This window comes from Mytilus edulis, chromosome 9, assembly GCF_963676685.1.
Source record: "Mytilus edulis chromosome 9, xbMytEdul2.2, whole genome shotgun sequence".
NCBI classification, from domain to species: Eukaryota; Metazoa; Mollusca; class Bivalvia; order Mytilida; family Mytilidae; genus Mytilus; species Mytilus edulis.
In genome coordinates, this window is record NC_092352.1 from 31,349,440 (window position 1) to 31,415,735 (window position 66,296).

The window sequence follows — 66,296 nt, forward strand, 5'->3', positions numbered from 1 at the left end:
TATTTGTATTATAATTTAAGAAAATTTGTTTTATAGTCTCTCATAACTCTTTATAGAGTGGCTCTTGTTGTTAATTTGTGTTTTAAAAAGCTGTATATTTTATATGTAACAAGTGGTGAGACTTTAATAAAGTATTTGTCTTGTCTTGTCTTTCTTTCGTTGTGATATCGTATTAAAATAGAATTGCCTTTTCGAAAACAAAAGTTGTCATGTCGGAGCCTGTCAAAGCTGACCATACGTAATCATGATGAATTAAGATGTGATAAGATTGCCAATGAGATAAGTCTGATTCCATCAATTATAGTCTATCACATGAGATAACTCTGATTCCATCAATTATAGTCTATCACGTGAGATAACTCTGATTCCATCAATTATAGACTATCACGTGAGATAACTCTGATTCCATCAATTATAGTATATCACGTGAGATAACTCTGATTCCATCAATTATAGTCTATCACGTGAGATAACTCTGACTCCATCAATTATAGTCTATCACAAACACGAAGACTGATTCAATTTTATTCAAATACGAATCTTTTAAACTGTTTATTCAAACTGCATAATTCAATAACGGTCCTACTAAAAAGCGCCCGGAAGCGCCCGGGAAAAGAAAAAGCGCCCGGGGAAAGGAAAAAGCGCCCGGGGAAGGAAAATTAGCGCCCGGAAGAATAAAATAATAATATTTTATAACCATAAAGTTTTTCATTAAAAAGAAGAAATAATCATTGCTTGTTTTGTCCTTAATATGAATGTGGATATGATGCCTGAAGTCTAATATTTTTGCAACTGCATGGTGAACACTTATTTATGCAGATGCTGATATACATTTATTATATCTTTTTTTTTTTAAACTTAAACTGTTTCAATGGCTATATATATGCTTATCAGGGTTTTAATGCTTATTTTTAGATTTAAACCAAAATCCTGGCTTTTACGGTACATGTATAATACTGCTTTATTTGCTGATGTATTATGTGTAACTCTTATAATTTTGATAAAATTAATATTGATCTGTGAAATTTAAGTCGGTTTTTTTTTACATTTTTCATTTTGATATCGTTTTGAAAAACATGCCTTTGATGTCAATTTTCCGCATAAACTGTGATTAATTATAATCAGTCTTTCGAAATAGTATTCATAAATTATATTATTGTTAAAATTGAAACATTCATACTTGTTTTATTACAAATGTCTATTATCTGAATTTGAAAATTACTTGTCTGAAATTAAAAAAATTAATGTGCATAACTTATCTTATCAACACAAAGTTGTCTCATGCTAATAAAATATCTATATATTTCCCCCGGGCGCTATTTTTTCTATTTTTTCTTACCCGGGCGCTTTTTCTTTTCCCCGGGCGCTTTTTCTTCACCCGGGCGCTCCCGGGCGCATTTTAGTAGGACCCTTCAATAATGAATATTTGAGTATAAAATATACAGGGTACTAAAACGGCATATCCACTTAGGTTTTTTATTGACACGATTAATGGGTAAATATAAGGCATGGTTGTATGCATATCAACTTCAAGTAGAAAAATAGTACAGCATATTAAATATCATCAGGTTTGTCAAGGTTCAAATACTCCGCTTCCTTCCTGTTTAAAGAATCAGATCGAGAAATAAAAAGTAAGTGCTAATTTAATATTATTTCCGATCATTTAAATTACAGATGTATAAATTATAGTTTATAATGCATATCTTATCTTAAGATACATGATAACAGCATACTTTAATTTTGATACATACACGAATTACATTTGACATTAAAATTTAGATGAAATTACGCTTTTTGCATTCCTCTGTTTACGAAAGTCAATGGTCTTGAACCGTATACATATTAGGTTATTTTGTGTTCTCCAGTGTAATTCAAAATGCACATGAAATTAGCAAATTTTGGTTACTTTTTGTTTAACCATTATAACCTGTTCGTGGATTTTCACTTAATTGCATGTAGAAAATTGATATCTTTACACTTTTGTTGTATTTAAAAATGAAGTGTAGAACATGTTTGATTTTTACAGGTCACTACTTGTACTATACACAAATAAGTGTTATTTTTAACCTATTATACTATATAACAGAATTTGACTTTTAAGATTTTAAGCAGTGTTTATATTTATTTTCCTTCATGAAAATAACAGTAATTTACATTAGTAAATATAAAAAAAGAAGATGTGGTATGATTGCCAATGAGACAATTCTTCACAAGATACCAAAATGACACAGATTTTTTTTGTTATATATGTAGATGCCCAAAGTTCAAATGACTTAAAAATAAAAATAACGAGTATGGCAAAACTATTGAAGTTTATGCTTAATTTACTAAAACGTCACTTCTCTTGTTGGTGTGGTCTCTGTGGCCGTATTGTCTAAGTAGTTACTACTGTAACCACAAGCCAATCAATACTGAGGTTGTGAGTTCGAAGCCCGCTCATGCAATTGCACCCCACTATAATCTTAATTGACTAGGGTTGTCAATTTTCCTATCGAAGGTCGGGGGTTTTCTCCGGGCACTTCGGCTTCCTCCAACATTATTAACTTGCCACCACGAAATATCATAAAAGCGGTACTTAAAAGTAAAAAAAATAACAACATATAATGTTCTTGAATTGGGACAAGTACTGAAACAAATGCCAGGGTTAAACTAGTTTTGTGTTATACGAAACTGGATCAAAGCATGCATGTCGACTACTTTTAAACAGAAGTAGAAATATTTATATTAACAGTTTATGATAAACAAATTGTTTGTTGTAAAAATAAAATAGTATATAGACTCTTACAACTGTTTAAAATGGCTCGCATTTTATGTCTTTATGGTACTATTTATGGTTGAGTTATGGATCTTTTTAGTGACATTGGAAGTACTAGTATATATAATTATAGATTTGAATGATTTGGAAGAAATGTCAAATGAATAATTTCTTTATTCTCGGGAAAGAAATAACACGAATGGTCTTTTACCTTTTGCTACTTATATTTTTCTGGGAGAAAATTAAAAAGGAAAGAAAATCTTTTAAGTATATTTCTTGTAGCTTTTATGTATGTTAAACATGCTACATTTAAAGCAAGAGCGAGCAAGGACTAGTCGACTCGGTAAAAATACTGCGTCTGGATAGGACGACATATACAAATTAGGAAACTGGTGTGATTGCCACAAAACTATCCACCAAATTTAAATGAAGTGGATGTAGGCAACAATAGGCAATCATACGGCCTCCAACAATGAGAAAACACCATATTGTATAGTCGGCTATACAAGGATACGACATGCAAAATAGAAATAATTCAATTGAGAAAGCTAACGGTCTTATTTATGACAAAACAATTTACGAAAAACAAAATATAAAAGACATGAACCAACGACAACCACTTAACTACAGACTATATTCTTCGGACAGACACTTAACGAATGCGGCGGGGCGAAACATGTTTGTGAGTGCTCAAACCAACAACATAAGAACGAACTACAAAAATCAATTGAAAAGGGATCAACTCATTAGATCGATACAAAGCAGGAAAGCATATAAAAAAGCACAGTCAGGAGGACGTGGTAGGGTATGTATTTACCCATAGCAACAAAAAAGACACAAAGTACAGCTAAACTTGTAAACCAAATCTGTATCAATGGAAGAACTTAGTACAGGTTTAAGCAATTCTTGATAACACTTGTTTATATGGACTGTTTTTCTGTTAAACAATTCGTTTCAGACAGTTTGTTTTACAAAGATGTGACATAAATACGATACAATACAAAATATAACGCATAATTTTTTCTCAAAATGGAGCTGAAAGTTTAATTCATCCAAGTCGAAGGTTCTGGTTACAGGTAAAAAGAAAGACTCAGATAAAAAATGGTACCTGGGGAACGATCTCATTGAATAAGTAAATGAATACAAATATTTAGGCGTATATTTTTCAAGATCTCTTAAATCTACATACCATATAGAACAGTACCTGAAAGAAAATTTTCAACGGAAAATAAATCATGCAATTCGTATTTTAGGTGAACATGGGGATTTTAACCGTATAAACTTTGGACATTCTCTGTGGATGTCGGCTATTCGACCATCACTGACGTATGAATGTTCAGTATGGTTCCCGTCATCCCAGAAATGTAAAGAATTACCAGAAAGTTTTCAATATAAAGTGGGGAAAATAATCTTAAACACAAAAATGAATATTCCTAAATGTGCGCTCCTAGCTGAATTTGGGTGGGAGTCAATAAACAGATTTATGGATAGACAAAGAATTGCATACTACGCTAGATTAAAAAACTTGCCCAATAATCGGCTGTCTGAAATTATCCTAGATGAAATTGTACCTGTAAAATGTAATGAATGGAAATTTTTGGAAATATTGAAACTATTTTACAGACTGCGGGTCTTGACCATTATGCAAATGGAAACATAAACGTTAACATCTGTTTTTCAGAGTTGCCACCCTTATCATAAATACAGATCATGATAGGTGATCTGGGCTACTTGTATTCAGTCAGGATTCTACTTCGTCAAAATAATCTCCCCATTACGCCAGTTCATTTTCACAATCGTAGAAATGGAAGCCATTGTAGGGATGACGCGCTGCCAATTTTGCTCTTGGAAACCGATAAATTTATCCACATTGCACCATTACGATCCTTATATGTCAGTTGTATTTTAAAAGACGTATCAACTAGCTAATGAGCATCAGTTAATGATCTTGTCTGCATTGATTCAACTTAAAACTATTGTCTGATCGGTTGTCAGGTGGAATTTTCGAAAATTCATAAACATTTAAAAAAAATTCTAATTAAATATTTCGTGGAAGGGCAGACTAGATTTTTTACTAGTTGAAGACTATAAACCCTAGTTATCACACACAAAAAAATTATAATTTTTCGAAGATATGTATTTTCATCATCCAACTTGAAGACTGTCGTCAAGTACTTTCAGAAAAAAATTAGCTATTCGAACACACCTTCTCTGTTTTCGTGATTCATTAGATCTGTAGGTATTTCACTTGACCCATATATTTCATAAGTACTGTGAGTTTTTTTTATGTTATAAAGTCAACCTGTAGCTGTGATATATAAAAATGATAGAATCTGAAGCGAGACGATGTATGAAATATTCTTTCTATGTACAATATCAAGACAAAATATTCAACGCAAACACGCCCTAACATAAAAAGGTGCACTCGATTTTCTCTTTTCGATACAATTGTTACCCATTTTTTGGAATTTTTTCTTGAGTCACATAATGGAAGGGCAGACACGGAAACTACTGAACTTATAGATTAATATGTTTTCCGTCCGTGGTAAAACAATTTTAAATCAGAGGTTATGCATTTTCTACATCCAACTTGATAGATACCCATGTCGTCGACTTGATATCTAATTGTTCTGCTTAAGGTTTATGTACCCTTCTGTAGCCATTTTTGTACGAACTTTTCAAACTTCAATTGTATCAAAACTACAGATATTATGAATAATAGAGATAGGCCATTTTGTACATATTCCAAGGGGAAACTTGATGCAAAGCATTATTTTTTACTGTTCCATTGCATTTAATAGAAAAAGAGGACTTTGTGGCAAATAAATCAAGATTTTTATAGAAAATCCACAGCCTTTATCTTTGTACTTTCATATTTGGCAATTTGATGACTGATAGATATAGGATTATTGCATGCAGTGCTAGCATTGATTTTCTTAAAACAAGTTTATAAATGTAGTTATTGGTTAAGACAAGTATAAATATGGCCAAAATCAAGTACACCTTTGAGGGTGCGCTCGACTTTAGTGACTCAGCACGAGGTGTTTTGGAATTTACAGGTTACTTAGAACTTTTTGTAAAAAATAAACACTAGCACATCATAGAAAATCAAGTGAGTAATTTATGTTTCAAATGTTATAACAAAAATCTCTGTATTAAAGGCTGTGGATTTTCTATAAAAATCTTGATTTATTTGCCACAGAGTCCTCTTTTTCTATCAAATGCAATGAAACAGTAAAAAATAATGCTTTGCATCAAGTTTCCCCTTGGAATATGTACAAAATGGCCTATCTCTATTATTCATAATATCTGTAGTTTTGATACAATTGAAGTTTGAAAAGTTCGTACAAAAATGGCTACAGAAGGGTACATAAACCTTAACTGTGTACTAAATAAATTGAAAACTTATGCAAATGGTGTTTTTAAAATAAAACACTTCGTAATTGAGAAGAAAATTGTAATTTTGTTTGTTTCTATTAACTTTAAAAAAAAAATTGTCACTATAGTAAACATTACAGTAAGCATTTATCGCCTTCTCTAACAAAGAGCTCCGATTCTTTTGTTCTATTTCAACCGGGTTTCAGACTGTATTCTTCAGACTAAGGTAATAGTTTAGATAAGATCGTTAAAAAATACCTTGTAGACGTAGTGAATGAACGTTCTTTTCAAATTGATAAGATTTCCAATGTATAATATCTTGAACTGTGTGTGAACGTTTTTAGTTTTAAGTTTTAAGTTTTATTTTTTTAAGTCTTTTATGGATGAAAGATTTCAAAGTATTTATGCATATGAAATTGTCACTGTAATGTACTTTTACGATTTATTATGATATTATAGCGTTAATGTATTTATAAGACTTATAAAGCATTTTGCAAGTATCTAATACCATTTTTACTTCAATCATATAATGTTGTTTGTAAATACTATGATGTGCATTTTTGATGACGCAGGTGTCAGTACCCCGCTGTCGCTTGCCCCCGTTGTAAAGGGGTAGTTTCACAATAATATATAACATTAATATGTTAAGATTTTCGGCGAGCCTCCGTCGGGTATTTCTCTTCCTTAATAAAAACACATATATTTTTAAAATGTGTATCGACAGCCTATCAATATCAAGAAAGAAAATTCTTCTGAAATTATATATATATATATGATATACAAATTGTAACAGGCTGTTATAAATTTAAGTTTAAATCTTTGGCATTCACTACTTACATAAAACACACACTGCTCGATTATTGTTTGCTAAACGTCTAGTGGCAAACATTTCATGCATATTCAGAATATGATAAATTCAATATTAAAAGCAAACTACTGCCATTCACGTCGATTTTGTGCTACGAAGGCATTTTATTACATGTTAACTTTCTCTGTATTTTTAAAAAAAATAATCATGGTCTTTTGATTTTTTAATTTGATATTCATTTTTTAGATCAAGATGTCTGCATTCAGGAGCGTAATTCTACTACCATTTACAGCGGGTAGAGTTATTGGTCGACGCGGTACAAAATCTCAACATGATGGAAGCCTATCAGCTGTTGTTATACTAACAGTCAGTTTTGCTCTTACCTCAGCTAATATAGTAGTGACAGTCTATGAACCAACAGAACCAAAAGGATCATTCGATATGACTTATATCTTGTTGGTGTTATTACAAAGTTTGGGTCTTATTTCTTGTATTTGTCTACCAATCTTACTCAAAACCAATATCATCATTTCAGAAAAACAGGAAGTTAAACCAGCACTTAAAATAAGACTATTTTTTCTGTGTATCTTTGCTTTTGGTGGATTATTTCACATATCGACACATCTAGCATGCAACATTTCTGGATTTATGATAAGTTACGATCAATTTTTCAAGTCAGAAATTATCATTAACATTCTAAGTATTTTATATTATCCCGTTCAGACAGTGGTTGTAGTAGTATTGGTTCAATATAAACTTAAACCGTCAGTTCTTGTTCATTACTTGCTTATTTTCCAAATAGGAACATACATTTCCTTTTGGAATTATTACTTGCTTCAAGGTCTGCGAGGACCTTCAAAGAAAGGAGTAATCAACCATGAAGTTTGTGGAAACAACACAGATCTCATTGAATTGTTCGATTCGACAGAACCATTTCTTGCACCTATTGTTATAGCATTTACTTTGATGGTGGTTTTATTACTGGCTTCAACGTGGCCTGAAACTACTCTTCTACAGGCGTTCCCGATTAGCCAATTACCGGTAGACATCACCGAAGAAACCGAACTTATAGCAGAAAGATCACCCGAAAATATGCCAACAGGATACCGGTCGGTTTCTAAAAAATCTAGTTTTGCATTTCTGTGTGGAATTTTCATCAATATTCCATTGTTGATTTTTACATGTCTTTATGACGCACATTCAAGTGACCATGTAAAATTAGCGTTTTATGTAATTGCACTTACTTCCAAAATCGTTCTGTTTGTGGCTATTTCAAGAGGATACTTCTTAATTCCAAAAGATTGCAAAGTTTTGCTTAGCCGCGTCAAAATTATCACTCTTGCAAACTGTCTTCTAATTTTTGGATTATGGGGAATGGTTTTCTTCGAAAGTCTAAATTTTATCAGCGTTTATGGCGAAGGCTGGACGAATGTTAAACTTGTATTTTTATTGCAAAACATATTAGCGTCATCTACAGCTCTTCAGTTAACTATATTTCTACTACAAATGAAGCATTACGAAAAACGAAGACGTCCTCTGACTTGGTCATCAATAGAAATGAACTGCATGTTTCTTGTGGGATTTTTACTGATATACTGGATCATTGATTCTTTTATTGCATCTCATGACCTTATATCGACTACAGGTACTGCATACGAGAATTCAGTTTTATCTGTTATGGGACGTATTGTTTTCCCGTTTGTTTTATTTTTCAGATTTCAGTGTATTTTGCAGCTCTATGAGATTTATAAGATTTTTGGAACCTGATAACATTATTTTATTCACTAGCGAAAACTAACAAGATGATATCTGTATTATAAGAATATTGTATTTGATAATGTTTATAATATGGAAATTTCCACCACGCTTTGGATACTTGTATTTTAGAAACGTTTTTCTGTAGGCGTTTGGGATGATCAACCGGAATGCAGATATATGCATTCGTATAGACTACTAATATTATAAATACGTCATTTTTGAAACAAAGTTCTGTCGTAGAGAGTACTGAGTCTTATTATAATTCTTAGTCTGAATGGACAGATGAAGCATTCGAAGTAATATTTTTCTTGGTTTTGAAAAAAAAACCAAATTACATGATATTTTGTTAAAAGTGAATGTATGTAGTTCTTTTTTCAATAAATGTATTAAAACAGCCAATTTTTTCTGTAACCATCCAAGATAAAGATATATAGAATAAAGGACTTTTTGTTTTTGATACTGACTTTATCACAGTAAAATATCAGGTGAGCCCGAAGGGCGAGCCTGATATTTTCTGTGATAAAGTCAGTATCAAAAACAAAAAGTCCTTTATTCTGTTTATCGGTAATTCAAAAAAAATAAAAAATACTACAATAATAGAGAAAATAACAAACGAACTTCTTTTTCGCGTCGAATCACGGCGAATCACACTTGACGTCACAGGCTGCATTACGTCATTTGAAATTTTGTCACAGTGCAGTAAACATGGCGTTCTCTTGCACAAAGTATTGAAAAGGAATTATTGCATGTGTTTCATTTATATTCTGCTTTGGACATCACTCTAACAATTGCAAATATAATGGTAGCATACCGGTAAGTCAGATTTCTTTATTTTTCACAAAGCATCATCATAGACAGAGGGGGGATAGGAGGGTCCTGATCCCGAAATCCCGGGTTTAAAAACACGAAATCACGAGGTCCCGAATTTAAATCACAGGAGTTTGAAATCCTATCAATATGGGTTAAAAACATACCAAAGTCGACTATCACAGTAGAGCTTGTCTTCGATTAAGGTCCTACCCCCCCCCCCCCCCTCCGAGCATAGTAAGTCAGAACATTCTCTACGAGAAGCTCTATTGATAGTCGACCTTATTATTTACAGAATTTATTGATAGAACTTCCGATTCCTGTGGTTACCCCCTTTTTAAAATTTATCCTAGATCCGCATATGAATAAGTTCACTTTTTTGTTCTTTGTTCTATGAATATCTGTCTTTAAATTGACAATGAAACCACATCTTTTAAAATTGTATATGATGGTCCCACATTCCCACAAAAATGTCGAAAATGCGTAAATTTTATTTTTTTTCTAGCTTCTCTAATGCGATAGCGGTACCTTTTTGGTCACTATTTATGTGTTGCGTTTAGATATGAATTGTAACACTTTATAGTGACTGAACAGGTAAAACAAATTCTTCTCAAGAAATAGAAAAAGAAAACTACTTGAAACAGCACCAGGTATTGTATGAATAAAAACTCGAGATTGGAACACCGTCCATGGACGATGTGTTAGTTGTACTTCATATATCAGTTATAGATCATCATAACGCATATTATTTTTTTTAAGTCTGTCGGCTTTTTCATGCATTTTCTGTTCACATTTTCACAACAAAAAAGGCTAAACTAACTTTGTGAAAGTTATAATCAATGTCAAGACTCAAGTGTTTCATTCGCCAAAATTCTCGTGCGTTTCTGCAATAAAAATCACGCGCAATTTTGTGAATGAAAGGGGAAAGTAGATCCCTACGCGTTGCATTCGCGCATGTCATTTGCGTACTAACCCAATAATTTTTATATCACGGCCAGTCCACTGATACTGACATTATCAGCGAGTACACATCAAAGGAAAAATGTACAAATTACCGATAAATTCGATTATTGGATCACTCAGTGAGCGGCAGCTATAAAACCAGGTTCAATACACCCTTTTCTACATAAGAAAATGCCTGTAAAACTTAGGAATATGACAGTTGTTATCCATTCATTTTATGTGTTTAAGCTTTAGATTTTGCAATTTGATTAACGACTTTTCCTTTTTGAATTTTCCTCGGAGTTCAGTATTTTTGTGATTCGACTTTTTTCATTTACATGTCATTTTCACAAAATCGTTTCTATTTCCTGTTTGTTACCGTTTTAGTAACATGCATATATGGTTTTGTAACGATCTAATTAAATGGGTAAACCCCTTTCAATAGATATTTATAATGTGTTCTTATGTTGTACTGTTACACTAATGTCATACGTAAGAATACATGTTTGTTGCCAAGAAAAAAAACTTTTTAATCTGCGACTTTCTGTATATAGCTGTCCAAAGTCAGGAATCTTTCGATTGTTTCTGTATGTTATATTTTTTTTTTCGTTTATTGTTTAGTACATAAAGGTTAGTTTGGTCTTTCGAGTTGTTTTAGACTTGTCTATTCGGGCCTTTAAACTACATTAATATCGAAATCCTACCAAACCTCTTTACCTTTTAATACTTTAGGATACATTGTCGTATAGACTGGCAGTCCATCATGTTTCGATGTATTCAGGTGTACTATATAGATAATTTAATCCGGAAACATAAGCCCTCGTGAATCTTTTATGAAATGCACACATTGATTATGATATGTATTTGCTTTAAGTATTATCAGTGTATTTGTGATTTCAAAAAGTAATCATTGATAATCGCAAAAGGGAAAAAGACATTCTGTTTAAAACATGTGAAAATATGTACTTTACTATTAGAAGAATAGAAGATACCAGGGGACGTTTACACTAATAAATCGAAAGTAAACTGACAAAGCAATGGCTAAGAAAGAAAAAGACAATCAATAAGTTCTCAAAACACAACAGAGAAAACTAAATACTAAGCAACACAAAACCCACCAAAAACTGGGGATAATCTTGGAGGGTAAGCATGTCCTGCTCAACATGTGGTATCCGTCGTGTTAGTACAAACCCGGTAAATCAGCAGGTCACATTCGTGAAAATGGACAGGATTGTAGTAACGACAGTAGGAACATATTCGCTATCATTTGTGAAACGGATATTCCATAACGGTCAACCCAACTCGTAATGGCGTCCGTAAAAATTTACGGAGGGATGATTTCAATTTCACCGTTTGGAACACTAAGTTTAATATAGCTTCCTTGTGAGCAGCACCCCCATATCAAGGAAATTTATGATTAGAAACACAAGCCCGGTAATATCGTATCAATTGGGATGTTATATATACTGATAAGTTCACAATTGTAAAGCTGAAGTATTGTTTTCAACCGATCCTCATTGTCAATTTCTAAATGTAAGTCAAGAAATGAGGCAGACTTCACTGTATCTGTTGTATCCATTAATTCAAGTTCGATCGTATAGATGAGTTCAACATAGTCAACACATTTTAAATTATGAAGTGAGAGAACATCATCTATATAGCAGAAAGTAAAGCAAAGGATACTGCTAACTTCTCTTCTCTCAACATAAGAAGTTCCAGTATGTAATCAGCCTCATAAGAATAAAAGAACAAGTTGGTTCTCATGGGAATGCCGATTGTTTGTTGGAAAACAAGTCCTCCAAACGTATCAAATAGATTTGCAATCAAGAAATCAAGCATCTTCATAATGTCAGTTTCAGAGATTGTTTTGTTCGAATCAAAGTTATATTTTACAAAGTAAGATTAATTATCTTTAAAATAATTATAATTTCGATACATATTCATGAAAATGAAATAATTAAAGCACACTTATCCAAGAAGTGAAAAATATCAAAGAAATAACCGCAATAATATTGGTCGGAATGGAATTTGCAAATTGATGGAAGAAATAGCCCATTCGGTTTTGTCTTCTGTCAGTTTGTCGTTCCAGAGTTATGTTTCGGTCATCGTCAGATTTAATGCCACTTTTCAAACATCGCGCACTAACTCGCATATGTTATTTTGATCGACCTTAAACTATACTATTGTTTGGATTGGCAAAATTAAAGCTCCATTTAAATTTTGAAATTTATCTGGTTAGTCATTCCAGAGTTATTGGACTTTAAACGTAAACTTTATGTCAACTAAGATGTATAAATACTTTTTCAGTCCTCTTATATGTTTTCGCGGTCTTTTATATACAATTGCAAATAAATATGTGGGGAGTATATAGCCACAGCCACACCGTATCAGTTGTCAACATAATGAGATTTTATTCGATTGTCATACAAGTGAGAGGTTTAGCTAGCTATAAAACCATGGTTAAACCACCTTTTGTACAGAAGAAAATGCATGTAACAAGTCAAGAATATGACAGTATTTATCCAGTCGTTTTATAAAGGTGTTTAAGCTTTTGATTTTTCCATTTGCTTAGGGACTACCAGTTTAGTATTTTCCTCGGAGGTCGATATTTTTGTTATTTTACTTTTTACTAATTGATGATCATGTACGTGAATCTAATGTAGCGTCGATTTCGTTCTTCCAAATGGCGCTGTTAAAACATATTGTGTGTAAAGAGCATCATTTAAGGGCATACGATACAGTTACAGGGGAGGTAATGACTTTGCTAACGGAAAATGTTATTTTCGCGACGTCAAACTATGACTTATCGGGAAATGATGCAGTTTTCGACTGATTTTTATCATTCAAACTTATTTTACTTTAAAACGTGTTTATGAACCCCTCTGTTTTAAAATGCCACTTGGTTTGATAACGTAAGAAGATTATGTGCGTCAATTTTCATGAAAACGTAAATAGTGCAATTTTTTTAAATTTGATAAATATATAACAAAAAATGATGTTTTTTTCTACATTCATGAACATTAGTTACATGTAAATTTGAGTTATTTGAAAAAACAAAATGCACAAATTTAAAGGACATTTATATAAAACAGAATTTACAAATAATTTTCCAAAAACAGTTTGTGTTTATCTTTTAAGACAAAAAAGTTGTGTACTTCTGTCGAAAGGAAAAATGCGTCCACAAAACCGAATTTTGAGCAAATATATAAAATTTCGACCTTATTTTACTCAAAAAGTAGCACATAAAGGTATATTTTTTATTACATATTTGATTTAATCAGGCAAAAAATAGCCTTTATGCAATTGTCAGCAAAATTTAAGTATGGGATCAAAACTACATCGTATGCCCTTAATATGTTAATAAAGTATATAAGCTGTGAATACGAACAAGAGTAACGAATTAACCGAGACATATACACCATACGATGAAGCACAGGATTCAAAGTAAACTGTATTATCAGGCCACATAGCATATATTTTTATTTAAGTCAGTCAATTAGTATCTAGACGTATAACACAAACATATATGACTCGCAATTACATGAAACATTTGTTTCCTTACAATAAAATTAACGGTACCAATTTTCTTGCACCAGATGCGCATTTCGACAATACATGTCTTTTCAGTGATGCTCGTGGCCAAAATATTTGCAATCCAAAGCTTATATAAAAGATGAAGACTGCGACATAATATTTGAGTTGTTGTTTATGTTTGAACAAAAGCTTGGTGTGTCCAGAGAATAATTGAAGCAAATCCAAAGTCGATTAAAAACTGACAGCTTCATTTTAAAATACGAAAAACCATCAAAAGACAACAAAGAAAACTAAAGATTTAAAAACACGAACACCGGTAGGGTAAGCTGGTCATGATCGACATATGGAGCACGCCGTGATACTCGTGTAAGTACAAGTTCGGCGTAGTGATATTCGAGGACGGGATTGTGGTAAAGATACTTGTAATTGGTACACATCAATCGTCATTTGTGACACAGCTGTCATAACGGTCAACCAACTTGTGACGGTGTACATTTGTAACTAACATTTTCGGAGGGATGACTACAGCTATGCTACTTTGAACCCTTGAATTAATAGCTTTATTAGAAGCAGCAAACTTCTATAAAAGAAATCGCTATAGGAAATGAAACTAATAATTAAAATATCATATCAATGGTGAAATACATATTATCATGTAGACGCTGCTGGTATGTTATCACATGCACTAACCAATGAAAAAAAGGTAAATATTGGGAAGCTGATATAATGTTTGACGTAAAATTTTGTTCTCAATCGCCTTTCATTGTTAATTTCTAGATGTAAGTAAAAAAAGAGACATATTTTATCTGTTGTATTCTTTTATTTCAAGTTCGATGGGATAGATGCGTTGACTATTATACTCCGCAAACTTTAAATTATATTATATAAAAGCAGAATGTGAATTTACGATGATGGTAGCTCCTTATGATGTTTGACGCATATGAATCTACGAGTAAGTCGACAAGAAGAGGAGTACAGTTAGTTCCCATGGGAATGTCGATCATTTGTTGAAAATAATGTATTTCAAACGTAACAAATGTGTTGTTAATCAAGAAATCAAGCATAATGGAAATGACAGTTCTTTTTTTATTTTAATAAGAGTGATTTTTTACACTGTAAAATTAAGGCCAAGTTTTGAATTGGTAATATTTGTGTAAAAGGAAGAAAATTATTATACTATTGCAAAGGAAGATACTTAAAATGGATGAAACATAATAGATCTTTACATCTTTTGATCTGCTTCATGCTGTCCCTAGAGTAGATTAGTCCGAATTTGATTTCTGATACAATTGATGTTAATAAGTAAGAAAGAGTGTTCGATGTGCATATATCACATAAAACAAATTGTTAACAATTAAACAATTGAATCTTCAAAATCTTAAGACTCATTCTTTTACCCGTGTACTGTGGGACTTACACATCTATTACCGCATTTATTTGAAATGGGATTTATGAAATAAAAATACCTACATGTACCAAATAAATGGATGAAATCTATCTTAAACCAAACCCGAACATTAAAGGGGATCTGACAGTATGCCATTTCTTGAAATAAAAAAACCCAATAAAAATAAAGTAACTTTAAATAGTTTTTTGTATAAAAAATTAGTATATCGAAGATAGAAGCATTAACTAGTCCAAATACACATGAATGTAGATTAAGACAAGGGAAGAAATAGCTCCCCTTTTCATGGGAAGAGTTTTGTTATCAATAGACACAAGGATTCCTTTTTGCATGTTATATATAAGGATAATCCTGATCACATACAAACCGAGCATTCCTTTTTTATAACATATTTAAGCGGAAGTCAAACTTACGACAGCGGTGCAGGCTACATTAATTTAAATCAGACCCCCCCTTATGCATTCTATAATTATAAATACAAAAAAAGCTTTGTAAATGTCTCGTAAAAATCATCATGGGTTTATTCAAATGAAATGACCTGTCTTCTTTTTTTTCCAGGTCAATCAAAAAATTGAAACAAGCACTTCCAATAACTCCAAATAAACGAGCGGCTGTACTTTCTGCATACGTTGACTGTAATCGAATTTTAAAATCACCAGGAGTTAAAAAATTTCATGATTCGTTTGAAGAAAGCGTAGAAAAAATGGCGATTCGTAATATACAAGATGTAATTACGTCGGTAAAACACAAGAGAAATGGAGAAGCTAAAGCTGCATTAAATATTCTACCTTCGTCTGTTAGCGGTGAAAATATATCCGATAGAAAGAGAGCAACGAAAAGTTTGGCAAATATATTAGGCGTACATTATAGTAGAACTTTAAAGAAAGGGGAAAAAATAGAACCAAAGTCTTGCATTCAGAACACTCGTCATTTCTTTACACGACTCGGAAAACCAGATCCGATGCCCTGACAGAACGAACCAAAAGAATTGTTCATGATTTCTGGCTTCAATCAAATGTCAGCAGACCAACAAATAACAAAAATGACATTAAACGAGTAAGAATTAGCCCCAATGTATATTCCTCTCATTCGTGTTATATTTTAGAAAAAAAACAGACCGAAGTATTTCTTCAGTTCAAGAATGAATATCCTGATGAAAAGATTGGACAAAGGGCGTTTGAAAAATGCAAGCCGTATTTTGTAAGAACAGCACAGTTTAAGGACAAAGTTACATGCTGTTGTCGACAGCATGTTGAGATGAGGTCGCTTTTTAAATCATGTATGCAATTTCGTAAAAGATTACTGTCCAGGGAAGGAAGCAGTGAGGTAAAATTGTATGAATCTTTGAGTGAGCTTGTAGATGATACTTTATGTACTCGTTCAGCAAATACACATCAACATAAGATATCGTGCTTAGATAGGATGTGCTCTGAATGTGGCGTCTGTAAATTTTCAATGTTACCAGGAGAATTAGATGAAAGTGTTGTCCAAATTTCTTGGGAACGATACGAATACAATAAAGTTAAAGGTGATAAAATGATAAGGAAATTGGTTCTTGTGAGAAAAAGTTCTTCCCCTGCTGAAATGTTTCAATACTTAAAAAAACTTTTAGAGACATTTCCTGCACATCAATTCCGTGCATACTGGCAATCTAAGCAAATGAAATCATTGGTTGAAAATCTTCCGATAGGTGTGACAGTTCACGATTTTTCTGAGAATTATAAGTGTACTGAACAGAATGAAATTCAATCCTCTTATTTTCAGAAATTAGAGGTTTCACTACATGTTACAATATTACATAGACATTCAGTTCTCGAATATGACGGAAAAGATAGCACCGCGGAAGAACCAAATATTGTCACTGAACAGTTTTTTGTGATAAGCCCAGACCAAAAACATGATCATCATTATACACATTGTGTGCAAAACTTGGTCTCGGAATATTTGAAATCTATTTACTGTGAAATATCGGTAATGCATGAGTTTACTGACGGGTGTAGCTCACAATATAAAAGTCGACATTGTATGGGAGATGTAAGTTATTCCTACTCCGATTTTGGATATGCAACGATTCTTCGAAACTATTTCGAAACATCTCATGCGCGTGGTCCACAAGATGCAGCAGGCGGGTTTATAAAGAAACAAGCTGATCTAGCAGTTATTCGTGGTACACATGTGATACAAAGTTCAAGCGACCTATTTGATTACGCGCAGAGTAATTTGTCCAAGTGCTACGGCAGACTCTTCTAAATGTTCTCGACGAATTTTTCGATATGTAGACTCCGTTAATCAAGATCGGGATCGGAACTTTCTTCCCGTTAAAGAAAACTGAAAAATTCACCAAGTTCGATCATTCGATGATGGAGAGATTTTTGTAAGAACAGTATCTTGTTATTCTTGTCAAAGTTGTATTGTTGGAAATTATAGCACCTGTATGAACGATGCACAATTGGGAACATATAATAAAATTAAAATGGTGAAAGAATCGGAACATAATGACTCTGACGCCGATTCCAATAACGACGAAGGGGTTGATGACGAGACTTATATTTGTGACTTTGTTTCAAATGGAACAATTTTTGCAGTTAAGGCTGATGACACTGATTGTCCATATTATATTTTAAGAGCAAGCAAAGACCCAATAATTTCAAGAAAAACAGCTACCGACAAATGGGGTGCCTCGTATCATCAGGGAAATAAAGTTATACATGGTTACTACTTTAACACTATTGATAATAACCCAATCAAATTGAAGTTATTAAAACGAATTCCGGCAATCGTTCCAGCACTTTCAGTTATATACATTTGTTCAGAGGTTGATATTGATGATAATGGTCTAATCAATTTAAATCTATAATTTGTAAACTGCAATTTTTATTGACTCACAGTAGACACAAAAAAAAAAGATTTAGATGCAAACGTTGACACAGGCTTCAATAACGTTTTCTCAACGTTCCGTCGATGAACGTTTTCTGACGTTACAAACGTAGCACCAATACTGTGCACTTGAAAAACTATTCAATATAACGTTGTTTGTAAGGACACTTATGTAATTAGATAAACACACAAACACTACTGTGAATTCAGAGATTATTGCGAGGTTTTTCTTATTGCGAATAATGCGTCTGGATGGGTATCGCAATAATAAGAAATTGCATTCTGATAACTGAAACATAGTTTTGAACGCAGTTTTTTTTTGAAATCACAACAATTAAATTCTCATTTTTATCCATTCTTGAAAAATCGCAATAAGAAATGCACGCAATAATTTCTGAATTTATGTTTGTGTGTTTATCTAATTACATAATGCAAGATGGCTAAAAGATTTAATTATCCATGTATGCTCCGAATCGTTTTGATTTAGCTATATATATAATGAGTTTTTCAAATAAGGTCGTTGGTACAAATTATAATTTAAAAAGACCCACATGTTGCAAAGCACATGAGCTTCCACCATTGCAAACATGTTTCTGTCCTCGCAGATAAATCTTCATACAACTTGAACCCTTACAATAAGATTTAGCAAACAAAATTAAAACCCATAGTATATCAATTGGAAACAATCAAATAAAGTATTTATAAAAGACATCGCAACAATATCACTTACATTTATTGTTCATAAAAATCGGGTTCCAGTTGTAAACGCAACACTCAAAAATATGATTACAAAATAAGATCCTATTAAGGAAACGGTATTTAGTCTTTTGACAACGTCTTTTTTTCTTATATTATCATTTTTATGCAGTTTTGCATTTTCATTAGAAGTTTCGTTGTCATATATTTTGTTCGAGGTTGAAAAAATACACAAAAATCTTTTTAAACACGTGTATCTAACTTCCTCGCCAGGAGAAAAGTAGTACGTTAATATCGCTACATTGATGACAACAGTTAAACCGCTTATTACTGTTAATACTTCTATAAAAATCATTATACCAGGAATCGGATCCGACAAAGAAGGTATTTCTGAATTAACGAGAGTCAATACAACTGTAAAAGAAAGGAATATGGAGGTACTAAAAGATACGCGCTCTCCTGTTTCAACCGGAAGTAGAAAAACCAAAGGGATCAATAAACCAATTACATATATTGGTATTAACACTGTAACCGTAAAATACAACCAAGCACGGCTTATATTGAGAGTCGCTATAACCCGCCCTGTCGACTCTAATTTAAGGGATGACGAATCCAGCGTCCATTCTTTATTGGTTGAAAAAAAGTCAGTGTTAACTGTCGTCTGTGATATCCCAAACATAACTTCGGTTAATGATGATCCAAATGCTACAAATTGAATGCTACACGATTGTTTATCAAAAGGAAAGTTTTCTAAATTTGGAGCGCACTTTACTTTCATGACATTTCCAGGATACCAAGACACTAATCCGGAATGTGATACTGTTAATTTGATGTCGACTGACTTTCCAAATGGAGTAAACTTTTCTGCTTGGTTGATGATAAATAAATCCGGAACCCAAATACCTGATTGTGGCACGTTAATTGATGAGAGACCACCGTATGACGATGGGGTCCACACTAAAGATTCATCAGTCCATGAGCAGTTTAATACACCTACCAAAGACAACGTTCCTTCTACTGTATCAAATTCGTTTATAGCCAATAAGATAAAATCCATCTGAAAATTAACTGTAGTGGATTGGTCTAACACTGGCTTCACATTTTTATTATAATCCGTAAATAGAAAAGAATGCAAACTTTTTGTTTGTGAAATGCTTTGTGAAATTACAATTCTGAAATTCACCGCAATAAAAACGTAGAGTGTAAACACAAGTTCCATTTTCTACCCTTACAAATTAATTTTTGCAATAACCGTATAATGTAGTGTCAAATCTTAATCTATCCATGATATAAACTTTAAGATAATAATATACTTAAATCACATATTGTATAGAACTGACATTTTATTTAAAAGAATGTCATTTTGTCTTTATATTGTTAAGAATAAAGTGTAGATATAACAGTTACCATTGATCGCACCTAATGAATTCAACAAATTAAAGCTTCAATGATTTGACATCACAATAACTGGTACGTTTACTGATTGATAAACTATTATACCATTATTTTTTATAAGTATATGATATGATGTTTATCGTACACCTATAGAAAATAATGGTATAATAGTACCTACCCCTTGCTAAAACTGTAATTAGTACACACGTTTATTCAGTGATGTGACGTTCGTTAATGCTTCCGGTATATATCAACTGATTCATGTTAGAGAACGATCATTTAACTTAAAAAAAGAAAGTGGTAATGTTCCCCCCCCCCCCCCCCCCCCCCCCGAAAATAACATTCTAATTCCTAATTTGACGAAATATTGTGGTCAACACGTGGGCCCAGTTAGCCTGACGTGGTAGACTCGCAATGCGATAGTGTTAAAATAGTTTACGTGCGCACCCCTCCTCCGCGCCTTTGCTTTATGTAAGTCTCGTATATTTGGTAAATATATAGCATAATAATAATCTTCAGATAAAAGACCTGTAGGGAAAACTTAAATGAAATAACTCAACTTCCAAAAGACACAAACATCTTAGATAAATAACTTTTTGAGGAGCTTTGATGGGTCTGCATTAGATGTAATACATCAATAAGTCTGAATTTTAAAATCGAAAACCCGGTTTTATGAGTCATATTGCAGACAAAACAGGTCTTATGTGTTATATCCAAATTGTAATCTTGACTTCTAAAAACTGCAAGTAAAAGCATTGCTTAAGTTGAGCGTCTGTTTGGTTGCGCAGGATGTTGGAAACCTTTAGCCACCTTAATAGATATAAAGCTACATTTAGTGAACTTGTTATAATGAAAGTCAACATCGAAATTCAATTAAGATTTGTGTCACACTCTATTCACATCAGAGCACAGTTGCAACAATTTTTTGAATGGTATAAATGATATAATCTCAGATCTGTTTTCCTCAACAATCTTGTTCTTTAATTTTGCAGCGACTTTCTCTTTTTATTTTTTCCCTTTTATATATGTCTGGCTTTGTTTGAATTGACGTTGTGCAATGTTATTAGCAAAGCGATTTACGAAAGACTATTTAAAAGATGATTGTTTGTTATCAATTCCACTTTAATTTATTCATGCATTTTTAACGTGTTTCGTTATTCTTCTTTTTTTTATCAAAGGAGTCGATATACTTTCCAAGGAATTTAAACTTTTGGTCATTTAATCCCTGATGTTAAAAATCACGTTTCTCCAACAAGAAATTCTTTGATTGTATACAAAAATATAAAATGTAGGAGTTGTATTGTAGTGCTTTTAAATAGATGTTTTATATAAATCCTGTATCAAGGAAACTTGAATTTGATTGCTGTCTAGCGGAGGATCAATACATTTGATACGAGAACATATCGAAAGACAGAATTTTTGACACCTTTTTTTAACTAATGACTTAAAATAACTTCAAGAAGCTGACCGAGAACCAAATGTCTGTAGAAAGATTTACAAGCATCATTAAGAAAACAGTTTTATAACACTTTCAACAAACAGCCAATCGAGACACATGACATAATTGTATATCAGTGGACAAACACACTTTGGTTTTTTTTTAAGTGTTTTTTGTTAAATTACCAATATTTTAAAATTTTCATTTAAATATTGGTTAAATTGTTTGTTTTATAAATGTATCTTTTTTGGATATATTAAAACTATATCATCAATAAAAACGAATACTAAAACCTGATCCAACATTTCACAAATCGCATGATACACACTTCGAATTGTAAGAAACGGACAATTTTTAACGTATTTAAGTCATTGGTTTATAAAATGCTAATGGCACTCTTAAAGGAGTAGGATCAGTAAGACCCCTTTTTGGCCCCAAAATATAGCAGTTTTACAAAATTGTTAAAATGTAAACCTTTAGTTATTAATTGGACAATAGAATGCTTCTGCTACATAAATATGGGCTGTTTTTGACAATACAATGCACATATATCCGGTACTAGCACCATTTAGTCATGCTAAATTACTGAAATCCTCATAATTATAGCATTTTAGTTAAAGTTTAGACGGTTGTGACCGCATTCGTGTTCATCCTTAATATTGAAATGTAAGTTGTATTTTATGATGATACATAACATATACTGTATAAAGGTTGAGGATGAACAAGGATGCGGCCACTTTCATTTTTACCAAAAAACCATCTGAAAAGTGACATTTTTCGGCATATTAGGTAGATTTTTCATATTTGAGCTTGAATCGGATCGTTTTTAATGACTAAATCTGTTAAAATCTTTCACATAAACTAATTAATTCAAATAAAATAGACACTTAAGTGTTTAAAAAGTGGTCAAAATCTTTCGTCAGATGAACCAGAAATTTGAGGCCAAAATCGGTCCTTACCGGACCTACTCCTTTGGAATTGTGGTTTTGATGTTTTGCGACTTGGCTGTACTTGTTGCCTATCGAATTTAAACATCTATGCAATATCTGACGCTGCACATAACGAAACAATTAATTAATAATAACAGAATTATATTTATTGACTTTTGTTCAGATTTTTATCCATTATATGTTGTAAGTTTAATACAGAATTATTATTGAATAAATTTTAAAATATAGAGTAATATCCTTTTTATAAATTGAAACAGCACACAAGAGTGACATTCTAATTAACAATTCAACACAATTCCACACTGCTGAGCTCGAATTAGGCAAACAAACACAAAAGAGTAAAGAAATGAAAGTATCGTATACAAATAAAATTTAAGCAATATTAAATAACAAAATCTATTAACGATTGATACTAGAATCAATGTTGACAAAAACAATAAAATGTTCATCGATCTACGCGTACTTCGTTATGTGTATTCTATAAGCTTCACAGACTATATCGATCAATGGCATTTCCAATACTGGAGAATTTCTTATAGAATATTGTTGTCATCACTTGATTACACATGCAGAATTACCTTCAATGGATTATTAGTATGAAGGAAAAGAAGTGCTAGCTCCTAGATGAATAAGGTTAGTGCATGAGTTCTGCAAAAATACACTGCTTCTCTGATCTGGTTCAGTGACTGAGAGAGGGCGGGAGATTAAATTATGAAGGGAAAGGAGAAGATGAACACGGTAATAGCAAAAATACACCGCTATTATGATCTGGTCTAGTGTAGAATGGGCGTGAGAATTTATGTATGATAGGGAAAATGATAGCTCTTAGATGAATAAGGTTAGTGCATAAGTTCTACAAAATATACGCCGTTACTCTAGTCTGGCCAGTCAAGAGAGGGCGGAGGAGTTTAATTACAAAGGGAAAGAGGTGCTAGCTCCTAGATGAATAAGATAAGTGCATAAGTTCTGCCGCAATTCACCGCTACTCTGATTTGGTCTAGTGGAATAGTGAGAGAGAATGCAAATACGAATGAAAAGAAGTTCTAGTTCCTATATGAATAAGGTAAGTGCACAAGTTATGCTAAATTACAGCGATACTCTGGTCTGGTCCAGTGAAGAGACAGAGAAAGAATTTAAGTAAGAAGGAAAAGAAATGCTAGCTTCTAGATGAACAAGGTTATTTCTGCTAAATAACATCGCTGTTATGATCTGGTCTAAGGTAGAGAGGGCGGGATAATTTATGTATGATGGGAAAATTGCTAGCTCGCTTTTAGAGGAGGAAAATGTAAGTGCACAAGATCTACAAAAATACACTGCTACTCTGATCTAGTCTAGTGAGGAGAGGGAGGGAGAATAAAAATCATGTGCTAGCTTCTAGAAGAACAAGTTTAGGGCATAAGTTCTGCATAAAAAAAAATATACCGTTACTCGGCTCTAGTCCAGTGAAGAGCGAGAGGAAGAATGTAAGTATGAAGGACAAGAAGTGTTAGCTCCAAGAAGTAAGTGCTTAAGTCCAGCCAAAATACGACGTTACTCTGGTCAAGTAGAGAAGGAGAGAGAGAAAGACTCTGAGAGAGAGCGTGAGATGGGATGGGGGTACTATGTTGTGCTGTCTCTCTGTGAATAAGAGAGAAATAGTGCGATGTATATACTACGCTGTCCCGACGAATTCGCTTGATGTTATAACGCTAATAATGACTTAAAGTATCGACTGTGCATAATACTTTGAACATTTTTTTGCAACAGTTTTCTGCTAACAAGGTCTAAAATTTCGCGAAATCTTGATAAAAATTGAAATATTAAAGTTTAAATATTAGAACTCAATTAGTTGGATTAACCAGTAATTTTTATTTCAAGCACAATGAAGTAGAGTAGCTTAATTCTCTTAAAAATACGAAAGAATAATCGGCATTTCGTTTCGAGTACAGAATCCAATTTCAGTATACGTTCTATTTCAACTGAAATAGTTTAAGCATCATATTCAAGAAAAAGAAAAAAGATTTAACCAAAATAAAACAATTAATCTATTTAAGTCAGAGCTAAATTTATATTTAAGATAGAATGACTGACTAAACGTAGAGGCATCCTCTAGATTGTCACAGTACAGCTACAATGTAACTGTAATATCAGCGTCAGCCTTGTCGCACATGTGTGGTATAGGTTAATCTTTTATGAATTTGATACATCAATGTTATGTCGCAGCTAACAATGTTTTCTTATTAGATTCTTATGTTATGATTTCAGAGAAGATATTAACAAAAAGAAATGGTAAAATTACGATCTGTGTAGAGTAAATGTGTCTGTCCAATATGAAGATTTTCGTATTAATTGCATCATTTTTTATGATCAGCGTTACAGAGTCAGGTAAGTTTCTATATAGTCAGATAGTGTATGCACAAGCTTTCTTCGAACTGCAACGTTAGATTGGAATTGTGAGATAGGACATTTTACTTCATAAAGCAAAACAAAATTCAGAGCGATATACACATAAAAACGTGTAAAACAGTACTACAATACTGTATAAAAGAATGCCTTCAGTTTTTTAATTTGTTTGGGAACATGTTCTGCGTTTGGTTTTGCGACTTTTAATTCACTATTGCTGATTGGCACATTGGTATCTTCAAACATTTCATATTTCATACATAGGTCAGTTTAATAATTGATTGTTGCTGTTACACAGATTAAGTAATAACTTGATTTTTACTGGTATAATTTAACTTGTTGTAAGCATAGTCAACTGAAGTCACACATGATTAAAATGTCAACGAATTTTATAGATTACGGGAAACAATCATGCCAAAAGCGGTACTACAATTTTCCACGGTGTATCAACCATCCAGACGGGTATGGATGTGAATGTGGTCCAGGATTTAGGTGGAACACAGAGATGTGCATGTGTACGTATATTTAAACAAATTCAGTATTTAATATGATTAGCATGCAATAGTTATAAGAAGATGTGGTATGAGTGCTAAGGAGACAACTTTCCATCCAAGCTGCAATTTGTTAAAGTTAACAATTATAGGCCAACGTACAGCCTTCAACACACAGCCTTGGCTAACACAGAATAAAGCTATAAAGGGCCCCGAAATGTGTAAAGAAAGAACAAGCAATTTATATATATAATAGTTTTATTAAGTCACAGTTCCTTGAAAAAAGGTTTTCAATGAATCATAATTAATATTATCAGTGCTAAATAGCATTTTCATCTGGTGAATTTGTAGGTCGCAAAAAACATCTAAACGAGGGTACTTCTTACTCGCAGACCAAGGCCTCTAGTGTAGTCGGTACTGTTTAGATGTTTAGATTTTCTTCATCATTCTTTATTAATCGCCACAATGTACATACTTTTTATTATGCAATATGAACTAAAAACAAGATATTAATTCCATGCCACTAGACTTTAAACATCAACTATTTTATTAAAGCTACAGGTATATTTCTCCGAACTTGCAGATTTCACATCAATATGTATTAATTGCATGTGGGACTCTTCACATTATTAATTATTTACCCGACAGGTTAATGCAGCCGCTATTTGTGAAAATAACATTTCTTTCTCATGGTAGGCGGTAGAATGATATAACCTTTCAAAGTGTAACTATGAAATACATAATCAAACTGAACCATCATTTTGTGAGTAAAAATAAATAACTGGTTGCATCTTTCTGTTTATACAGCCACAGCAATTGATTCCAGATTTGTATTTGACGATAGAGAACCTATACGGTACACACTGTTATTGGGGAAAGCTTTTCCAAGACTCGATAGATGTACGATAGCGTTTTGGATACAGGTTGGAGACAATAGAAAGGACAGTACAGTCATGTCATATCAACTGAACAATGCAAACAACCTAAAACAACATAAAATATTTAGATTCTATCAGAATACTGGTCTTTATCTTCGGTTTTGGAAAAATGAGGTCAATTCTGGTGTGAAACTGAATGAAGATATCTGGACTCATATAGTATGGACATGGGACTCATCAGGTTTGTATTTTTAATGTTCTTTTCACATGGGAATAAAAGTGCAAAATAGACCTGGCTTTTGTTAAGTACATGTACTTCTTACTTTATGGTTGACTTCATAAATGAGATAAGTAGTTGTTTGTGTTCACATTTTGACGTTGTATTGATTTAGAAGTTTCCATAATGGAAGTTCTGTGATATACATGTACATATGACAATGAAAATGTAATGGTATTGCTGGCGGCAAATCCCCCATTCGAATGTTACAGAAAGTAAAAATGGGAAATATTGTACCTTGTTGGGGAAATCAAAAGCATAACGTCAGGAAACAAAAGTGTGAAGGTCAACATGACTGCAAAGTCTTGAATCGTTGACAAGTGTCTACATTACAAGTTATAAACCACCCCTCCCCCGAGCATATATAATTGTGAGCGAATTTTAACAGATATGCAAATCATTTTCTTTTATTTCAACAAATACTATTCTTTAAAAATGATACAAACAAAAATAACCTCCAACTATATTATTCACATTGAACATTCACGTTTTCATAATAAAATTGAAGTCCTTGAAGCAACCAAACATTCATTTTTCAATAATTCAAATCGAACAACAGGTCATACTTTCTGAGTGAGGACTAGGTATGATATATGGTTTTGAACCGAGTTAGAATCTTGGTAAAATCTTTAAAAAAAACTCCAAATTTTATCATTGCATTTTGACAGATGGTTCATGGACATTCTATCAGGATGGTAACAAAGTAAAAAATGGAAGAAATGATGATTTTATGAAGGCTATTCCTGGTGGTGGAGAGTTTGTACTGGGACAAGCTTTTAGGCAACAAAATTCCACTTTTAATTCAAAGCTCGCCTTTGTTGGTGGTATAAGTCATCTTAATATTTGGAATGACGTAAAGGATCATGCTGAAGCACAAGAAATACATAGATCTTGCACGTATATGTATTGTGGAAACGTCGTCCAATGGGCTGATTTTAGAATTGGAACGAGAGGAGCCATGCGAATGAGGTGGCCATCTGGAATTTATGGTGAGTCACACCGGAAAACGTTATTGGCGAAGTAAAATAGGAATATGCCTAAGCAAACTATGTTTGTAGTAAAATACATGAAAGCGACATAAAGGTATTTTTTTCAAATGGTAGTTTTGAGATACTACTAACACAGTTTTGACATACTTATTGATTGAATTTGTTAACCGTAAGTAACTTTGAATGATTTCCGAACACCATAAGCAAATATTATAAACAAGCAATTTAAACATATTTTTCACACGAGGACTTGAAACTACAAGGAAAATAAATGCATCGTTTTGTGCAGCATATGCACTTGGGATATATGGTTTTAATTGCTGAAGTCGCTTTATGATTTTAGAAAAGGAATGTTTCTCCGACGAGGAAGGCGCAGCCAGTTGTAACAAGCACTGTAGTGATGTAATTGGTAAGTCATGCTTAAATGATAAAAAATGTACTATAGAAATGCTTAGAATCGAGTTTCGTCACGGTTTACATACTTTTCTTTAAATCAGGAAGAATGTCATGATAGTGTAGCTGTTTGGTTGGTCAGTTTTAAAATTCTACATACAGACTGCAAACATGTAATTATGATGACTAGATATTTTATAACATACAATTTTACAGGAGCTCAGTGCAATGAAGAAATAGTAGAAAACATAGTATGGAAGAGAACACCTGCCGTGAATACTATTGCAGTACAATGTCCTGGAAATGAAGATCAGAACATGGAATTCCAGGAAGGTAACTTATATTTGGCATATTCAATTAGACCACACAAATTTGAAGGTATTTATACGGACAACTGCAATGGGGCGAGCGAGCGAAGTTTTTTTGTTGTTTTTATTTGTTTATTTTATCTTATTCTTTTCAATTTATTCTTCAACGATATAATTTTGTGTTGTTTTTAACTGTATATTTATGAACAATCACGTGCTATTATTAAAAAATCAGCATATAGTCAGATGAATATGATGTTGATATCTAAACAGTTTGAATAAATGCATATTGGAAACAAAAACATTATATTTATGAAATTTCAAATGAAGTCACCAAACCAACAGGATTTGAGTGTTTTTTAATTCTTTGATTTGCAACAAAATTATTTCTTACAATTATCAGTTTTTTAAGGTTTTGATTGAAAATTCTTACCTAAAAGCTTATACTGCTATATTTGGTATATTCATGGACTATTTGAAATGTCTATGCTTTGAGATAAAGAAGCAATAGGCTACACCCTTTTTATAAAATATAGTAGTTGGAGCCCGAGAAAAGACAAAAAGTTTAAATTTTGTTGAGAAATTTAACATGTAGGCAACGCATTTTATTATGCGGTATACAACCTTCAGTCAAAGTATAGTTTAGTCATAATGGATTCGATTTCTAAATCATTATATGCACATCGAAATTTAGAAAAAGGCACCAAACAAAATCAGTTCAAAAACCAATGACATCCCAACGTTTCACGATTTGAATTCCCGTTCTATATTTATATCAAGTTGTAATCCATTCCATTTATGAAAGGTAACGCCACCCGAAGATGTAACAGAACCGAACAGAATGAAGGCATCTGGAACGAACCGTACATTGATCATTGTATTTCAGAAGAACTGCGCGACTTAAAATTCCAGGTAAAAACATAGTTAAAACTTTAATATGCAATATTTTAATTGCTATTGTTATATAGAAAGGAAACATTGTCATAGATATTTCTCGAAATGTTATAGCCAGGAAAGTCTGTTAAATTTATCAAGTGCATTTAAAGGATTGCATACTGGCTTCCAACATTCTATATCCTATATTCTATTCATATTTGGAACGATTTACATATTATGTATAAACATGTTACACGGCAAACCAGAGAACAACATAACCAGTCTTTTCACTAAATCGATTATCTTAAGAAAACTTCTCGTTAGGAAGTCAACAACGTTAAAATCATTGAAATAAATTAAATGCCAAAATTAAATTGAAAAATCAATCAATTTCACTGCATGCTGTTTAATTTTAGATATTAGAGTCTTTGTCAGGACCATATATAGAGGAGATATCAATATTAGAGTTTGCCGACGAACTTCTCAATCATACAGCACAAAACATATACACCAATCCAATCGATATAGCTACAGTGATTGATTTATTGGAAGTCATTACTAATACACAAGCAGAGGTATTTGAGTAACGGTTTATTAAGTATTTCTATTAGTCTTTGACAACTATGGCTTTAAGTCTGTCGTGTTCTGGTTTACTTGCATATTTACTGCTGTCGATTGGTTAATCAGGCACGTTGTTCTTATTGAAGTGAGCAAACACCATGCATTAGGAGTTATTTTGTAAAGGTTGATTGAAAGCCAATATTAAACTTCAAATTAAAAAAAAATGTTGTTTATTTATTATATAAATTAAAATTAATGGTGAAGTTTTACTTTAATAGAAGTGTACATGGATTAGTTAAGATAATGCGTTATTTTTACAAAATCCTCAGAAAAGATTTGTTTTTGAATAGTTTTTTTTATATACAAAATCATTGAACAATTTGTATGAAACATTTATAAACGGAAACGCATGAAAAATTGCGTGTTTACCTGAAACAATGTAGCAATAATTTCAAGCGACATTAATTGTTCAAGAGATTTAATTCTATATTTCTAAACATATATCAAAGTATAAATAAGTTTAAACATCATTGTATGCGTTTCTTTTGTTAAGGCAATCGTTTTAGATAAAGAGATGCTGAATGACGGCGACAAACAGTTTGAACGAATTGGAGTTGTCTACCCTACTGTTGACCAAACCAATACTTTTTCACAGGTAAATTTTAAAACATTAAGCTGGGGTCACACATTCACGATTTTTACTGCCGTCCTTGACAGGACCATTCCCGATTAAAATTTATCAAAAGTCTGATCAAGATCCTATGAATCGTGGATGTAAATTCAAACTTTAAAAATTTAATCACGACAACAATCAGATATTGTTCAGGAAGCGTCGATATTCAACCGTTTCCAAGCGAATTTATCCCGATAATCCCGTTCTAAATCCGCTTCTAATCCGATTTGTATCTTTCGCCAGGTAAAATTCCACCGAGTCTGTCACGACTGCGTCCCGATTCTACCGAATGTAATCCGACAGAGATCACATAGTGACAAGACAGTGAACCGACGCTGACGGAAGTTATCCGTTCGAACAAATTTCCCCAGATCATTCCCGTTCCACAGGACACCGTCCCGAATACACAGAACATTGTTAGGAATTCGATCCGATACAGCAGAATCTGTCACGACATAGGCACGATTGTAATACGACTAGACAAAATCGGCTGGTTTTCCCCGAATGTTACGAGACGCACCTAACTGTCGGGGTGCTTTGCCGAACTATTAGGACCCTTCCCGACCAGTAGGAATCTGTTACGAACTAAAACGACTGCGTTCAGACAATAATAGGACATTCCAGGTAATTGAGGATACTAATCCGACTTTTCACTTTTCGTGTCGTATCGCTGTCTGATCTCAAACGGGAGTAATAATCGGCAATGTGTGAACCCCGCATTAAGCTGGGGTCACACATTCACGATTTTTACTGCCGTCCTTGACAGGACCATTCCCGATTAAAATTTGTCAAAAGTCTGATCAAGATCCTGTGAATCGTGGATGGAAATTCGATTTGTATCTTAAGCCAGGTAAAATTCGACCGAGTCTGTCACGACTGCGTCCCGATTCTACCGAATGTAATCCGACAGAGATCAGATAGTGACAAGACAGTGAACCGACGCTGACGGAAGTTATCCGTTCGAAAACTGTCGGCATAATCGGGATGATCAGGTACTGTCGGAACGTAATCCTATCACGGTCCGCTCTATCGTATTGCAAACGGCTTTGTCTGGTCTCAGTCGTATTGTATTCTGTTATTGTCGGGACTTCTCCAGATCATTCCCGTTCCACAGGACACCGTCCCGAATACACAGAACATTGTTAGGAATTCGATCCGATACAGCAGAATCTGTCACGACATAGGCACGATTGTAACCCGACTAGACAAAATCGGCTGAGTTTCCCCGAATGTTACGGGACGCACCTTACTGTCGGTGTGCTTTGCCGAACTATTCGGACCCTTCCCGACCAGTAGGAATCTGTTACGAACTAAAACGACTGCGTTCAGACAATAATAGGACATTCCAGATAATTGAGGATACTAATCCGACTTTTTCACTTTTCGTGTCGTATCGCTGTCTGATCTCAAACGGGAGCAATAATCGGCAATGTGTGAACCCCGCATTAAGTTGAATATCATATGGATAAAAGGAGATACGGATTAAATATTAAAGAAGTGGTTTCGAAAAAAAAAAATGACTAGCAAAGAGCAAAATTTAAAGATTAAAGCAACTAATCAAATATCATTTTATGCATAAGAGTTTTTCCTGATTTCTTAAGACCCATATTTGTTATTTTAAGTGTTTTACTCTCCCATTTAAAGGGGCACTAGCTGTCAAATTCATAGTCACCGATTTGACTCAAATTTTCATATTTTATTTATTAAAATGTAAAACATTTATCCAAACTATCAAAAGTGTGAAACAAACAGTTTACAGAGCAAAGGGTCAATAATATGAAGTTTCGTTTCGTGTGTATTTTAGTCTAGACTCCATCTAATTAAATATCGAGTTGACCTCAGATGACCATATAAGCGATATAAACATGAATATACTGATGATCAGATATAAATAGATGAAGCCAACACGTGCATTTGACTTTTTATAGGTCTGTTTAATTTCATTTCATAGATTAAAAATATATGTTTCTCGTCGTTTTTACATGTAGAAGAAAGATTTTTAGTGGATCGAATCAGTCATCAAATGATTTACCTTTGTTTCACTTTCAATGTTGACATTCCTTTCCTTTAAATAAACGGTACACGTACAAAGCATGCGTTGTCCATCTCTAGTTAAGGGGTTAAATTGAAGTTCACATGAATACGGATTTAATGAGGTCGACTTATTCACTTGCAAGTGAATCAGTCATTATAAATATTAGTTAGCTTAATTTGACAAAATGGAACCATTTTGGCTGCTAAAAGCGAATTATTATTAATTTCACTATTTTACATTTATTATTGATTGAACAAAAACAAATCATACTTTAAATTTTTATGCATCTCGTAGCTAGTGCCCCTTTAAGAAAATCGTTTCCATTGCGGATCGCCTATACAATAGCAATGATGCATCTAGTAAAAGTATGCTTGCTGAATATTAGTACTCTAAGCAATCGCTCAATATTCACATCTAACCTCATAAATATGAGTAAAATAAGATTTATATTATTATTGTTTTCTTCATTAGATGATAATTGGTATAGTTGACAACTTGCTTAGCAGTAAGAACGGTATTGGATGGAACAAAACTAAACCTGCTGGTGTTGAAGCCGATCATTTATTGAGTGTTATGAAACGGTTTGCTGATATCATAGCAAAGAGCTTGGAATACCATTTCCAAGATAGACTAGTTAAACGCTATGAAGAGGCGGATGTTATCATTTCTAAAGAAAACATAGGTACACATATTAAATTATTGTGAACTGAAGTCAATAATCTGTTTCCTATGTAATGTTTCCCATATTGATTTAAAATTGCATCTTCATTTTTGTTCCTCATGTGTACCAAAATATTTAGGCGGAGGTATCATCAGTGAGCAGTAGCTCAGAGTTTCACTTGTTTATTGTTAGCTCACCTGGCCTAAAAGGCCATGTGAGCTTTTCTCATCACTTGGCGTCCGTCGTCGTCGTCGTCGTTATCAATTTTTCAAACATCTTCTCCTCTGAAACTACTGAATGGATTTGGATGAAACTTAGCATGATTGTTCCTTAGATTATCCTGCACAAAGTGTGTGCTTCGATTTTTGATCCGTCAAAAAACATGGCCGCCGTTACTTAAAATAGAACATAGGGGTCAAATGCAGTTTTTGGCTTATATCTCAAAAACGAAAGCATTTAGAGCAAATCTGACATGGGGAAAAAATGTTCATTAGGTCAAGATCTATCAGCCCTAAAATTTTCAGATGAATCAAACAAACCATTGTTGGGTTGCTGCCACTTAATTGGTAATTTTAAGGAAATTTTGCAGTTTTTGGTCATTATCTTGAATATTATTATAGATAAAGATAAACTGTAAACAGCAAAAATGATCAGCAAAGTAAGATCTACAAATAATTGAATATGACCAAAATTGTCAATTGACCCCTTAAGGGGTTATTGTCCTTTAATGACAATTTTTCACAATTTGTTCATCACATTTGCTAACTTTAAAAAATCTTCTCCTCTGAAACTACTGAATGGATTTGGATGAAACTTAGCATGATTGTTCCTTAGATTATCCTGCACAAAGTGTGTGCTTCGATTTTTGATCCGTCAAAAAACATGGCCGCCGTTACTTAAAATAGAACATAGGGGTCAAATGCAGTTTTTGGCTTATATCTCAAAAACGAAAGCATTTAGAGCAAATCTGACATGGGGAAAAAATGTTCATTAGGTCAAGATCTATCAGCCCTGAAATGTTCAGATGAATCAAACAAACCATTGTTGGGTTGCTGCCACTTAATTGGTAATTTTAAGGAAATTTTGCAGTTTTTGGTCATTATCTTGAATATTATTATAGATAAAGATAAACTGTAAACAGCAAAAATGATCAGCAAAGTAAGATCTACAAATAAGTTAAATGACCAAAATTGTCAATTGACCCCTTAAGGGGTTATTGTCCTTTAATGACAATTTTTCACAATTTGTTCATCATATTTGCTAACTTTAAAAAATCTTCTCCTTTAAAACTACTGAACCAAATTCAATCAAACTTCAACTGAATGATCAGTAGGGTGTATAAAATAAAGTTTGTGCTTTATTTTTTATTTCGTCAAAAAACATGGCCGTCATGGCTAAAAATTGAACACAGGATAAAATGCAGTTTTTGGCTTATATCTCAAAAACTCCAGCATTTAGAGCAAATAAGACAAGAAGTTAAAGTATTTATTAGGTCAAGGTCTACATGTCCTGAAATTTTCAGCCGAATTGGGTAACTGGTTTTTCAGGTATAATGCCCCTGAATTGATGATTTTAAAGAAATTTTGCAGTTTTTGGTTATTATCTTGAATATTATTATAGATACAGATAAACTGTTAATAGCAAAAATGTTAAGCAAAGTAAGATCTACAAATAAGTCAATTTGACCAAAATTGTCAATTGACCCCTTAAGGAGTTATTGCCCTTTAAAGACTTTTTTTTCACAATTTGTTCATCATGTTGACTTACTTTAAAAAATCTTCTCCTTTGAAACTGCTGTATCAATTTCAGCCAAACTTAGGCTAAATGAGTTTCAGAGTATCTAGTATAAATTTTATATTTCATTTCCTTGTATGTCAGAAACATAGCTCCTATGGCTAAAATAGAACATAGGAGAAAATGATTTTTTTTTGCTTTTAAAGAAAATAGGACGATTCAAAGAACATTTTAATAAATTGAAAAGCCAAAATAATCATTGATGAGAGATTTAACCAAAAAACTTAAGGTGAGCGATTCAGGCTCTTGAGAGCCTCTTGTTTATGAACATTTGGATGAACAAATAATAATGATAAAATAAAAATTGCATTGAAATTCGATTAAGTTTCTCGTTTTTCTCGTGTTTTTTTTCTTGTTTTTTTTTCTGTTAACATTAGAATATATGGTATGCTCGACATGTATGCACAGTTGATTCCTATAAAACATCTCGCATTTGTTCCCATTTGTACTGATTTTATTGCCCTTTACCATTTAACGTCACTTTTAATTGAAAGGTGGCTGCCATCACTTACAGTCATTGGCAACAAAATTAGGTTATCGCAGGTAACGTTTTCGGGATATATATATTCTGTGACTGTATCTTACATTAATTTGTAGGATCCTTTACTATAAATAATTTAGCTGATCTGTAACAATAACATCTCCATGCCTTATATATCATGTACTGTAGTACGACGCAAGATTAAAACTGACGAGGAAAGGTAACACACGGCCACCGAAAGCTTTATTTTGAAGCCCAGGTGGTCGTGTGGTCTAGCAGGACGGCTGCAGTGCAGGCGATTTGGTGTCACAATATCTCAGTAGCATGGGTCGAATCCCGGCGAGGGAAGAACAAAAAATTTGCGAGAGCAAATTTACAGATCTAACATTGTTGGGTTGATGTTTAGACGAGTTGTATATAAATAATGCACACAGCCATGTATCACCATCATTGATGGTGATCCGATGGCTAAATCTGTTGTAGAGTTGTCACTGACTCAGACGTACTTATAAATATAATTATTTTCTGTGACTGTATCTTACATTAATTTGTAGGATCCTTTTTATAGATAATTTAGCTGATCTGTAACAATAACATCTCCATGCCTTATATATCATGTACTGTAATACGACGCTAGATTAAAACTGACGAGGAAAGGTAACACACGGCCACCGAAAGCTTAATTTTGAAGCCCAGGTGGTCGTGTGGTCTAGCGGGACGGCTGCAGTGCAGGCAATCCTTCGCCTCTCAGTTGCCTTAATGTAAATGATGTATTTCTTTTTGAGGAGCTATATAACTCTACAACGGAAATTTGACAATGTAAATTACAGAGAACAAAATTTGAAGTTCACCACTTTTATTATTACATTTAACAGAAGGAACACATGATTGAGAAAAAACCCTAAACATTTTGACATTAATTTTTTTTACGAGCTATGACTGTCCCTCTGGTATCTTTTGTCCTTTTTTTCAGAGTTCAAGGTTACAATGCAAGGAATCAATCAATTTCACGGATTTGCTTTCCCAGATGGCAAGGATATTAATGATGGAATGTCCAGCAAATATGGAAGTATCGAGTTACTTCAGAGTGTGGTAGACACGGAAAATATTTCTGCTGTACCAGGTAAGTTGTGATTTGGCACTGAAAGACGTGTTTCTAATCTTCAGTTGACAAACAATTAAATTGATACAGTGTTGTTTTATATTTGATAGAAACTCACGGCTCCTTTCTATCCGTCTAGAAAAAGTATCAATTATGATTTTAAAACTGTGCATATAAGAAGTATCATTTAAAAAACAACGACAAGTTATGATTATTTCTGCATTCAAAATTTAAATACAGTAAACATTCTTCTTTCATGTTATCATATGGAAATATGCATAACTGTGGCTTTTTTTTCTTAGAACTGTTAAAGTAGTTAAAAAAGGGCGATTAGTCGTATGCGTCTATGAGACAACAACTCAACTGGCGAAATACACAAACACACTCAAGTTAAAGAAATCAAATGGTCTTCATCTAGAGAACATTGTTTACAATTTGTAACTCTCTTATTCACGCTGGTAATAATATTTCTCTAATTCTTCGAGCCTTGCCTTTTAAATTTGAACTTTAAACTGTCTCGAGTGGATAAATATCGTATCACACTCGACGCAGTGGTAGAATCTATATATATGTGTATAGATTTTCAGGTGATTACACTCGAATTAATAGAAAAATAACTCTTATTACATGTGTGTATAAAGGAGAGTGTGTGTTTGATATATTCAATCCTTTGATTGAATTAGATTGGACAATTCTGGCCTTTGTTAGTCTTGTATGTGTTTTTAATTTTAGTTCAATAATATATTTTTGAGTTTACTGTGACGTCAATTTTCACTGAACTGTACACAATTTTTTTAAGGGGCCATTTAAGGACCTCCTCCGGGTGCAGGATTTTCTCGCTGCGTTGAAGACCCATTGGTGGCATTCGGCTGTTGTCTGCTCTTTATTCGGATGGTTGTTTCTTTGAAATATCCCCATTTCCATTCTCAATTTCACATAACTTTAAATTTTAGGTATAGTCTTCCTAGAGACATCAAGCTTCCGTTATCGACATTTAGCCAGATATCTTCCAACACATGAATATAAAAGGTAATATAAAATTTCATAATAGAAAAATTCCAGTTGTATTTATATTACAAAAGCACTAAAAATGAATTAAATAACAACTGATAATGACGAAAAAATAAATTCATGACCATCATTACATGTACAATTTCTGAAAAAGGAAAAGCGTTTGAATAAGCAGATTTAGCGTTCCGTTCATGTAGAAGGTAAAATGCATGAAAAAATGTTTCATATACTTTTGCTTCCTGAGTCTTTTATTACTAGCGTACCTGGTGATTATTCAAAGACATTTAGTCTAGCCGTGCTATATCAGGAAATATAAGATGAGATGTGGATGTGGATGAACCTGGTTTATTATACAATGTAAAGGCAACCATAGTGTACCTCTGTTCAAAATTCATAAATCGATTGAGATAAGACAAATCTGGGTTACAAACTTAAACCGAGGGAAACACATCAATTATAAAAGGAATGTAAAAAGTATACCTTGTACTCAACAGTATTCAAAATAATGATTATGTATTTATTTACAGCAAAAATAAAGAAGACAATGTCAATACTCCAGTCATAGCAGTATACATACATGCTAATGGTGGTATGCCATTCGTAAACAACCTGTCAACGCCTATCATTTTAAACTTTCCTATTCTAAATGTAAGTATACAAGTGTAAATCTATTATGCCTTAGAAAAAGTAAAAATCCACCAAAGATAAGAGGGTAATAATAAAGTACATCAGATACTGCAGGCAACCAATTCTGCAAATCTTTTGTTCTTAATATACATTACTACACAAATATATTATAACTGATTTCATTTTAATTGCCTTTACTCCGTTTAATAGCATTGTCTCCATTTAACTTCTACGCTATACGAATCACTTAATCGGGCGTGAATTTTGAGGCGCAGGATGTTTAAATACGATGCCATGTCTGGTCGGAATTCAGACTATACCCGACGCTCTCTGCAAGTTAAAAAAACAAACAACAAATGGCAGACAAAATTTCCCGCGATTAGGCTATAGTCGTTTCATTCGTGTCATACTTAAGCATTTAATTCTTTTGACCATGGTGTTGCCATGTATTTCAACCTTTGGTTTCTGATCACCCCCTTTTCTTTATTTTTGTATGACTATTTGTTCTCTTTTTTGCATGTTTCAGTCATTTAATATTTCCAATCCGGAGTGTGTGAGAGTCAGACATGAAGGAAATAATGGCACACAGTAAGTAAAACCCCTAGAAAATAATGATAATTCAACGGGATAATGCAGAATAAGATTTTAAAATACTAATGTCAAAAAATACTTATATTTGTTATTATAGATATGATAAAACTTGATGTATTTTAAGAAAAAAAAAAGCGAAAGGCATTGTATTAATGTATACTTTGCTTGATATATCGCATAAGATAGAAATAAGACTTTTTAGTTGCTTAATAAACAAAGTATTGTACTGTTTTATCCCCTCGTCCTGAAAGTAAAATTTAAGATAACCGGCATTCATAAAGTCTTTGTCTCACATGTAAATTCAACATCTCTTTTTATCCGCTCTTTTCTTCCTTTCTTGGACAATTCTGACGTCGAGACAAGGTGAGTGGAAAGCTATATTCCATTTTAACCATCTTACATAAAGGCTATCAATCATTTTTAAACAGAAAATACATATGGACTTGGTTGTCAGATGACTGTAAAGTTGAACACTTCGATGTAAAGTCTGTAGTTTGCCATTGCCGACGTCCTGGAGTGTTTGCTGCAACAACAGATATGTATAATGTCAATGTACGTATAACATAGTTTCTATACGTTATCTTGGGAACCTGTGCTTTTTATATTTAAGAACGAACATAGTTATATATAATTACATTATTTGCGATAGGAACCCCAACCTTATAAGTGGACGTGGACAGTGCTTAAAATATAACACAGTCAATCTCTTTCTTAGGCGTATCTAGGAAATCATTTCATGTGAGTCATTATTTTCTTCGCACCATTTCTAGAATTTAACAATGTCAAGCTTGACACAATCTGGTGTTGAATACTATATGTTAATCTGTATATTGCTACTTTCTTTCATCTCGATCGGTTGCTTTTTCCAGTAAATTACTTTGATTCAAAGGCAAGTAAACATACACTTATATGCAATTGTTTGTTGATTGTTGTGTAAAATAAAATAGACATTGTTCTAATAAGATTCTACTAATATAAATATTTTGAATATTTGTCTGATGCAATTTTTAAAAAGATTTTGATTTCTATTCCAGTGGGATAAAGGTTATAGAAGACCAATTTTAATGAATGTTGCATCATACCTTGGATGTTTAGCATCAGCTCTCATGTGCCTAGCCACACTTGTTGTTCATCTTTATTATAAGTATGTTTATATATTTACAAATATTTTTGACGTTAAATTTATTTCTTTCATATTTCATTGAAAGTTAAGACAATTATAATGACAGATAAAAATTTATATCACTTTGGTAATATAACGCATAAATATTTTTAATCGTACTGTTTTGAGAACAGTCTATTGTTATCTTGCAGTTTGAATAGAATTTATACAAAGGTAGACATGAAATTTAGATATGAATTGAATATTCAAAACATTAATAATCAAATATACTAATATATAATCATGATGCAAAAAATATATGTTATATACCGATGTTATTTTTTTCAGAACTACATCATGCACAGCATCTCTTCATAAAAATCTGTCCGTGTCAATAATATTCAGTCAGCTATTTATGTGTGGAATAGATCTTTATGACTATAAAGTAAACAATTTTCATATATGTTAATTTTCTTTATTTTCTATCTTGGAAACTATTTATATGTACAATTCTTATTTCTACCATCTCATTCTGGAAGTAGAACAAGTCCTGAAAATAATAATTTATTTATGTCTGTATTATGTAGAAGTTGAGGCATTATTCCCTGTCCACGAAAAAATCATCAAACATAAACTAACGGACGAGAAAGGAAATGATACTTTTTAAAAGATAAAGACGAATTAGAAAATGAGGGATGAGAGCCAAAGGGATAAGAGAAAAGACAATAGTAAAAAAAACCACCCCGACACCAAATATAAAAGGAAAATGACGTTACCATAAACAACAGCCCACCGCTGACTACTTAGAAAAATAAAAACTGATCAACAAGAAACCCCCAAACAGGGATAATCAAGTGAATAATATAAATAGAGAACCATCTACCACAGTTTGTTTTATTATTATACTTGATTATCGTCTATTTTACAGATAGTTTGCCAAATCAGCTCAGTTTTACTTCATTATTTCTTTTTGTCGACCTATTCCTGGTTGATGAATGAAGCATTTAATTTGTATATAGTAATAACATACTCAGCACATTCCCACGGCGAGCTGAATGAATCTGGTGGACAGGTTAGATACTATTTCCTAGGATGGGGTTAGTACCTGCCGTATACTTAGAGTTATCTTTCTTTTATCGTTAGTTTTTGTGTCGAATAATTTCAATAGTTCATGTTTGTTTGTAAATTGCAGATTTATTAAACTATCTTCAGTATACTGTTTTCATGTTTGCTTCTGATTTATAAAAGCTATGCTACTTTCATTTATATAATAGTGACAAATCTGTTAACATATAGTATAATTGGAGTTATAGAAAGATAAAAAAAAACCACTGACATCACTTTTTGTATAATTATATTTCAGTTATTCCTGGAATTTTAGTTGGTGCCTTTATAGGTTCCCAAGGTGATGGATACTATGCTAAGGACATGTAAGTGTCAAATGGTGTTTTAGTGTTTTGTTTTTACTGGTGATATTAAAAATAAGGACCTTACATAGTTTTTCATGATAATAGTGAAAACTAAAATAAAAGCTGATCTAACTAAGCCGAAATTTGTCATAAATAAATTCAGTTACATGAACCAGTCACATTGTATTAATTTATTATTATGTCAATAACTTTAGATAATTTTCTCTTTTTATGTGTTTCCATCGGTTGTGGTTAGTGACGTCACACGGCAATCACAAACTGCTAGATGGAGTTGCATGTACAATTTAGGTGACCCTTTATCATGAGAGTTCATGGTATTTAAAGTTAAAAGTTTTTTTTACTTATCTTCGTGCTTTCTGTTTGCCTTGCCATATATAGTACTATTTATTCTTAGTTTTATTTCACGTTTATTTTTATGTCTGTTGCCTAGGAATATTCAAATGAATATTGCCTCACTTTGTTCTTTATATATTGAAGTACATTTTCCGAAGAAAGCAAACGTGCTGTTGCAATTAGTTCATATATCTTTAAATCCTTCAGAAGCCACCATTATGTTCCGCTATCAAGTTAATATCATTTCGCTGACTAATTTAGAGATTGATGACTATGTTGATAGAATCTATCACTTCGAGCATAAAAAAAAAATTAAAAAAAATGAACTGCAAGGAAAATATAAAACGAATATCTGTAGGGATCCACCTTAAACGAATAGAAAACAATTGACATATTCCTATTTTGATACAGCATTTCCTTATGTAGAAATGGTAGATTAAACTTGGTTTTATAACTTGTTTAAGAAATGATACGCCTGGTATCTTTGATAACGTTTAACAACCACTGGGTCGATTCCACACTGGCCAAATTAGTCACCGACGGAATCTATCAATGGCTATTTAGCAGTAATTCCGTGCGGAAATAAGTAGGGTAATTTTCTAAGTATAAAATTATAAACTGCATCTTCAGTTCAATTTAGAATGTACAAATAATAAAAACCAACAGTTTTCCCTTTTCATGAAAACATTGACAAATAAAGAGATGAATTATGAGCGCCAATGACATAATTTTCATTAACCTTGAATTGTCCAACTAGCTGTTTTGATTTGAGAGCTACTGATGAATATAAATAAATCAATTTAAGACTGCAAGCTTATAACTTTGAATTTTGAATGCCAGACACACGTTTTGTCAACAAAAGACTATTCAGTAACGCTCGAATAAAAATAGATTAAATTCCAAACTAAAATATAAAATTGAAAGGAAATTAAGGACGAAAAATTCTGAAAGGGATCGAAAATACAGCTAAGGTGAATATCTTTAACTGGGAAAATATTCCTTAGTCTTTGGAACAATTTAAAAATATGTAAACACTGACATCGACCCAGTGTATTTAAAAATACACTCATCGCGGCTGACATAGTGGGGTATAAGTCTGGCAACTGACAATTGAGATTCAATTAACAAAATTACTCATCTAAAAGAACAATAAGCCTGGTATCTTTGATGACTTTACATTAAGTAATTGGCAATTCGGATTGGTTGATAACTATTTACTCCCCACTTGACACGATATTCGAGGGCTGAATTTTCATAACATGTTTGCTTGGTAGATGCTTATTACTTACAATGAAGCTATCAAACCTATATTTCCAAATGATAAAAGTCATCCCTCCGACATTAAGGGACACCGTCATTATTTTTGTCACCGTTATGAAATTACCCTTTCACAGATATGGTCGATATGTCGTAGCCACAATTTCGTCGTCCTATCCTTTCCGGTTACGGACTATCACCGACCACAACTTCCTAACGAATTTTACCTGCATTCATTAGCATACAGGTTGATAAAGTGTACTAGAAACTTCTGTCCTTGTCTCGGGCTTTGTTTTCAAAGGGTGCGTGCTTTTAGTTTTTAAGATTTTTGTTTCTGCTTACAATAGTCTAAACTTTTAGTATACATTATCATTGAAAATCGCGTCTTCATTTCAAACTTTTTCCATTGGTCAACCTTTATGTTTAAAAAATTTCCATGATAAATGGTTAAGATATCTTCGGATCAGGCCAGATACATTTACTAATCCGTTTTTTTATGTTTTACCAAATCACTAGGTTTGATTCATTATCGTTAAAAGTTAAAAGAATTAAAACGACTGGTATCACAGATGGAGCAGGAAATGTTCATAGTTTAACCCCCGTTTCGGTAGGGTTCATGTAACTCAATAATGATAATTTTTCGAATTTACCCGTTTTTTTAATCGACTTTTTTTAATCCTCCTTAATATCTTTCCGCCTCTTTTAAAAGTGATTTTTATGAACAACTTTTAAGGATTAGTCAAGTCTTTCCTTTTGCTGTCTTTATAATTTCATCGAATGTATCTTTAGAAGAAAATATCGTTTATCAGGACCAGACATCAGGTCACTCATAGCATGTCACAATGCGACACACGATTTACTTCACCATTGCCAGGAAATTAAATATGATGGACGTTTCGTTTATTACATTGAACTATAAGATGAACTGCAAATTTGATGTCAAATACGTTTTTCATACAGATAAAGTGTTCTGTATTGTTAATTACATATGTCAAAATCGTTTTGGTGATACTCGTGTCCTGCGGTTTTTAACAAGCACAATAAGAGTGCAATATGACAGTCTAGTTACACGATTTGTTCTGAGACAAGACATTTATTTTGACAAGATAACTATAATAAGAATTAAACAAATAAGGCGTTTCGATAGCATTCCAAATATCTTTAAAATAAAAGAGTATTAAAACAAAACAAAACATGGAAAAATATGAATGATTTCATATACAACAATGGAAAAAACGTGGCAAATTTTTCGAAAGATTGTTTCATGTAGAGCTTTTATAAAGTACAACTTTTAGATTTGAGTTGCACATATATGTTTACGGGATCTAACTTGTCCGCTATTACTTCGTAATTGGTCCTGTTGTTCGTCGTTGAAATTATCTTTCTTAATAAAAGATAATGTGGAGTTTTAGTTGTTCACTATATAATTTATTCATTCTAAAGCGTCGTTCATGGGCTACTAATGATATTACATGTTGCACTTGAAACACATTATTCCATTTGATACTTCAAACTATCAATCTATTAATCATAGAACGGTGTTGCATTGGTGTATATTGACTTATATGAAAGTATCTTCTTATTTTACGTAGGTGCTGGGTTGACTGGGATAACCTGTGGCTTTTCTGTGGACCAGCTGTCGGAATCATTGCGGTGAGTTTACTACTGTTGTAGAATTAGTTACCAGCCGACCATTCACATGAACAATTAAACAGTACATCTATCCTTATCTAGTGCTATCAATATGTCAAAGATCATGGCTTTTTAATGTTTTCTCTAAAATAACAGTCCTTGTAGTTGCCTTATTTATACACTGTAGGTTATAATTACTACGTCATATTAAACCATGGTCTTCTAGGTGGAAAGAAAACGACACTTGAAGCTCAATTTAACTTTATCTTGCTTACTCGAAAATACGGGTGCTATTTCATTTGATATTATATCATTCAGTCTGTGAGTGTTAAACAGTAAGTTCTGTTTTTTATGGCGATTCTTAAATATTGGAATTGCATATTTTAAGGTAAATATAATGGTCATGATATTCACAGCAAAAGAACAGAATGAAAATTCTTACACAAAAAGTGAAAAAACCAACAAAATCATTACGTAAGTACAATGTTAAGCTACTGTTTTATTAGTTTTTTTCAGCAACAGTCTATTCCTCTAATTACAACTGATGCCACTACTGAAGTCTGGTTATAAGATATGTTTTGCAGACATGTATTATTATTATTATTTTTTTCATTTGTTCATATCGTGTTCTACAATTTCGTTTTTTGTTGTTGAAGCCACTGCTGAGAAGAACCTTCTGTCTGATAAAGGCAGTTTTTCTTTATCGTTCTTGAAAATATGTATTCAGCTATTTGTAACTAGACTGCAGAGATTATATGGACTACAGGTTTCCATCGTGTCTTGCAACCGTTTGACAAGAGTTTGATTGGTCGGTGTCTACATCTTGTATTACGCTCTCTAGAGTAATTGTAGACAGTGTGTTGTTGATTCTTTTTAAACCTGTGTGAGCGTTTGTATTTAAGTCGGGTTGAATGATTAGTCTACTTTGGTATCAAAATCAATTCTTAAACCTCAGGATATAAACAGCCACATTTCACATCTCCAGATACTACCTGAATTTGTTTTCGGATCAACTAAGACTACAGTCACAATTAAGAATCGAGTTAGTCACAAAAAGCTGCAAGTTACATTTTCATGTTGCCGACCTTAGCTCAACTATATTTTTTAATTAATGTACGTATTCTTTGAGGACTACTATAGTGAAATGAATTGTCTAAAATATTAAATGAGTTTTATTAGTTGAAAAGGTATTTTGTCATTATTCAGGTTGTTGTCTTATTGTCGCATGACTCGCATGGTTTTGTTCATTTTTCATATTGTTCATGAAAGTTTATGAATAGTATTGCTTTAAGAAATGTAGTGTGCACTAATACTGATACATGAAACGTTCATATGATGCGGAAAGAGAATAGAAACTTCTCAGAATAATAACACATCATTGATCAATTAAATTGAGGAAAAAGGATTTCCAACATTCGAAACATGTTCCTTATTTGAATGCAGTATGTTATTGTTTGGGTTAGGCCACACCAATTTAATTTCTTGTTCTACGGATGTTTGGACTCCAAAATTTGGGGCGAGCGAGCGATTTGAAAATTTTAATAAAAAAAAATTTAATTTGCAAATTTTTGAGGCGAAGCTTGAAAAGTAAAGGCGAACGATTATTATTTTTTTTTGTAAACATAAAATAGTAGGTTTTGAGAATATTAAAGCTTGATTTATCACTTGTACTTTGACATTTCTTTAATTTCTGAAGTATTTTTTCCCTGTTCACCAAGAAATAATTAAATCTGGTCTATGTATGTGTGACTGACAATGAGACAATTATCCATCCAAGTCATAATCAGTTTGGGTACAAACCCTTAATGTCATAAATATCCCTTTACATGTTTTATGAGGGATTAATATAAGATATAGTATATTTGTTTGTACAAAAGGGCTCATATTTTCTCAAAGAACTATATATCTATCTGGTATTAAATGGTCAAAACATGTCCAAGAATTTTGTAATATTCCTGGACTTTAACCATGTTAACACATTTACTTCAACAGTATAATATTATTCAAAATAAGTGGACCCCTCTTTTAGAAAAAGTTGTTTAAAATATGATGTAACTCTCCTCTTTTTGAGTACAAAATTCTAAGTTTTCAAAGGTTTTGTATAGAAGAACTATACAAATACTTGGTATTTCTATTTTCTTTTCTACATCAGTAAAATGACCCCTTGTCTGAGTTGTTCTCAACCTGATAATAATAAACACAGGTGTACGGCCTTTTATACAGGGCTTTGATACAGACCAAACAGCAGGCTATAAAGGACCACAAAATTATTAGCGTACACAATTCGAACAGGAAAACCAACGATCTAATTTATATATCATGTACAGATGTATATCCAAACTGGAAAATACCAATGAACAACATCAACAAACGATAACTGCTGAACGACAGGCCCCTCACTCAATCAGGACAGGTGCATAAACATGCAGCGGCTATGGATAGTTTTGTTTCGCCAGCATACAATATAATTGCAGTTGAAGGCAAATCCTTCAGAAGTTCTTTGTACTTTATTCTAACAACGAACATTTTTTTTATAGGGAATATAAGTAAGGGGGAAAGTAACCAATTTTGTTTTTTACAGGTATTTCCGCTGTTATAAATTTATATCAGAGCACTCCCGCTTTGGATAAATAGGTTTCATGCTGAAACAAATGTTCTCACAGATATTTACAAAGTGTGGTGGGGTGCTTTTATGTTTAAAATCGTTATATACAGGTTAGACTGTGATTTTAAAAACAAATGTTGATATCTTTTTATAATATTTACAACAACAAAAAAAACCGGTGCGGGAAATGGACATGATTACATTTCCGGATGCGGGAAGCGGGAATAAAAAAAAAATCTGTTTTGAAAAAAATAGGTGCGGGCGGGTCCGTCGAACAAGGAATCAAATTTGTGTGGCCTTATGTAAATAGTTTTACGATATGTACACGAATGACCTTTGATAAAATGCATTTGAATTTAATCTTAAAATGATTAAAAGTCTTGTGATAATACACGACACAGAGGACTAATGTATCTTAGAGACCCATGTACATGTATAATGCCAATATCATTAAACATTCTAGAGGTTTGTACATTGCACGTAGTGAAAAAGCAAATGTTGAGTGATTACACAAGTTACGACAGAGATAACTTCTTTTTATTTCTATAATTTGGGGTTTCTGATTTTGAATTTAAAATTTATAATGAACTCAATTTTAAGACAAAAAGCCGACGGAGTTGTTCTGTTGTTCATTTTGTTATGAAATACCCCCAGCTTACTATATAATTCTAAACGAAAAATGCAAATTAAGTAATTATCATTTTTAATTTTAGATACAGGACTACAACGTATGAATCCTGTCCTGAAGGTTTCTCTTTTATTAAAAATAAATTCATAGATAGGAATACATTTTGTATTTACGCGAGACTCTCGTTTAGTCTACAAAAGACTTATCAGTGACGCTCGAATCAAAAAAGGTTAAAAGGACCAAATACAGTACGAAGTTGAAGAGCATTGAGGATATAAAACAAAAAATAAATATTGTTCTACCCTATTCTTTTATTTTGTAGAATTCACATGAGAGGACTCTGGACACAATTGATATTAGTTACTGTCGTATGGTCCTTTGCATTTATTTCACTCAAGATGCATGATGCCATTTTAAAGTATTTGTATGCCTTGATGAATTGTCTTCAGGTCGGTAATTAATACTGGAAATTTATTTAATACAATATCTTTAATCTTTAAAAAAAATCAACTTACAAATCAGAATATACAGCTGTATTTTTTGTTGCTGTTGTGTGCTACATCTTGGTTTATATCCCAAAATTACTTTTTTGGTATTAAAAAAAAAACCCATACATAACACATTGCAAGAGTTATTATTCAATCAACAGGATTTAATTTAAGTGCACAATACATGTTTTTGTACAAGGTTGATTTTATCCATATGTAGCAATCGCCACTTTTTCACGGACAATTTGAATTGTAAATATATTAATACATTATATAAGAATACATGTTTGTTTTTATTTCAATTATTCTGAGGTATATTACTTATTATACTTTCAGGGTTCATTTTTCATAGTATTTTATCTGTTTCTGCACGAAGAGGTGAGTGCTTGTATAGTTTCTTCGCATACAATATCATTTGTATCAAATTCCATACAAAGTACATGGGCTCGACTCATCTTATCTTGTGTTGAGGTGTTTATACATCTTTGACCTAAATATTTCTCTAATCGTTTAAGTGGGACAAAAGGAAATTAGTATGAATACTGAACTCCAAGGAAAATTATAAACGGAAAGTCCTTTATCAAAATCAAAAAGCCTAAATACATAAATCAAATGTAAGTACATAAATGTTCACCGAACTCAGCCAGAACTATTGATTTATTTTGATCAAAACAACAATTAGGTATAAAGATGATTTCTTTAAACTGCATTGGTTTCACACGCTCAAGTTCAAATACATTTTTAAGAAAGTGTAGTAATTTGCAATGTATTTCCATCTAGAATGAGTAGTGCTATGTAAGAACACATGATCAATTAAACAGGTATATTCAGAATGGGATAAAAAAAAAAATACAACGATATTGCAGTCATGCATTTCAGTTTTTTATTTCTTTCTTATCTTTTTTCAAACTATAACCGTTTTTAAACTAGATAAGCCTCATATTAAAATCAACGAAGAAAACAAAGACGTTGTTGGTACAAGGTCCGGATACAGATGATAGATCAATGGGATCAGGAACATCTTTTAATGTGATTGAAAAGGTACATAGTATGCTATTCTTACTGCGATGTCATATGGAATCTATAGATTCATAGATATTTTATCCAAATTTTAATTGATTGTTTAAATTCTTCATACATCTGTTTTTTTTAATAGTTACATAAATGCAGTTGAATGAGTTAAATTTTAAAATAAAAATGATCCAAAATATCGACCAATAAGTATTATACTTGAACTATCACAGTCAGTTAACAGAAATAATCAAAATTCTATCTATATTATTTGTTAAGAAATTACTGTTTAACAATCTTGGCACTTTAAAATCATATAATCAAATTCTATGTAAATGCATATAATTTTATGAAATCATTTTTCATATCAGTATATCATAGTGTTGATATACAATGTTTAATCGGTTCACTGTTTATTATTTAGAGAAATTGCCTAAAACATAGAGCAAGAAGTTTGTGATTAGGAGCTATTTACAGTTTATGTGAAGAAAATTTGACAGTATTAATTTAACATAGCGTAGATAAGGCAACAGTAGTATACCGCCGTTCAAAACTCGGAAATTTATGGACAAAATTAGGGTAACAAACTAAAACTGAGGGAAACGCATTAAATATAAGAGGAGAACAACGACACAACATTAAAATGTAACACACACAGAAACAGACCAAGCAGTAGACAAAATCCGATGAGAATAACAAATATAACATCAAAATCAAATACATGAAATTTGGGATAAAAAAGCACCGTGACACGTCTTATAGTAATGTGAATTCACACTCATATATAAAGGAAAACAAACGACACAACGGAAACACAACGTTAAAATGTTAAACACACATAAACGAACTGTGATATATGTATAACAATTGACATTTTCCTGACTTGGTAAAGGACATTTTTAAAGAAAAAAATGGTGGGTTGAACCTTGTTTTGTGGCATGCCAAACCTCGCACTTTAATGGCAATGTTAAATATAACATTAAAATGACAACATACTATTACAGGACTACAATACAAATAAATAGGAGAACGTATTAGACAAAGAAACACATGAATAATAGATAACAAAAGGCATCAGGTTTAAAATTCAATACGCCAAAAACGCGCCTCGTCTACACAAGACTTACCAGTGACGCCCCGATATAAAATTTCAAAAGTAAAAAAAAGTACAAAATTGTACAGCACTGAGGATCAGAAGTTGAAAAGGGTTGTGCCAAATACGATTAGGGTTTTCTGCTTGGTATAAGACCATCCTTATTATTTAGAACAATTTATGCTATTGCAAACAGTGAATTTTATCAAATGAATATAAAAGATATACATGATAAAACTGAAGTATTAACTAATTACTGAGAAGAAAACCCGGATATATAATACAAAGACCAACACAGAAAATAGACACGCCCGACTTAGTCCAGGCCTCAACGCAAAAAGTCATAAAAATGACGTCACATACGAAGTGGTGAAAAGGCACAAAAATTACGTCACATTTGAACTTCTGAAACAGCACAAAAATGACGTCACATATGAAAAAACTATATCTCAAAAATAAGATAGAATTAGGATTGATTTAAAATTATAATTGAACTAAATACTGATATTACATTTAAACACAATGCACATTGCAATACTTATTAATAGCAATTAACTATATTATATAATAGAAAAAGAGGGACGAAAGATACCAAAGGGACAGTCAAACTCATAAATCTAAAACAAACTGACAACGCCATGGCTAAAAATAAAAAAGACAAACAGAAAAACAATAGTACACACGACACAACATAGAAAACTAAAGAATAAACAACACGAACCCCAATTTTATAGAAAGGACGTCAACAAATTTGACAAAATCCGATGAGAATTACAAATATAACATAAAACTAAATACATGAATTTGGGATAGATAAGTACCGTAAAACGTCTTATAGTAATGCGAATTCACACTCAGCAAAACAGTCACAATCGGGAATAAGTCACGTTCGGTGGTAAATGTCTGTTGAACTTCTCTTATTTTTGAGGATTGATTTTCGTTTGGTTTTCTTCAAGAAACACAATCTTGTTTTATTCCAGGAACCTCTCGACAAGATCAAACTGACAAAACGTAGTCCACAAAAGTCGACTGAGAAAGTGCGTAAAAGAAAACCAAAAATCGAAGCCAGTACAGATGAGGAAATTGAAGGTTCAGACTGTGAAATGATCACAACTGTGTAGTACAATCATTAATATTATTGAATAAATATAAATTCTTTTTGCATGTATCCAAACATTGTTAATAGCGAATGCTGCCTGTAGTCTACCTGTACAAATCGGCGCAAAAGAAATGCAGATCGGCGAAAATTCCAAACGCCGACCTGCTTATTAAGAGACAACGCGTATCCGTTCGACGTACCCGAGAATTGATTGTCAATATTCCTTTTATAGAGTTTGTTCTCATTACATTGGTATGTTCGCTGTCTCTTTTATATAAAACTACGAAAAATGTTTCTTGCAAGATTTCTTGTTTATCGTATAATGAATGTTTCATAAAGAACAATTACTTTAGTAACGAAGTGGCAGATAATATGCACAAAATAATTAAAGATAAATCATAATTTAATTTCATGATACCATGATACCAAATTCACTAATTTCTGAAAGTTGATTCTAAAAAATAATGTCCCATTACTATTATCCTTTAATTGTGAATACATTCCATTTAAAAGAAAAAAAATATTAATTTATTTAATGCACAAAGGCTAGATGCTTAAGTCAAGCTAATTTTAATTAGTATTATTTTACTAATGCGAAAATTTTACTAATTCGAAAGTTGAAACCGACTGAAAAAAATCATGTAAAACAATTTAAGAAATTTAGAAAATTAGAGTTAATGGTATCTTTTGATTATTTTAAGTAACATTTTCAATGAATTAATAATTTATCAAAATCCATGGAGTCTGTCCATAATAACTATGTCATTGAGAGTTTTATGAAGCTCAATCAACTATTATATCACTGCCATAATTAATATAGTTTATTGCTGTCATCCATCTGTAGAGGTTTTCAAAATGAATTGTCCTATTTCATTAGTGCTTCAACGTCCACACGACTTCTATCAAAACGTCTTGTTTATTTATCTAAAATAAGAATATGGTTATTAGCTCGAGATCTAAAACGAAAGCACGTCGTCAACAAATGAACAAACATTGTCGACTTGTTATGCTGATTAAGGTTAAGGCATTGCTAACAATTTTCATAAATGGTGTTTGAGCGGAAGATTAAAAGGCAGTGAATCGGTGATGTGTACACGCTATCTATTTAACACCATCTGTCCTCACATATGATTGTACGAAGCCCTTCAATAACAGACTGTTGGGGAGAACCACAAATAACAAAAGACCAATTCATCAAACAATTTGTAACAAGATACCTTTCCATTATATTCATATTAAACATAAATAATCACATTGATGTTTAATTAGTGGTTTTATGCAAATTAATATTTCATATAAAACTCGTTTAAAAGCTATGTTGGTAATTAATTTATATATTCAAGTGTATTCTAGTTTAAAATAGAAACATAACTATAAATAACTGCAAAAATTCGTAGTCTTTACTTTTTATAATCATGTATAAGATGAACACTAAGTCTTATTTAAATTATACGTAAAACTTTCGTAATTTTGCTTAAAACCATATTAGTTATTTTATTTTTGTGTTATTTGATATTCAAATCGGTAGTTTGGACTTGCTGTATGAATGATAAAATATGATTGACAGACATGTTCTTACAGTTGAATCTTAATGTCTAAATGTTGGAATTACATAACATTCTATATTGTACTACCAAGTATTTATTAGTGCACAATTTTCATTTTCAATGTTATCTTTATATTTGTACCTGCTGTGTGTATCACTTTTTATAAGGTCTTGTCAATTTTGTCTTCATTTTGAGCGTGTATTCTACTTGTACAGTCTTCTAGTTATCAACTACCTTTATGAAGTCTTGTTGATTGTATATTTGGAAAATGGTTAGAGACATTGATTATCATTCTCTTAGTTTGTAGTTGTAATGGTGTCGATTTATCTTCTTCAATACTACGAATGAACTCCTTAACCTGAGTATTTTATTTGTTGAATTGTCAAAAGCAGTTAGATGTAAAGATTTCAGCAGTGTGTCATTTTCAGATTCGAGCGCAGCATAATTATAGATATGCTCATACACGCTAGCTATTGTAAACTGTTAATAAACGAGTATACCGAGTTGCTTATGGTAGCACTACACTTTTAATTACGTACAAGGACAACACTCCTTATTGATACAAATTCAGTACCATATTTAATTATCATTCCGAGCTTTTATTCCTGTATATATATGTGATCGTTGCTATTGAACGGTCAGTATTAAGATTAATGTCAATCACCGGCAACATTTTCCACGATATCTTACAAAACAAGCCTTTGTGACACTAATTTGGTGGTCAGTATATCTTAATATACCTGACAGGAAACATCGCCACCAAACATTGCAGACATTTATTGAAATTTATTCTATTATTTGCTCTGATACAAATCAACAAGCAATATGCAGTGACATCTGACTGTCTTTTGAGACACAATTGAGGAATGTGAACGGTCAGCTGTCGGAATAATCTTGCTCAATATGTAGTTACTTCTTGAATTAAATCAATTGTTTTCGTAGCAATGAAGTTATAAACTTGTTTATTGAAAGGCAGCATTAAATTTTTTATTTCGTAATTCAATATTGTATTTTGAAACGTTCCAGTAACACAAACTGACAATTGCGGTAAGATAAATATTCGTCGCTACTAGCTTCTTGCAAAGCATGTTGTTTTTGAATGAATTTATCGGGGACGAATTTATTATCTTTTCTTTTAATCAAAATGAAACTGGCATTGCACTTCATGCAATAGCGATTGTTTTATTTTCACAATTGATTTTTGTGACGATGAGACTTTTAGGGAAGATTTGAAAGCTAGCACAACTCGATCAAATAGATAGAGCTTATCACAGCTTCAGAAGTATCTTAAAACTTATAAAAGAAATAAAAAAAACAAACAAGCAGAACTCCAAAGATGAAAGCTTACACTCATCAAATAGCACAAACGTGTGAATATGTTAAAAATTCAGCTTAAAATCAAGAAGCAATCGAAAACCGTAATCGATAAAAGACGGACAGTCACAGCATAGCACAAAAAAACCCTCTTCAAGAAAAAATACGGAAATCAGACTTGGCAGCCTATTTTCATTAAAACAAAAGAACACGGTTGATCAACTGGTAGACATTTCCACTTTTTGCATTGGCTGGTGCCAAGTTCCATTCGTTAATCACATAAATACCTCAAAAGGTTTTGTTGACATGGTAAACAATTATATATAAAGAATTTCTTGTTATTTCTGTGAACGTTTATATTCTTCATGCCGATATAATGAGTTAAATTATTTCGGAAGATAATACCGATTTGTTGTTGCAATCAATTGTTTTAATTGACTGCTGTTTTTCTGTTGGTAATTTTCGTGAACTTTTATATACCACATAATGCATGCACCGAAACAATAGCCGGTAATATTTCAGTATATGTATGATAAGACACCGGGTTGACAAAAATGTTAAACAATTCAATAGAATAAACTTAATAGTTCGAAAAAAAAAAACATCAAACGAAAAACAAATATGACAGATATCAAGCCACAAACGTCACTGTATTACATACTAAATGCACAGACACAGACAATGTATTTGCTAGCAATCGGTCGTCATCCTAACTCCTACAAGTGCCTAGTAGTAACACAACACAAAAAGAATACTAAAAACCCCAGCTGGACTCAAATGACCGGTACTTGGCACACACAAAATACAAGACAATAAACAACATAAAAATGAAAATATAAAAATGACACAATACATAAAATGTTTTTTTTGTAACAAAACGGTTCTGTACAAAACCTCCTTTAATAAGTTTTGAAGGAAAACTATTCCTCTTGCAAGCATTGTTCTAAGTAAAATTTTCTAAAAGTCATTAATTGAAAATCAAACAAATGTTTTAAATTTTTTTTTGTCGATTTTCCCCAACGTTTTATAATGATAGCAGTGAATTTTCAAAGTTGGCAAATGGAAACTTAAATTGTATCAATTTTGTGCGTTATCAAGTATTTAGAGGATAACAGCCGAGTTTACTTATAAAATGTGCATTTTTTTGTAGAATTCTCCTTAAATTCTTGTAGAATCAGATTATTTTATCTGTACATGGTAAAATATCAGAGTAAAAAAAGGATACTTGCATGTAGAAACTGGATATTTTGTTTAATCTTTAATCTTTATCGTAACATTTCTGAAATAAAATGTAACTTTAAAGACAAAAAATGTTTTGAAACTGTTTCTTTTTTTTTAAACATGAACACATTGACAAAACTTGAGTTTTAAAAATCAACTGATAAAAAAGTACTGGTTTAAAGAACAAATCTGATAAATTTGATTTATTTGAATTTAATGTCGCATACTTTATACATACTTGACCACAAGGGTATTTGAATGCTGGTGTTTGTAATCGATATCATATGGTGATTCTTGCTGTACCAATGGCATGCGCATTGTAGAATAAATATATATATATATGTTGCCGAACACTTAATAATATTGTACATTTATCTATAAACATCATTAATTATTCTGATTGCAGAATGTTCCAATGTTACAGAGAACAAACATAAATGAGTTTGCTCTGTCACACAATTGCATAATCTATTGGTACCTAGATTGATGCTTATAGCAAACAAAGGGCTAGTTACAGAAACATCAAATCTAACCTATAATATATTGTACTATGTCCTAATGACAAATTCGTAATGTGATTGACATAAAAAATCGAAAGATATCGTCCACAAATTTGTATAAATAACGCTTAGCCGCGTCTGCAAATACGTGGTGGAGATCGCCATCACAGATATAAATTATTGTGATGCAAATTTGGTAAAGCGTTGTATTAGCAAAAAAACATATTAGTTTAGATATTCTATGCTTAAATGTCAATGTTTGGTGATGAATTAACGAAGATACATGACCCCTTTTAAGAAACTAGACAACTTACTTATACTTGTAAAAATAAATGTCATTTCTTTACGGAAGAGAAATTACTTCATCAAGTTTGTCTTTTGTATGGCGCTACATTTAATCTTTATTTCGTATGACATATCTCATCTGCGAGTGCAGTGTCAGATTAAAGCCAGTGAAATACTCAATAGAAGGACATATTTTTACATCGTCTTAATTAGCTCTTTGACAGGATCAAGTGACACAAGTCTGGGAACCTATTTATCATTCTTTTCCCTTTTCCTGGGATTAAACTTGTATAAAAAAAACTCTTTATTGAGAGCAAAAGTTAGCTGTACAACATCAATCGGTGGATAACAATAACAATTGTCGTTAAAAATGTTACTAGTAAAACATATAACTCCGACTTTACAACAAAACTATTAGATATTTATACCTTTTACAACTTCTTCAGTAACATTTAAAAATTGTTGCTCAATGCTTACACTTTGATTTTTTTATATTTTTTCCCCAAAAAGTGTGTGATCTGCATACCATTGACTATGGCTGCTTGATCTTGTATGTTTGAAAACTCGTCCACACAAAATGCATTTAATTATTAACGCAAACCAGTTAAAACAAACCAAGACTGAACTTTCGTTGTCATTACTTCTGCAAATAAAATTAACTTGTTAGAATTTTAAAAGGGTGGTACGATTCATGAATTTTATAAGCTAAATAAAATATATACATGTTGCTAAATAAAAAAAAAAGAGAAGATAATCTGCACTATCAAAAATAAGATGTGGCATGATTGGCAATATGACAACTACAACTCTCCAGATGTGACCAAAATGAAACAAAAATTAACAACTATTGTTCACTGTATGGCCTTCAACAATGATAAAATCAATGCTTCCTGAATTTCGTATATTTGATAGATTTCCCCCACCATCCCCATTTGATTGCAGGTGTTTGTAATCGATATCATATGGTGACTCTTACAGTACCACAACAACATATCGTCTCGGATTGTAACACAAAGTTATATTCCTATATAAGATCATTTCATGTGCTTTGGTAGTTCAGATATAAAAACAGGTTTAAAAAAAAAATATTTCATACTGACATTATAAATATTTTATCGATAAACGTACCCTTCCTACAAAAAAATCGACAATTTTTATCGCAAATTTAATTATTTTTGATTATTTGAACTATAACCTTATAGAAACATCTGATATGCATTTATCTTTCTGAAACATCAACCTTTCTACACCTCCCCTTTTCTCTTTCATGCTATAATGGCTTACTTTTACACATTATCATATTGATGGAGAGTTGTCTCATTGGTACTCATATCACATCTTCTTATATCTATCTGAAAATTTGCCAAATTTTCAAAGCCAAGACACATAGCTTAAGTCTTTTCCTACCTGCAGTTTGAGAAACACATATTTCAATAATTTTATAATAATATACTGTAAACGCAAAATCGAACGATAATTCTAACACTCGAGACGGTAAAAAGTCCTATCAATGGCTCCGAATCTCATTTCGTTGTATGTCCATCTATGTTAAAAGATTCCATAATGGCTTTGATTAAATCATAACATTCTTCAAATTGTTTTGATTTGGTCAATGTTTAAGCCGAGAACATTGAAATAAAACCTTTACTTGATATTTTGACTTTAATACTTATATCGAAATGAACGTGACTGAGTATTTATACATCCGGCAAAACCTATAAACAGACGTCGTCATACCTATCATTACGAATTTATTCTCAAGACTGTAGAATACCAAATAACTAGATTCATATTCCATAGATGCTGGTGATTTATGACATACAGAAACTTTAATTGATAATCAAAATGCTTTTGCATAACGACTTCTTTCACTTTTCCAGACTTTTATAAACTTATGAATCATAATGGTTAAGGTTTTTACTTATCTGAAAACAATTCAAATAACCTTTAAAGTTTTTCTTTTTAGTATATTTTTCCTAACTTATATAATTAAATCAACCAATAATTATTATATCTATTTACAATTTAATTTAGGGCAAAATGATACAAAAATGATGTTTTCGAACATCAATCTGTTATAGTAATAAGACGAATGATTATCAGACAGTTAAGTTGAGAGTGGTTTGTCAATACGAGTAGAAATCCTTTCTGCTATGGTTTCTTTTTTGTATCTAACCATATTTACGATGTTTTATACTTTGATGGGTATTCCAATTCACTATAATTTTGCTTTTAGCTCTAAATATGTTGTATTTTCCGACTTATTAGTCACCGTGATAGTTTTAATGCCTGTAGCATTATTTAATGAAACGGTCTATATTATCCACAAAGTTTTTATTTAATGGAATTACTGTGCCATCTTGTTTAGAAAGCAAAAGGTAGATTCAATTTACTGATGAAGTAAATGCTAGATTAAACGCCAATGTTGTGTTCAATTTGACGGGTTTGCTTGCTTTACCAGAAAATGTTTTACAGATGGAATTATAGCCCACAAATTTGCCAGTAATCATACATCAGATACACGGCACATTGAACACATTTCGTCTATTGATCATCGTACCGTTCTTTCTACATTATGATTAGTATTGGCTACCGTAAATAATGGTTAAAATGTAGAAAGGTGCATTCTAGAGCAATCATTCATCGTGTCTGTTTGATAGATGCAAGCTGGATTAACTAAAACATTTGTCATCTTTACAAATTAAATTCATATTGCATACGTCTTTACTTAACGAACATTTTCTAAATCAATACAGTTCATTACAAAATAAGGAACAGTTTTCTCGGCGTTATCTATAAACTTCATGTTTGGGTATTCTAAGCGCGCTAATGAAGATGACCGACAAGCAAATTGAATGATTCAATCCCGACCTTATGGTCTAGCATGCGGTAAAATATAGCGGATACAGCCAATTCAATATTTATCATTCCCAGCTTTCTATGAGAATCTTTCAAATTGCTGATGGGAGTTTTGACTATTACACAATCAAATTAAATGAATGTGTAATTGGTTTGAAACATTCATATGGTTATCATTAATCAAAATCTGCTAGAAACATTATTACATGTAACCTTTATGTAGAGCTAGGAGTTTTCTTTGGCGCGCTATTGACGGAGGAACGGAATGATGCTTAGCTCTTGCATAATGAAAAGACAAGTATGTTCATTTATTATATGAAGAAGGGTCAAAGATGTTTCGCATTAATCGTTATATTTCTTAACGAGAACATTTCAAGATATTAAAGAAAAATATGATTAATTTATTAATATCCAGATGAAAATGTCAATTCGATAAATAAGAGTAATTTATTACCATGATCAATTACTTTGAAACAGCTTACCGCAAATCTCGCTCATATCAAACAATAAAAGAAAAAATTAACGAACACATAGAATATACATAGTTTTTTTTATAGATTTTGAAGAAAACTGAATATTCTACGCGTATGTGTCTTTCGTAAACTACCTTTTACATGTAAAACGACCGACATTTTTTTTTTATTTTATCAAAATCGCCATTGTTTCTTTTTTCCATAACTTGTCTTGCCTGAATAGATAAAGACAACCTATTGGTGGCCTATGAATGTGTTCCGCTCTTTGGTCGGGTTGTTGTCTCTTTGACACATTACTCTTTTCCATTCTCCATCTTATTTCAAAAACAAAAATAGAGAAAATTGTATATTTTGTGTTGTCTTTCTAACGATATAAAATTTTTCCTTATAAACAAACACATGTAAGAACCACAAATATATACTGAACATTTTATAAAATGAGCGGTAGGATGTGCGTCAATGAACGACCCTACCAGCGCCAGGTTCTTGAAAATGATTTAGAAAATAAGTAAAAATAGAAAGCGAGAACGAAAAATAATTAAAACACACGCGTAAAAAAATCAAGAAAATGACAACCATGATTTAAAACTCTCAGTGATAAAGATAAAGATAGAGTAAAACGAACATCAACAAGAACCGGGGCTATGGTGGGGCCTTGTCAGCAAAACTGTCTCAAAACTAACACATATCATCCTAAAGTTATGATATATACATTATGTATCTCAGGATCTCTTAGGATAGTCCTACATGTTACAATGCCCTAGTTGAAATAAATCAAACAACAAATATTGGCATTGTGTATTTTCATGTAAGACGACGAGCAAATTACATTCGCCGAAACAGGTAATTAAAGGACAGAAACACTTCATTAAATTATTTGGACTATGCTGATGTTGTTTGCAAATATAGACTTTCCTATAATTTAAGAACTTTGTAGATAGTTTCAAAATGAACTATACCGACTTCATTCCCTTACAATTCCTGTCTTATTACAAATAATATTAGCCTAAAGGTGTTATGCGACTGCGAGCGTTCTGTTGGTTAATGCAGACATTCACTATATCAAAAACAAGTGATTCTCATAATACACATGATGTCACACAATGTTAAAGAATGTTTAAAGACCAAGCATAGTTATCTTCAGACTGTAACGCAGAGCTTATGGCATTGCAATTATCCAAATGTCATTTGTGCTGTAGATAGTACTCATGTTCGCATCAAGAGCCCAACTGTTGATTGGTGAACTCTCATACGTGAACAGAAGAAAATATGTGCTCAAATTAATGAGAGTTTGTGACTCAAGTTCGAAGTACTCAAACATATTTGAAAAGTAACTTAGTTTCCGAAAAATTGACCTGTTTTCTCACTCATGCTTATTCAATACATGTTATGAAATCGAGTGGACCTAAGGACAAAACCAGTTTATATAGCTGAAATTGCAGCACGAGGAAAGCTTCCTACAAAGTTGCGACAATTAAGTTTAGTTATCTGAAAATAAGACCAAATTCTTCTATCCCTATAATGCATATATTTCATAATTTCCATTCGCCTCTTTATATTATTGAACAAATGGTACATGCGAATCTCCTGTTTTGAATGGACGCTGCTTTCTGTCTCTATATTGCACACGAAAAATTAAAACAAATGTGAATAGCGAAATAAAAAAAAGCAAATGGAATTTTAGAACTATATGCATTATAGGGACAGAAGAATTCGGTCAAGTATGAAATTTTTTGACCATTTTAAATAGTATTAAGGATGTTTGCTCCTCTATCATGTCTATTTTTTGATTTTTTGCCAAATTTTCGAAATCCTCTGGTTTTATCCATGTATTGACATTAAAAAAAAATGCCCACTAACCCCTACTTTTCTTTTCATATTTTTATTACATAAAAGTGTAAAAAGCCATATTTCAAAATCTTATAAAATCCTTGTTATTTTTTCATAGTTTTTGAAACAAAAAAGATACTTATGTTAAATGAATGGAAAATCTAGAGAGAATTATTTTCCGCCAAATTTTCAAAGGCATATATCTCGAAAACAAGCACACGGACCCTCCATTTTTTCCGACTTTTTTAGTTTCTTTACTTATATACTATCAATTCATAAAAGTCTTTTAAAAAGCTTGTTATTTTTAAACTGAGTGGCGAACATCCTTAAGATATTAAATGTATATCATGTTAAACATTTTATTTTGCTTTAATTTTTTCCCCTAAAAAAAGGGGATCCCCTCCCCTTTACATAATACCTAAAAGGTATTTCCTTGGATTCTTAGGCTATATACATTTGTATTACAAAAAATACATGTGTTAGGATGGTCTTATGCAGTTTCTAATTTAATACCTTTGAAACTGTTTTACCGTTTGGGTTAGACGTGTTTCTTCGTATTGATTTATTCGGCGCAAAAAAAAAAGAACAAACTAACAAATTAAATAAGACGTATTTCGGACTTATGGAATTATAAAAATACAAATGATAGCTTCATAAACTGCAATTATACATTATAAGGTTTGCCAATTGACTAAAAGTGACCAAGCAACAACAATTCAATCGACATAATGTTAATTTAGGCAATTTTACTCGAAAGTCACAAACACCAAGGACACTGTTAGTTTCATCATTACGTACAATTATATGGTAAAGATGATTTAAAACAAAATTTCTTTTTGTTAAAGATAGAATTAAGTAAGCATAATAATAAAATAAAATAAAAAAATGGAAAATATGTTTTTTTTTTATTGAATATAAAAAAGTAAGTAGCATATTCACTTACAAATTATACAAAAGTGCATTCGTATTCTCGTAATTCCTATTTATTAACCTAATACTAACAACAATCAATGTTTGTTACAGCCAAAGTAAATTAAGTAAAAAATAAGGTCTTGACCTTACCCATATTCTATACCGTCATCCCCCTATGTTTCTTATAAGAGTAGTCATTCGCAAACGTAATTTGCACTTTGGAGATTAAAAGTGTTTTTAATATGAATAGAGAATGAAATGAAACTCGACGTACAATGTCCGACTCTATCATGGGATGCCAACTAATGCATGATGTTTATAAAAAACACTGAATAGGCTGGAGACGTAATTTGATAAGCTTCATCCCTGAGAAATTTAGCAAATATTTTAAATGTTTCTCCAATGCTAATGTCTGTGTGATTATTGTGCGTTTAAATGGCCAGAATTTCATGGTTATTGGTTTCTGCATCTGACTTCTTTCAAATTTGGCAGACTGGGTGTCAGTTTCAATAACGGAATCTACACATATCATCCAAATGGTTGCATTCAATAAAGTTCAGCAATGAATTACATCGTTTTTATTGCTATGTAAATATTTTGGACGTAATGAAAAAGATTTACACTGAATATTAGTTTTAGTGATTATACATAAAATGCCTCAGTTAATAAAATAAATCATTTGCATTCCTACGAACTGATTAACTAAATGATACCATAATTTACATAAACCATAGAAAAAGTTGAAACTTTATTTTGAACACAAAGTTTTATTGCGTGTTTAGTCGATTGAAATCTGTACATAAAAGGCGGACCACAATTATTATATAGCGTATTGCCGTTCGGGAATTGAATCGTCAAAAATCACATTTCACCTACCCAATTGAACAGCGATGAATTATTTTCTATTTTGGTATTTTATTAGGATGTCCTTTTCTTTTTGCTATACTTATATTTAAATATGTTTGGTCGAGTGGCAAAGGACGTTCGATATAATATAAGCGATAATGCCACACGTGCCTCAACAGCCAGAATTGTGGCCTGGGATATACAAATGCGAATTTATATCGCATAGTTGTTAAACCTACACTTTAATATTGCTTGCATTTTGTTTCGTTGCAAAAATATTTTGTGTATAGAATAATATCTAAATTTCATTTTCATTTTTTTTTTACTTAGCTGTCTTATGAAATAATTGTATAAGTTAGTATTATAATAACACTCATTTGTGAAGATTTTGATACAGGCTTATAATCGTTTTACGAGGGTTTTACGTTTTTGTGATTTTGGTGCTGCTTTTATATTTATTTCAACTGCAAGAGGGGCGAAAGATACTAGAGGGATATTAAAACTCATAAATCAATAATTATGTTTCAGTTTGAGTGTTTTGTTAAACAATATTCATGTTTTGCTGGACTTCTTGGTTCACCGGATTGATTATTTAGCTTAATTGCATATATTTCAATGTTTTGAAGGTCTATTATTGGCTTTTAAATATATTGTAGTATTTTGTTTTTCAAATGTAGTTATTGTAAAATTTTTAAATATGTAATAGCCTGCGATCATTTGAATAATTTTCGTCTGACCTGAATTTATATTGAGAGGTCTTGTATCATACTTAATAAGTCTATTTTTTTAATTTTAATTTTTGTGTATGATTATAAAGTTTGTTTTAATCTTTTTGTGTAGTTTATATCGTCATTATTGAGCTTTCTAGAGTTCAGAAAACAAATCTTTCACTGACTTTGTAATGACGAGTTGATTTTGGTTGGCTACTTAGAAAATAATTAGCTTTAATTTTGTTTCTACAGTGTTTATAGTCAGTTGCGCAGATCAATATCACTTATATATATTTAACACTGTACAAAGGGAAATTTAAAACAATTTTAATAGTACCCAGCTTTAATTATATCCCAGGAAAGTGCACATAAAGTCAATAATTTATCAAACATGAAACATGACCTGCAATTTAAAAAAAGCTACTTATCAAATGCCATTAAGTTGCATAAGACACTGGGATTCGTTTTTTGGTCAACAATTAAGAACAGTCATGCAGTTAATTTGTGAATACATTTCCAGGTTCGTCTCGGTATCTATACATCCAACATTTATGTATTTAGTTATGATATTTCTTTTGTAAGTCTGTTTTCTATCGTGTTATGTATTATCGTTTGTGGTTGAATTATCGTGTTATGTATTATCGTTTGTGGTTGAATTATCGTGTTATGTATTATCGTTTGTGGTTGAATTATCGTGTTATGTATTATCGTTTGTGGTTAAATTCTATTTTCCCCCATATGTATGTAAAAGATAAGATATTTAACCAGCCAGTTCATTTATATGATTTTTAGTTTAAAGCAACTATATGCACATGATTTATATGATTTACCGTTTTGATTAGGGAAAAAAACCTGACATGATTGGAAAATACAAGATGTAATTAATTGCACCATCTATATTAATATTGTGGTTTATGAGAACAAAAATTATTATTATGATAACGGTCAGAAAACACATAAAATAAAACCATTACAAACTTTATATCCCAATTTTATATTCTAAAATATCCTTTGACATCACTTTTTGTGGCGTTGATACATTGTGACGCACAGTTAATAATTCTATTGTAATTCTGTGTTTTTAAAATTGTATTGAACTATTATATTTTTCTTATATGTATTTCGCAGTATAAAGTGTTCTTGCGTTTATTTGTACTGTGTTCCTGTTAAGTAATGTTGTCATTTAGTTATACACTTACATTGTTATAAAAGCGGGAGGTTTTGCCAGTCGTAAAACCAGGTTCAACCCATTATTTATTCTTGAAATATCCTGAACCAAGTCAAAAATATTGCAGTTGTTATCAAATAATCCGTATCTATGTATATTATTCTTTGTGTTTGTAGCGAAAAGCAAGTAAAAACAAAAATACAGAACTCAGAGTTAAGATTGAAAACTGACAGTCCCCATCATACCAAACAAATAGATACAACTGTCTTATTCATGACTTGGTACAGGAGAAAAAAATGGATTAAACCTGATTTTATAGCTACTTATTACCAATCTAATTAAAATTAAATTTCCGCACTCGCTCATTTTTTTATGCTTTGTCGCTGTGCTCCCACGCAGCGACCAAGCACAAAAATGAGTGAGTGCAGAGATTTAAGTTTAATTAAATTGACTTATTACATGTATGACAGTTCAGTGATCTGTAGTTACGCTGTTTATGGTGGATGTGTTTCTCTCAGATTTTGTTTTTGACCAATATTTGTTTTCGCATAATTGATTGATGAATATTGAATAGCGGTATACTACTGTTGCCTTTATTTTTAGTATGTGGATGGTTTTAACCACACTTGCAAATTGAAAGCACTGTTTTGTTTCTGACGCCCTGATTCCTTTTAATGAATGCTACAAACTAGAGCTAAGAAAGCGAAACAAAAATTACTGATCGAAGTAAGCTTCAAGTGAACGTTTGTGTATTTTTTCATTTGCACTTGATACTTACTAACTATATGAAAATATGTTTCTAAAACGAGCACAATGGTTGCTAATCATTTTTCTTTAATAATTTTGAAATGATTTTGAAAAGATTTTTTAATTTAATTTTAAGTTCCTATTGGTGTATCTGAGAGTCGTCCATAAATAAAGAACATATACATACCAATCAGAAGAGGGTGAACATATCAGTGGGAAACTAGATGACGAACACTCTAAAATTGTTTGTGAAATACTACTAGTAGTTGTTTCATGTCGGTAATAATTTATTTGTTTAGGTTAATGCAATTTTGGCCAATACATGTTAGTTTG

General features: G+C 32.0%; 2 protein-coding genes across 2 annotated transcripts; both read left to right on the forward strand.

The window, feature by feature from the left end:
- The first annotated feature begins 1,567 nt into the window (after window positions 1-1,567).
- On the forward strand, window positions 1,568-9,098 carry LOC139488095 (uncharacterized). The gene is made up of 2 exons (XM_071273478.1): window positions 1,568-1,631; window positions 7,188-9,098. The coding sequence occupies exon 2, from the start codon at window positions 7,194-7,196 to the stop codon at window positions 8,706-8,708; it is 1,515 nt and encodes a 504-aa protein (XP_071129579.1). The 5' UTR covers window positions 1,568-1,631; window positions 7,188-7,193; the 3' UTR covers window positions 8,709-9,098.
- Window positions 9,099-23,202: 14,104 nt separating this feature from the next.
- Window positions 23,203-51,614, forward strand: LOC139488096 (adhesion G protein-coupled receptor L2-like). The gene is made up of 26 exons (XM_071273479.1): window positions 23,203-23,376; window positions 24,988-25,107; window positions 25,521-25,640; window positions 26,424-26,735; window positions 27,440-27,760; window positions 28,104-28,169; window positions 28,370-28,486; window positions 29,267-29,373; window positions 29,754-29,912; window positions 30,452-30,553; window positions 33,078-33,288; window positions 36,516-36,665; window positions 37,598-37,673; window positions 38,183-38,303; window positions 38,809-38,870; window positions 39,302-39,425; window positions 39,908-40,017; window positions 40,324-40,420; window positions 40,904-41,072; window positions 41,339-41,405; window positions 44,588-44,648; window positions 45,016-45,101; window positions 48,183-48,309; window positions 48,685-48,726; window positions 49,279-49,389; window positions 51,433-51,614. Exons 2-26 carry the CDS (start codon window positions 25,038-25,040, stop codon window positions 51,571-51,573), a joined length of 3,129 nt encoding a protein of 1,042 aa, XP_071129580.1. The 5' UTR covers window positions 23,203-23,376; window positions 24,988-25,037; the 3' UTR covers window positions 51,574-51,614.
- Window positions 51,615-66,296: the final 14,682 nt, after the last annotated feature.

Bases quoted from the DNA above. Each gene is read 5' to 3' on its own strand.
- LOC139488095 (XM_071273478.1), top strand. From the start codon at position 7,194: ATGTCTGCATTCAGGAGCGTAATTCTACTACCATTTACAGCGGGTAGA.
- LOC139488096 (XM_071273479.1), top strand. From the start codon at position 25,038: ATGTGTCTGTCCAATATGAAGATTTTCGTATTAATTGCATCATTTTTT. The intron at 38,871-39,301 runs GTAAGTAAAACC...ATTTTTAAACAG, and splicing joins GAAGGAAATAATGGCACACA to AAAATACATATGGACTTGGT. The intron at 44,649-45,015 runs GTGAGTTTACTA...GCATATTTTAAG, and splicing joins CAGCTGTCGGAATCATTGCG to GTAAATATAATGGTCATGAT.